Source organism: Pelobates fuscus, chromosome 4 (genome assembly GCF_036172605.1).
Source record: "Pelobates fuscus isolate aPelFus1 chromosome 4, aPelFus1.pri, whole genome shotgun sequence".
Classification (NCBI taxonomy): Eukaryota; Metazoa; Chordata; class Amphibia; order Anura; family Pelobatidae; genus Pelobates; species Pelobates fuscus.
Genome location: NC_086320.1, coordinates 13,691,117 through 13,759,852, shown reverse-complemented (window position 1 = coordinate 13,759,852; position 68,736 = coordinate 13,691,117). Strand labels below are relative to the sequence as shown.

General features: G+C 44.3%; 1 protein-coding gene across 1 annotated transcript; it reads right to left on the bottom strand.

Moving 5' to 3' along the window:
- Positions 1-8,664: 8,664 nt before the first annotated feature.
- Positions 8,665-38,724, bottom strand: LOC134609296 (ly6/PLAUR domain-containing protein 2-like). Its single transcript, XM_063452974.1, has 3 exons — positions 38,653-38,724; positions 23,085-23,213; positions 8,665-8,918 (listed from the first exon to the last, which is right to left on the bottom strand). The coding sequence occupies exons 1-3, from the start codon at positions 38,702-38,704 to the stop codon at positions 8,665-8,667; spliced, it is 435 nt and encodes a 144-aa protein (XP_063309044.1). The 5' UTR covers positions 38,705-38,724.
- Positions 38,725-68,736: the final 30,012 nt, after the last annotated feature.

The following is a 68,736-nucleotide window of genomic DNA, read 5'->3' as shown; positions in this document are numbered from 1 at the left end:
CTTCCAAGTTTTGCATCTTGAATAACAAACCAGGTGTTAAAAACTACAAGTCACCTTAAAGGAAATAAGTCACAAATGTGTATTCCTGACACTTATCAAATCAACAGCACATGGAGAGACAAAACAACAGCCAGGTGCAAACCATATAAGCACTCCCTCAAGTGCTTTAAATATTCAAATGTATATAGGATATAGAATGCACACCATAACAATCTCAAAAAAATATTTAAATTTTATTATGTACAAAAAAGTACCAGAATGTAAACATATAAGAAAAAATGAATATAAACAAAGTAACAGAAGTAAAGGCAGATACAATAAAATAATAGTAATAAATTACCACAAAAATCCTTACAAGCCTCAGACAGAAACACGAGTCACCAAACCCTCCCCCCCCCCTCCCCCCCCAACGTTTCGGCACCAACTGGCTGCCTTTATCAAGGGTACCTGCTCACGTTGGGGGGGGGGGGTTTGGTGACTCGTGTTTCTGTCTGAGGCTTGTAAGGATTTTTGTGGTAATTTATTACTATTATTTTATTGTATCTGCCTTTACTTCTGTTACTTTGTTTATATTCCTGACACTTAGACATGTGCAATTAGTTTCAGTCCGAATTTGAATTCGGACTAACATCTGGCAATTCGGACATTCGGGTACTTCCGAATGTCCGAATAGATGAATAGCCGAATTGTCGAAGTTCCGAAGTTCCGATATTACCCAGTGGAAGAATGAAGAATTTTACACTGTATACAATTTTAAATAAAAAGTATGCAAACATAGCCAGGATTCAGCTGTAAGCATTTGCAACACTTACAACAATCAAGTAACATACATTCATATAAAATGTAAGTTACTTAGCCTGTCAATGTAATGACAGGAATGAATAAGTAGATAACTCCCTAATTCCCCACGGGATTAGGGAGCTATCTACTAAAAGGCTGAAAGACCTAAATTGGTCTTTCAGCCAAATTACTAATACTAAGTAAAGATTATACCGCAAGTAGGGGCATGTCTATTAAACAGTTAGCAGCCTGTGGTTGCTCACTGTTAAAAAAAAACTATTGCCTTCCCCCTCCCGGCCCCCACCCCCTCCCGGCGGGTGGGGGCCCTACAGTAAAATTAGGGGGGTGGACATAATGTCCTCCCCCCTGGCCCCCACCCCTGAGCGGTGGATGAGGGCCCTAAATACTAATAAGGGGGAGGGGACCTAATGTCCTCCCTCCTGGCCCCCACCCCTGAACGATGGGTGGGGGCCCTAAATTAGAATAAGGGAGGGAACTAATGTCCTCCCCCCTGGCCTGCACCCCTGAGCAGTGGGTGGAGGCCCTAAATACTAATAAGGGGGGGACCTAATGTCCTCCCCCCTGGCCCCCACCCCTGAGCGGTGGGTGGGGTCCCTAAATACTAATAAGGGGGGGACCTATTGTCCTCCCCCTGGCCCCCAACCCTGAGCGGCAGTTGGGGGCCCTAAATAAAAATGTTACCCCCCCAGGTGGCTAGGGGTCCCCAAACTCCTAGTCACCCCCCTCCCAGAAAAAAACTAACCTCTACCTACCCCCCTCACCCTAAAAATAATGAGGGGGGGGGGGGCATTAACTAATTACCTGTAAAAAAAATACAACTTACCATTTGATGTTTTATTTCTTATAAAATCTTCTTTTTTCAGCCCCAAAAAAGGACATAAAAATCCATAACAACCGATGCACTTAAAAAAAATAAGTGTAAATAAATTTATTTAAAAAAAAATAAAAAAAAAATCCATCTTCTCCCATGGAGGGCTCCGCGCAGACTGAGCTCTGCAGGGCGGGGCAAGGCTTATAAAGCCTTGACCCGCCTTGCAATTAGGTTCAGAGCACTCTGATTGGTGGTTTTAAGCCATCCAATCAGAGTGCTCTGACAGGTAAATGAAGAGACTGTAGGTAAGTCTCTACATTTACCTGTCACAGCGCTCTGATTGGTTGGATTGAAATCCACCAATCCGAGTTCTGTGTAATTTGACTCATAACTCTCTGATTGGTGGATTAAGTAACCAATAAGAGAGTTATGAGTCAAATTACACAGCGTGTGAAAATTCCAAGAACTTTCCCACGCTGTGTAAAATGACACAGAGCACTCTGAATGGTGGATTTCAATAGGTCCCCCACCCTTATTCTGATTTAGTGCCCCCACCTGCCGCTCAGGGGTGGGGGCTGGGGGGGAGGCCAATAGGTCCCCCACATTATTTTACTTTAGGGTCCCCACCAGCCGCTCAGGGGTGGGGGCCAGGCGGGAGGACATTAGGTCCCCCCCTTATTCTAATTTAGGGCCCCCCACCACTCAGGGGTTGGAGCCAGGGGGGCAATAGGTTCTTTTTTTTTTTTTTTTAAACAGTGAGCAGCCACAGGACCACTTGTGCGACTAGTCAGAACTTTAACACGGTGGCTTTTCCCCTACACTGCATAGATCTGAGCACTTATTGGAGAACTTGGGCACACAGATCATGGTATTATTTGTGGCGTTATTATATATTTTTATGATTTTTTGGGGGGGTATTTTTTTTATTGAGACATTATGTTATTCAGTACAGAAAGGGAAAATGGAGTAAATGCAAAGTGTACATGTTACGATTATGTAGATGACATCAACTCTCGAACAAACTGTCTCATTTTTTTCTTTTAAGTGAAGGTAAACAAGATTTTTCCAAGGAGTAACAGGCTGTGCTATATAGTGATGCTTAGTAGTTAACAGGAAAAGCAGCACATGTGAATTTCAGACAGGCTCAAACCTCTTATTGAAAGAGTCCAGCCACTCCTGCACCCCCTTGCTTATGCGTGGTTGCTGTATCTCCCGCCTGGCGGCCATTTTGGATTTGCCTCGTGGGCCTCGTTTCTGCATGGTGTGGACCAGGATATCTGTAGAAACTTCGATTATACCTGCCCACTATAAACCTGGAAATTATAGATGTGGTTCAACACGCTGTCTTACGTGCCGATTGATGTGCCATGGAAGTATGGAGTTTAGTTCTTCTTCAAATGACCAGAAGTTTGTAATTAACTCTAGGATTACATGCAATTCTTTATTCGTGGTATACCTTCTGACCTGCTCCTTCAGCCTTCTTTATGTGGGCCAAACAACCAGAACTCACAAGGCAAGATTCAGAGAACATCGAAGGGCAATTTTAAACAAAAATAAAAAATCTCCAATAGCAAGACACTTTGAAAAAGCTCACAGCAGTGACCCAAGAGATATCACCGTAATGGGAATTCAACTAATCTCAGATAGGAATAACCTAACAAATAGGAAAAAAGCACTTATCCAGGCAGAAACCAACTGGATCTTCAAACGGAATACCCTTAATCCTTATGGGCTCAATGAGGATATCGAACAGATAATTTAATAATTCATCCCTTGATAGCTGGAAACCTTGACTAGACCTGAACTAACATATTTTTAGTGTCTAAATCTTTTTCACTTATTTAACTTGCCACTTTGAGGGATTTTTAAGTACTCAGTCTTATCCCCGTTCAGAGAAGGAATTCGATGAATCTATATTCTGTGAGTTAATTGGTCGTTCTTGAATAAACTTAACTGCATCCACATTTTGATATATTATCTTTCTCACTGATTCCTTTAAGGAGCATAGTGAATATAAATACCATGTGATGATTTGTCCCATTGGATAACCTAATTATCTGTGTACCGGTATATTGGTTTATTATTTATTCTGCTTTATAATGTTTTTGATTTAATTTCTAGTGTAATCACTGTCTTATTATTTCTATTTGCAAACATGGCTTGGGTGTGGTAAGCAAATTATCTCCAGCAGACAGAAAACATACACAAAAATACATAATTCCTATCATACTGAACAGAACCCCCACATTCAACCTATCCCCAGATAGCTTGGATCTGAGCGCCCAATATAGGTGCACAGTGCTCAGTTCCCACGAACACAGTCCAATCGCCATGGGGTTAAAGTTTAGCAAGGGCTGATGAGAAGTTGAGGAAGGACAAAGCAGCTAGTTTAAACTGGTCTGGCAGTGTACCTGGGACAATGCCCTGCTGGAGAAGAATGGACAGGAAACGGGGGAGGGGAAGAAACACACCTTCCCATGGATTCAAAGGGCAGAAAAAGTGTCCCAAAATCCAAGAAGCCCAAATAATGTTTGTAAATGCGTACAACCCAGGGCCATAGTCATGAGGCAGGAGGCTGGCAATCAGGCTCCTCCAACAGTCAGGGCAAAAAGGCAGTTTGGCACATAACAATCCCCTTTGGGGAGAGACTAACCAGGTACCTGACCTTCTGTCGGTCAGTACCTGAGTTAGTCGGACAACCCACCCACAAAACATAAGTATCAGAGTAGTCCACCCACAACACACGGTTACTGCCCCTGGTGATTGTCTGGTGGAACTAGGCAGCACGCTGTGGGGATATGAGGGGCAGAGGCCAGCTGCGCTCTGCCCCGATGCCAGCGCTTCTGCTGGGGTAGCCTGGATGCAACTTGGCTGGGGGGGGGAGACATCTCTTACCTCCTCCTGGTATTCCTGTGAGGGTAGTTGGGGATCTGGACGGTCCCATCTGCACCGTCCAGGAGATTAGGGTCTCCCCGTTGTAGGGTAAGCTGCCGCTGGGGCGAGAGGCTGCTGTGCCCCTCTCCCTGAAACATAGGCTGCCACTGGAGAGGGAGACCGACTGTCTCCACTCCCATAACATTGTCTTGCTGCTGGGGAGAGAGACCGATTGTCTCTGCTCCCTGTAGGACACACTGCTGCTGAGGGGAAAGGATGACACATTCTACCCCCTGGGGTGCATACTGCTGCTGGGGAGACCGATTGTCTCCACTCCCTGTAGGGAACACTGCAGCTGGGGAGAGAGGCCGGCTGCCTCCTCACCCTGCAGGATACACTGCTGCTGGGGAGAGACACCAGTTGTTTTCCCTCCCTGGGACTCACCCTGCAGCTGGGGAGTGAGGCAGATTGCCTCCACTCCCTGTAGGGAACACTGCCACTTGGGAGAGAGGCCGGCTGCCTCCTCTTCTTGCAGGATACACTGCTGCTGGAGAGAAAGACCAGTTGTCTCCTCTCCCTGGGATGTTGCTTGGTGCTGGATAGTGGTGGTGACCCTCTCCACTCCCAGTGATGATGGTGGCTGCAGGGACGAGGGACCGACACTCTCTCCCTGAAGTGTTGGCTGCCGCCGGGGAGAGAGACCGATTGTCTCTTCTCCCTTTACAATACACTGCCGCTGGGGAGTCAAACCGACTGTCTCGACTCCTAGTGATGATGGTTGCTGCAGGGACAAGGGACCGACAATCTCCTCTCCCTGGGATGCTGGCTGCCGCTGGGGAGAGAGACCGGTTGTCTCTTCTCCCGTGTCAACACACTGCCGCTGGGGAGACAGACCGACTGTCTCGACTCCCAGTGATGATGGTTGCTGCAGGGACGAGGGTCCGACAATCTCCTCTCCCTGTAACTCCGTCTGTCGCTGGGGATCTTCTCGAGACTCATCGATGAGGTCCTGGTATTCTCACTCCAGGTTCCATTCCTTGGCGACCAGATACCGTAGGTCTGCCTCGAGGTCAATAGCGCTAAGGGGACCCAGCATGTGTACCCGTTCGTAATACAAGTCCCAAAAACGAGAGTCAGTAGCTTTTCCGAAGGCGTCATCGTCAATATTATCCCAAAATAGGCCAGGGCCCTCGTAACCCCTCCCCCTCCCTCAGGGAACTCATACTCAGCCATCTCGGGAACACACTGGGCTGCATATCACTGTATCGCCTGGTATGTGTCATCGAGCCCCAGTTCTGCATATACTAGAATCTCTAGTCTAGTCACCAATGCTCTTAGGGGTTGTTTCCGCAAAATAGGCATCTGCTCTGCCATTCGGGCCTGTATTCGCTGCCTTCTGCTGAGTGGACGATAACCTCACCAATACTGTACTTCCTCCAATGTTTCTTCCCACAGCTCGGCTCTGGCAGTACGTCTGTACCTCAACATGTCCTCCTCTGATACCGCTCCATACAGGGATATGAAACTATGCAATTTATCCTGAAGCTTCTCCACCATTAGGTTTGCTGCTTAGGGGCTCACTTGCACCATGCCGCTGTGAACAGGGGCGTCGTACGAATACTAGCGTTGCCCTCAATTTGTAATTCCAAATGTTACCAGTGCCTCCGAGCTGCTTCTCCTTGCATTAGGACGCCATCCCACCACTGCCACCACTGTAACGGAACCGCTTGCACCCCGACCGGGTACCTTTCATTGATGATGCTCCTAGTGCTTCCCGAGGACTCCAAGCACTACGCCAGACACCATAAGCACTGTAGACTCCCACAAACCGCCGCAGGTTGGTTGGGGTCTTGCCGTCTCCACCCACTCTGGACCCAAGACCAGGGTCCAGCTTCGAGTAGGTCGACCTCTCCGAATTCCAGAGAGCAGGAACAGGAACAAGCTCTTAGCAGAGCTTAGTGATTATACCCTGGGGAGTAAGGTGATCATAGCAATCCCCAGAGTGTAGTTCTCCAATCCCCCAAACATGAGCTGAAACTTCATGAAGGTACAAGATGATCTGTTTAATGGAAGCAAGCACTCACAAGTTATACATATTCAGAATCAGCATCCTCCAAATACAAATATATGTCAAAATCATACAGATTGGTCCAGTGGTTCAAAAAATAGATGGACGTCCTATTTGACCGACTGCAAGCATGGCTTGGGTGTGGTAAGCCAATTATCTCCAGCATACAGAAAACATCTCTATTCACAACAACAGCAAAAATATACAAAAATACATCATTCCTATCATACTGAACAGAACCCCCACATTCAACCTATCCCCAGGTAGCTTGGAACACAGTCCAATCGCCAAGGGGTTAAAGTTTAGCAAGGGCTGATGAGAAGTTGAGGAGGGACAAAACAGTTAGTTTAAACTGGTCTGGCAGTGTCCCTGGGACAACATCCTGCTGGAGAACAATGGACAGTCAGAGGCAAAAGGCAGTTTGGCACATAACAATCCAGTGACAAAAGGCAGTTTGTCACATATATTTTTGTGTTTGGCAATCTGTTCCTGGGAGATAATTAGCTTACCGTCCGTTAATGCAATTATCTTCCAGGCCCAGAGATTCCAGGGAGGGGCTTGTGCTGACTACAATGGAGACCCCATGCTGGGGTCTGTGCATAAAAGGCTATGTTTGGTTCATTAAAATCAGTTGTACTCCCAGAACTGTGTGTCGTCCAGTTGCTGGGGAGGAGGTGGCATATCTACTTGGTGTTATGTTGTTCCTGATTTTACTCTTGGGTGATCCATCAGAAAGAAAGCCCCTGCTAGGACTAGGGCTCGGCTACAGGGGGTAGGGGCTCTAATGGGTGCAGGGGATAAGGGAGTGCAGAGGTTATAGGGGCTCTAGAGGGTTCGGGTGGGTAGGGAATGTAGTTAGTGCAGGGGGTATAGGGGCTCCAGAGGGTGTCTGAGGGTAGGGGCTGTAGTGGGGTAGGGGCTGTATTGTGTGCAGGGAGTAGGGGCTTTTGTGGGTGCAAAGGGGTTGGGGCTGTAGTGGGTGCAGTCGGTAGAGGCTGTTGTGGGTGCAGGAGGGAAGGGGCTGTAGTGGGTGCAGGGGGAAGGGGCTGTAGTTGGTACAGGGATGTAATGGTATTAATATAATGATTTATGTCATAAAATAAAGCATAATGAGTTTAATGCTTTAGAGGCACAACTAGGGGCAGTGTGTAGGATTCAGTAAGCCATGTGCTTCTGGGAGGACATCACAGGCCAGCCTACTTAGGAATACACTGAATAAAAATGAGATGTAGGAAGGATTAAGTCTCTTTGCTTTTTCTGACTGAACCTAAGATGTAGTACCAGCTCTGATTTAACCCCAGCCAAAAGCCTGGGGCCTTGTAAGTAATATGGATCCATTGTAACAACTAGCAGGGCCGCCACTAGAAATTTTGGGGTCCCTAACTCAGCTCAGGGTCTGGGCCACCGGGGGCACGCCTCCAAGCCCGCCCACAGGGTCCGCCCAGTGGTTTATCCTGGTTTTGTGCTGCCCTAGGCATGATTTTAAGTATGAAGTATGAGGATTTTAAGTATAAACGCGAAGCTGTTTATCGTGTGTGTGCTGTCCCTTAATCTGGATTTTGTAAGCTGGGTACTGAGCACACTTACCGTGTAGTCACTGGCATCAGACAAATTTATACCCACAAAACATGGAATCAGAATAATGCATAATCTACACATATATCAGCCATCTGACTGTGATTCATCTAAATAAAGTTACATCTGAGAAAGATTTCTGTATTGTTAACAGTACTTTTCAGGCAGTGATGAAATCAAGCACTAACCGATTTACGTCTCTGGCACACCAAGATGTATTGAAACCCCCAAAATATTAAATTAAAACGTAAGCTTAGGTTGAAGTGAAAGGACAGAGTTTGAGAGATTTTTATTTATAGATATAAATTTGCCTAACTGTGTAAAGTGTCTGTCACTGGTACAAGCTGACACAACGCTGATTGGGGTGAACAAATAGTTTCACACGTGTCTTCAACTTTCCGGCTTCCTTTAAAGGTATTTACAGGTGGTTTATTGGTTAAATTATCAGCACGCTGAGATTGCCCATTCTCTGAGACCTTAGGGTTACCATGAAATCATGGCAAACCCAGACAAATTCAGCTTTTTATGAGTCACGTCATACTAGTCCTACTAAGAACAAGGCAGCAGTGGCTAAAAGAGGCAGTAACATGGCCACAAAGTTTAGCTTTGCTATGGCCGCCCCTTCAGCTGAAGGTCCATCAGTGCCATCAGGTATTAGCCCTATATTGTTACAGAAATCCGAACGGCAGCAGTATGTGGGGTTAGTAACTCCGAGCAAGTTCTGATTGGTGGCCTTGCAGGTCTGAACGCACTGACGCACAATGATCTGATTTCCTTGGAACGGATAACCTGCAGAAATGAAAAGTGATAGAGAATTCAGCTGGTGGTGAAATGTTTTGTATCACATACTAAACACATATCAACAAATCAGTTTTTATTGCACGTTTATTTTTTGAAAACCATATCAGTTTGACTAATATATTTCTGTTTTTCATTTCTATTCATTTCAAAGAGGGGGAAAGCTTTAATTTGTGATAAATATTAAAATAGTCATTTAAACTAATAATTTAGGCACCATAAACACTAAAGTTTATTGTATTACTATTATAGTATCAATAGTGATGTACCGAACTGTAAGCAGGCGAATAGTTCCTGGCGAACATAGCGTGTTCGCGTTCGCCACACATGCGCGGTTCGATCCGCCCCCTTTTCGTCATCATTGACTAAACTTTGACCCTGTGCCTCACAGTCAGCAGACACATTCCAGCCAATCAGCAGCAGACCCTCCCTTCCAGACCCTCCCACCTCCTGTACAGCATCCATTTTAGATTAATTCTGAAGCTGCATTCTTAGATAGAGGAGGGAAAGTGTAGCTGCTGCTCATTTGATAGGGAAATGGATAGCTAGGGTAGTGTATTCAGTGTCCACTACAGTCCAGAAGGACTCATCTGATCTCTGCTGTAAGGACAGCACCCCAAAAAGCCCTTTTTAGGGCTAGAACATCAGTCTGCTTTTTTTTTTTTTGTGTAATCTAATTGCAGTTGCCTGCCTGCCAGCTTCTGTGTCAGGCTCACAGTGGAAACTGTGCCCACTTGCCCAGTGCCACCACTCATATCTGGTGTCACAATAGCTTGCATTTAAAAACAAAAAAATTTTTTTCACTGTAATAGATTGAATAGCAGTTAGTTGTCTGCAGGCGTCTGTGTGTCAGGCCTACAGCGTGTACTCTGCCAACCTCTGCCAGTGCACAGTGCCACTCATATCTGGTTTCACAATAGCGTGCATTTAAAAACAAAAAAAATGTTTTCACTGTTATAGATTGAATAGCAGTTAGTTGTCTGCAAGCGTCTGTGTGTCAGGCCAACAGCGTGTACTCTGCCAGTGCACAGTGCCACTCATATCTGGTGGCACAATAGAGTGCATTTAAAAACCCCAAAACTTTTTTTTCACTGTAATAGATTGAATAGCAGTTAGTTGTCTGCAAGCGTCTGTGTGTCAGGACAACAGCGTGTACTCTGCCAACCTCTGCCAGTGTACATTGCCACTCATATCTGGTGTCACAATAGCGTGCATTTAAAAACAAAAAACTTTTTCACTGTTATAGATTGAATAGCAGTTAGTTGTCTTCAAGCGGGTGTGTCAGGCCTACAGCCTGTACTCTGCCAACCTCTGCAAGTGCATATTACCACTAATATCTGGTGTCACAATAGCGTGCATTTAAAACCAAAAAACGTTTTTCACTGTTATAGATTGAATAGCAGTTAGTTGTCTTCAAGCGGGTGTGTCAGGCCTACAGCCTGTACTCTGCCAACCTCTGCAAGTGCATATTGCCACTAATATCTGGTGTCACAATAGCGTGCATTTAAAAACAAAAAAACTTGTTTCACTGTTATAGATTGAATAGCAGTTACTTGTCTTCAAGCGGGTGTGTCAGGCCTACAGCGTGTACTCTGCCAACCTCTGCAAGTGCACATTGCCACTCATATCTGGTGTAGTGATGTCGCGAACCGCCATTGACTGCAATGGGCAGGCGAATTTTAAAACCCAGAGGGACTCTTTCTGGCCACAAAAGTGATGGAAAAGTTGTTTCAAGGGGACTAACACCTGGACTGTGGCATGCCGGAGGGGGATCCATGGCAAAACTCCCATGGAAAATTACACAGTTGATGCAGAGTCTGGTTTTGATCCATAAAGGGCAGAAATCACCTAACATTCCTAAATCACAATGGATATGGATTGACACCTGACATATTGACACCTCGGCATATGTATTGACACCTGTCCTCAGAGACCCTGATACACACTGACACAGAGCAGAACAGGGACTGTTCCCCCTACATAGGGTCACTTGGCAGATATGGATTGACACCTGTCCTCAGAGAAAATGATACACACTGACACAGAGCAGAATAGAGACTGTTCCCCCTACATAGGGTCACTTGGCAGATATGGATTGACACCTATCCTAAGGATCCCTGATACACACTGACACAGAGCAGAATAGAGACTGTTCCCCCTACTGTTCACTTGGCAGATATGGATTGACACCTGTCCTCAGAGACCATGATACACATTGACACAGAGCAGAATAGGGACTGTTCCTCCTACATAGGGTCACTTGGCAGATATGGATTGACACATATCCTAAGGATCCCTGATTCACACTGACACAGAGCTAAATAGAGACTGTCCCCCTTACATGGGGTCGCTAGGCAGATATGGATTGACACCTGTCCTCAAAGCCCCTGATACACACTGACACAGAGCAGAATAGAGACTGTTCCCCCTACACAGGGTCACTTGGCAGATATGGATTGACACCTATCCTAAGGATCCCTGATACACACTGACACAGAGCAGAATAGAGACTGTTCCCCCTACATAGGGTCACTTGGCAGGTATGGCGCGGTCGTGGGAGGAGGAGGATGACTTTCACCTCTTCCCCTGTTAGATTCCCCTTGTGCTGTGACATCACCCTTATACGCTGTGTAAAGCATACTTTTTAATTTATTTCGCAAATGCTGCATCCTTTCCGACTTGTTGTAATTCGGTAACATTTCCGCCACTTTCTGCTTATACCGGGGGTCTAGTAGCGTGGACACCCAGTACAGGTCGTTCTCCTTCAGCCTTTTTATACGAGGGTCCCTCAACAGGCACAACAACATGAAAGACCCCATTTGCACAAGGTTGGATGCCGAGCTACTCATTTCCCGTTCCTCCTCCTCACACAGAGCAGAATAGGGACTGTTCCCCCTACATAGAGTCACTTGGCAGATATGGATCGACACCTGTCCTCAGGGACCCTGATACACACTGACACAGAGCAGAATAGGGACTGTTCCTCCTACATAGGGTCACTTGGCAGATATGGATTGACACCTGTCCTCAGAGACCCTGATACACACTGACTCAGAGCAGAATAGGGACTGTTCCCCCTACATAGGGTCACTTGGCAGATATGGATTGACACCTGTCCTCAGAGACCCTGATACACACTGACACAGAGCAGAATAGGGACTGTTCCTCCTACATAGGGTCACTTGGCATATATGGATTGACACCTGTCCTCAGAGACCCTGATACACACTGACACAGAGCAGAATAGGGAATATTCACTTAATGCCAAACATTGTTATACAGGGGAATATACAGTAAATAAGGATAAGGATAGTGGACCTACTGTCCTCCCCCCGGCCCCCACCCCTGCGCGGTGGTTGGGGGCCATAAATCACAATGGGGGGGTGTGGCGGAAACCGCCTCGCCACAGGACATTGGAGGGGCCTGGCTGCCTGCCTCCTACCTGCTGACTATGGCCCCTGTAAAATTGGTACGTTTGAACTATATTTGGGCATATTTTAGTTTATATTGCTGCTGCTGGCCCTTTTAGAATCATCCGTGGACATATTGGGACGTTTGGGAATAATGTCCCTTTAAGACTTTGTAACATATCACAGTAATACTGTCTTAAATATTATGTAGGTATTTATGTGTTCGGTTAAACTGGGGATATGTAGAAATGTGTGTTTTATGTGTTAAATGTATCAGTATGTAATTTTATGTCTTTTACTGTCTTTTTGTCTGCCATGTGGGTAATGGAGTTTTGCCTCTGTCCTTGGAGATAATTAGATTCCTTCCCCAATTATCTCCAGGCCAGAGGGGAGGGATTGTGAGGCATTGTGGGAGGTAACCGGTCTGAGCTGGAAAGTCATGCTGACAGGGGTTTTAAAAGATACTTTACTGATTCATGCCATATTTTAATATGTTGTTCCCCTGAATGGATTGATTGTGGATATGTATTTTTATGTGAATGTGATGTATGGTTTTAGAGTTATGAAAGTTTGGTAGAAAGTATGTTTTAACTGTATGTATAATTGTGTTAAGTGTTAATCTAAGGGGAGGAGATGTGTGGGAGGTAACATCTATGCTATTGGATATTTTACACCTCCCCTGTGGGCAGGGCCGGACTGGCCCACCGGGATACCGGGAAATTTCCCGGTGGGCCGTCGGCACCTGGGGCCGGGCAGACATGTGGGTATGCTGGCGGCCGCTGGAGGAACTTTTCTGGTGGCCGCAGGGGAAGCTGTGCTGTGTCTGCTCTCCAGCGCGCTACTGAATGAGACCGGGGCCGGAATATGATGTCATATTCCGGCCCCGGTCTCAATCAGTAGCGAGTGAGGGCGGGGGAGCAGACACAGCACAGCACAGCTTCCCCTGCGGCCGCCAGAAAAGTTCCTCCAGCGGCCGCCATCCCTGCACTGGCGGATCCAGGGGGGGCAACGGGGCAATTGCCCCCCCGAGAATCCGAGGTTCTCCCTCTCCCCTGCCGGCTAATGCAGGGCTGGCCTGTCCAAGCGCCAGCCCTGCAATGTGCCTTCATGGACCGGAGGGGAGATCAGAGATCTCCCTCTCCGGTCCGCAGGCACTGTTTGCTGGCCGTCGGCAGGGGAGGGAGAGAGAGAGGACCTGGGAGAGCTCTGTCTGCAGCTCCTCCAGGTCCTTCTCTCGCGAGCACGGAGCGTTGCCATGGCAACGCTCCGGATCTCGCGAGAGTGAACTCTAGCCCTGGAGACCGGGGCTAGAGCTCACTCTCACCACATGGACCACCAGGGATTCCCCACCGGACCACCAGGGATCGAGAAATGTCCCCCCTCCTCCCTAAACAAAGGTAAGAAGGGAAGGGGGACATTAAGTATATTTAAAAAAAAAAAAAAAAATTTTATCAAATAAAAAAAAACATTAAAAAAGCCCCACATCCTTATCACACACATACCCTACAAACACACACATACACTGCCCACACACACACATTGTCCCCCAACTACATAGACTGCCCCCATACACACACATTGCCCCACATACATACACTGCCCCCATACACACATTGCCCACCATACACATACACTACCGATCCCACACATATACACTTCCCCCATACACACACATTGCCCACATACACTGCCCCCAATACACACACACACACACACCCTACACACACATTGGCCCCCCACACACATACACTGCCTCATACACACAAACTTCCCCCATACACACAAACTTCCCCCCATACACACATTGCCCCCCACTCACACTGCCACGCACACACACACTGCCCCCCTAACACACACTGCCATCCTCACGTACACACTGCAACTTTCACACACACACACACACACACACACTGCTCACACAGTCCTTCTTACAAAACACACACACACACTGCACCCCTGCTCCTATGCCCTACTACAGCCACATTTCCAAGCAGACCTCAGGTAAGTTGTCAAACTGTTCTTAAACGGTTTGACTACTTACTCTGGGAGGGGGTACTGGCACCATAACCACTACACTGAGCTGTAGTGGGTATTGTGTCTGGATTATTTCTCTAAATAATCTGCAAGTGCCCCTCCCGAGGTCAGGCTCTGGATCCGCCACTGCATCCCTGCTCCTCCAGCGGCCGCCATCACACCCAGCTCTCTGCCCTGCATGACCCCCCTGGCCGGTCACCCACAGGTAATATGTGTTATGCTGTCAGTGTGTGTGTGTGTCATGGGATGTGTCTGTCTGTGTCATGGTGTGTGTGTGTGTGTGTCTGTCTGTGTCATGGTGGGTGAGTATGCTTACTGTATAATGTCTGTCTGTGTGTCATGGTCTGTCTGTGTCATGGTGTGTCTGTCTGTGTCATGGTGGGTGTGTGTGTGTCTGTCTGTCTGTGTGTCATGGTCTGTCTGTGTCATGGTGTGGGTGTCTGTGCTATGGTGTGGGTGTCTGTGTGTCATGGCGTGTGTCTGTGTGTCATGGCGTGTGTCTGTGTGTCATGGCGTGTGTCTTTGTGTCATGGTGTGTGTCTGTCATGATGTCACTAGAGGTGTCACTTGGAAGCAATGTAAACACTGCCTTTTCTCTGAAAAGTCAGTGTTTACATTGAAAAGCCTGCAGGAACAGGCTATAGACACCAGAACCACTACATTAAGCTGTGTGTGTGTGTGTGTGTGTGTGTGTGTGCGCGCCTGTTAGTGAACTTGCTTGCTTGCATGTGTGTGTGTGTCTGCTACTGAGTGAGCTTGTGTTTTTATGTCAATGAGCTTATGTATATCAGTGAGATTGTTTGTCTATGAGGCTGTGTATCAATGAACTTGTGTGTGTCAGTGACATTGTCTGTGTCTGCATGTGAGTATGCTTACTGTATAATTAAACGTTTTACTATGAAAGGACCAATATTTTATATTAGAAAAAGCAATATATATATATATATATATATTCTTTTTTTTTAATATATATATATTTACTCAATCATCTGGGGTGGAAAGACATAGCCTTACATATTACATGTGACAATATATGACGCATTGACTTATGGGGCTGGCATATATTTTTTTTCCAGGGCTGCTTTGTATCCCCAGTCCGGCCCTGCCTGTGGGCAGGCTTAAATGTGTAAGATGGAAATAAAAGCCAGGCTGGATGTGCCAGTCCAGAGTTCCTGTTTTACCCTCAAAGTGAAGTGTCGTCTCATTATTGGGGGAAGGATTTATTGCATGCTGTTCCAGTTGACTGCTAGGAGTGTAAGCCTATTCGTATGGTTCCTATTCAACGGTCTACAGCATTCATATGCTTGAGAAGATTCATATGCTGCATCGTTTCGGTGATTGTGGTGTCTGCCAGAGTGCTTGGAGTCCTCAGGAAGCGCTAGGAGCATCCTTTAACGGAGGTACCCAGTCGGGGTGCCAGGTGATCTGTTACAGGGTGGACCTACTGTCCTCCCACCCACCCCCACCCGTGAGCAGTGGGTGGGGGCCATAAAAATAATGATGGGGGGGACCTACTGTATGATGTTGTATTGATCAGGTAGTGTAAGGGTTACGCCCGCTTCACAGTGACAGACCAAACTCCTCGTTTAACGCACCGCAAACAACCGCAACCAGTCCATTTGCACAACCGCAAACTCCCCATTTGCACAAGGTTGGATACCAAGCTAGCCATGTCCCGTTCCTTGTCCTCACTGTTGTCATTGAAGGTCTCTTCCTCCACCCAGCCATGTACAACACCAAGGGTCCCAGAAAGGTGACAACAAGCCCCCTGGGATGCCTGCTGTGTTTGGTCTTCCACCTCCTCAAAGCCACCTTCCTCCTCTGACTCCTCTTCTTCAGACTCCTCTCTCTGCGTTGCCTCTCTCTGCGTTATTATAAGGTGTGTTAAGTAGTACTATTCTTATCAGTTTAATCCCTGTTACGAGTAGAGGACTCTTTCCTTGTTTCGCCAAACCCCTTCAAAGATGGAAAAAGCGGTATGAGTGGAAGAAACGAGGAAATGTGGTCAGGTGGTGGTGCCAGCCCCACCGAGGGCTTGTACCCAGGTATGCTAATAAACTGAAAAAATAAAAAATCTCCCAAAAAGGAGATCTAAAACTGGCATAGGAAAAGGTTAGACAACTATAATAAAGTGATACCTACAAATCCTAGTGAGCATAGGTGTATAATAGAGGGAGAAAGGGAAAGCAGAGTAATGCTTCCTAATACCGTGGTTAGTACCCTTTGTTAAAGTAAATTGAGTAATGGACAAAAGTCTTTATTGTATCATTTATAAATAACAAAGGGATACTATACTCATTCCCCTATAGTGGCTAATTGTGTGATAATGGTAATACTATTACCTATTATATAATATTGCAAGGGGCAAGGAAATTCCCTCTAAATAGATGGGTATAGGCAGAGAGTATGGAGACCAGAGTGATGCTGTCATAAAAAGTGTCAATAAGGTGATATAAAGTTAAATGTATCACAGACACACAGCCAAACAGCTAGTTTCCAGAAATGCTGGATAGGTAGAAGGGCTATAAAGACTCAGAGAGGTCTAAGAAGAATCATCTAAACTAGCCATAATCTCCTTAAACACCTTCAAGGGTCTTCTAAGCTAAAGCTCAATCTAAACGTATAGATGACTGCCTGATTTCCCATCACAGATGCTGGCTAGGAATAACAGTGTGCAAGACAAAGAGTGGGTCTAAGTGCCCATAGTGCAGTAAAGTGTCCCTAGTGAAGTGAAAAAGAGAATAACGAACTGGCGACCCAAGAGAATAACGAGCTGGCGTCCTATCAGGGGACGTGTATATGGCATCGATTTTAGTTGGTCCTCCTACTTCACATTTGGGGCACTGCGCGTGCAATCTAATGTGCCACCAGATAGGAGTGGTGTGTTAAGTAGTACTATTCCTATAAGTTTAATCCCTGTTATGTGCCTTTTTTTTGGTTTGTTTTTTGAAGCCACAGTGCAGCACCAGAGGCTGGAAAAATTAGGCATGTACACATGCCTGAAAAATTAGGTATTGTTGCAGCCGCTGCTGTAGCAGCGGCCAGAAAAAATTATGTTTGTTTCCCAGGCAGAAAGTGCCCTAAAATATTGCGGCTTTAACCCTAGTTGGTGGCGGATAAGTCAGGTAAGTCAACCGGCATTCAGAGCTAAAATACAGCAGCGTGTGGACCATTTTTAGCCCAAGGCAGCTCATCTCATCAGGCCTTTTTTAGTCGAATGTATCGCCCACTGTCAGTCCCTTTGGGATCCATCCCTCATTCATCTTAATAAAGGTGAGGTAATCTAGACTTTTTTGACCTAGGCGACTTCTCTTCTCAGTGACAATACCTCCTGCTGCACTAAAGGTCCTTTCTGACAGGACACTTGAAGCGGGGCATGCCAGTAGTTCTATCGCAAATTGGGATAGCTCAGGCCACAGGTCAAGCCTGCACACCCAGTAGTCAAGGGGTTCATTGCTCCTCACAGTGTCGATATCTGCAGTTAAGGCGAGGTAGTCTGCTAGCTGTCGGTCGATTCTTTCACTGATGGTGGATCCTGAAGGGCTGTGGCGATGCGTAGGACTTAAAAAGCTCCGCATGTCCTCCATCAACAACATGTCTGTAAAGCGTCCTGTCCTTGCCTGCGTGGTCGTGGGAGGAGGAGGATTACTTTCACCTCTTCCCCTGTTAGATTCCCGTTGTGCTGTGACATCACCCTTATACGCTGTGTAAAGCATACTTTTTAATTTATTTTGCAAATGCTGCATCCTTTCCGACTTGTTGTAATTTGGTAACATTTCAGCCACTTTCTCCTTATACCGGGGGTCTAGTAGCGTGGACACCCAGTACAGGTCGTTCTCCTTCAGCCTTTTTATACGAGGGTCCCTCAACAGGCACGACAGCATGAAAGACCCCATTTGTACAAGGTTGGATGCCGAGCTACTCATTTCCCGTTCCTCCTCCTCAGTGATCTCAATGAAGGTATGTTCTTCCCCCCAGCCACATACAACACCATGGGTACCAGATAGGTGAAAACGAGCACCCGGGGATGCCTGTTGTGGTTGGTCTTCCTCCTTCTCCTCAAAGTCACATTCCTCCTCTGACTCCTCTTCCTCACAATCCTCTTCCAGCGTTGCTGCAAGTCCAGCAAGCGATGCTGATGAGGCTGTTTCTGGTGGTGATGGTGACCACAACTCTTCCTTTTCCTTTTCACGCTCATCTATGACCTGATCCAGCACTCTTCGCAGGGCACGCTCCAGGAAGAAAACAAATGGTACGATGTCGCTGATGGTGCCTTCGGTGCGACTGAGTAGTTTTGTCACCTCCTCAAAAGGACGCATGAGCCTACAGGCATTGCGCATGAGCGTCCAGTAACGTGGCAAAAAAATTCCCAGCTCCCCAGAGGCTGTCCTAGCACCCCGGTCATACAAATATTCATTAACAGCTTTTTCTTGTTGGAGCAGGCGGTCGAACATTAGGAGTGTCGAATTCCACACTGTTGGGCTGTCGCAAATCAAGCGCCTCACTGGCATGTTGTTTAGCCGCTGGATATCTGCAAAGTGTGCCATGGCCGTGTAGGAACGCCTGAAATGGCCACACACCTTCCTGGCCTGCTTCAGGACGTTCTGTAAGCCTGTGTACTTATGCACAAAGCATTTGTACGATCAGATTACACACATGTGCCATGCACGGCACGTGTCAACTTGCCCGACTTCAATGCCGCCAACAAATTTGTTCCGTTGTCACAAACCACTTTGCCGATCTCCAGTTGCTGCGGAGTCAGCCACTTTCCACCTGTACATTCAGGGCAGACAGGAGTGCTTGTCCGGTGTGACTCTCTGATTTCAAGCAAGTCAAACCCAAGACGGCGTAACACTGCCGTATCCGGGATGTGGAATAGTACCTGGGAGCTGGAGGGGGGCCGTTGATGTGGAGCAAGATGCAGCAGCAGAAGAGGACTCAGCCGAGGAGGTTATGGAAGAGGATGGAGTAGGAGGAGTAGAGGAGGTGGCAGCAGGCCTGCCTGCAAGTTGTGGCGGTGTCACAACTCCTCTGCAGAGCCACGCATTCCATGCTTGGCAGTCGTCAGCAGGTTTACCCAATGCGCAGTGTAGGTGATATACCTGCCCTGACCATGCTTTGCAGACCAGGTATCAGTGGTCAGATGGACCCTTGCCCCAACACTGTGTGCCAGACATGCCATTACTTCCTTTTGCACAGTCGAGTACAGGTTGGGGATTGCCTTTTGTGCAAAGAAATTTTGGCCGGGTACCTTCCACTGCGGTGTCCCAATAGCTACAAATTTTTTGAACGCCTCAGACTCCACCAGCTTGTATGGTAAAAGCTGGTGGGCTAATAGTTCAGACAAGCCAGGTGTCAGGCGCCGGGCAAGGGGTTGAGTTTCTGACGCTTGCAGACAACTAACTGCTATTCAATCTATAACAGTGAAAAAAGGTTTTTGTTTTTAAATGCACGCTATTGTGACACCAGATATGAGTGGCAATGTGCACTGGCAGAGGTCTGCAGCGTACACGCTGTAGGCCTGATACCCGCTTGAAGACAACTAACTGCTATTCAATCTATAACAGTGAAATACGTTTTTGGGTTTTAAATGCACGCTATTGTGACACCAGATATGAGTGGCAATGTGCACTGGCAGAGGTCTGCAGAGTACACGCTGTAGGCCTGACACCCGCTTGAAGACAACTAACTGCTATTCAGTCTATAACAGTGAAAAAGGTTTTGGGGTTTTAAATGCACGCTATTGTGACACCAGATATGAGTGGCTTTAGTCCTGACACCCGCTTGAAGACAACTAACTGCTATTCAATCTATAACAGTGAAAAAAGTTTTTTGGTTTTAAATGCACGCTATTGTGACACCAGATATGAGTGGCAATGTGCAATGGCCGAGGTCTGCAGAGTACACGCTGTAGGCCTGACACACCCGCTTGAAGACAACTAACTGCTATTCAATCTATAACAGTGAAAAAAGTTTTTGGGTTTTAAATGCACGCTATTGTGACACCAGATATGAGTGGCAATGTGCAATGGCAGAAGTCTGCAGAGTACAGCTGTAGGCCTGACACACCCACTTGAAGACAACTAACTGCTATTCAATCTATAACAGTGAAATAAGTTTTGGGGTTTTAAATGCACGCTATTGTGACACCAGATATGAGTGGCAATGTGCACTGGCAGAGGTCTGCAGAGTACACGCTGTAGGCCTGACACCCGCTTGAAGACAACTAACTGCTATTCAGTCTATAACAGTGAAAAAGGTTTTGGGGTTTTAAATGCACGCTATTGTGACACCAGATATGAGTGGCTTTAGTCCTGACACCCGCTTGAAGACAACTAACTGCTATTCAATCTATAACAGTGAAAAAAGTTTTTTGGTTTTAAATGCACGCTATTGTGACACCAGATATGAGTGGCAATGTGCAATGGCAGAGGACTGCAGAGTACACGCTGTAGGCCTGACACACCCGCTTGAAGACAACTAACTGCTATTCAATCTATAACAGTGAAAAAAGTTTTTTCTTTGTAAAGGCACGCTATAGAGACACCAGATATGAGTGGCAAAGTACACTTGCTGAGGTTGGCAGAGCACACGCTGAAGGCCTGACACCCACTTTAAGGACACTGACTGCTATTAGCTTACACTGAAAAACTTTTTTTCTTTGTAAAAGCACACTATACAGACACCAGATATGAGTGGCAAAGTACACTTGCTGAGGTTGGCAGAGCACACGCTGAAGGCCTGACACCCGCTTTAAGGACACTGACTGCTATTAGCTTACACTGAAAAACTTTTTTTCTTTGTAAAGGCACGCTATAGAGACACCAGATATGAGTGGCAAAGTACACTGGCAGAGGTTGGCAGAGTACACGCTGAAGGCCTGACACCCAGACGCTTGCAGACAACTAACTGCTATTCAATCTATTACAGTGACATTTTTTTTTCTTTTTAAATGTCAAGCTTAAGCTATTGTGATACCAGATATGAGTCGTGGCACTGGGCAAGTGGGCACAGTATCCACTGTGAGCCTGACACAGAAGCTGGCAGACAACTAACTGCTATTCAATCTCTTACAGTGAAAAAAAAAATATTTTTAAATGTCAAGCTTAAGCTATTGTGACACCAGATATGAGTGGTGGCACTGGGCAAATGGTATCCACTGTGAGCCTGACACAGAAGCTGGCAGGCAGGCAACTGCAATTACATTAAATTACATTACACAGAAAAAAAAAAGAAAAAAAAAGCAGACTGATGTTCTAGCCCTAAAAGGGGCTTTTTGGGGTGCTGTCCTTACAGCAGAGATCAGATGAGTCCTTCAGGACTGTAGTGGACACTGAATACCCTAGCCTAGCTATCAATTTCACCTATCTAATGAACAGCAGCTACACTTTCCCTCCTCTCACTAAGCATGCAGCTTCAGAATGAATCTGAAATGGATGCTGGGAGGGTGTGGAAGGGAGGGTCTGCTGCTAATTTGCTGGAATGTGTCTGCTGACCGTGAGGCACAGGGTCAAAGTTTGCTCAATGATGACGAATAGGGGGCGGATCAAACCGCGCATGTGTTCGCCCGCGGTGGCGAATGCGAACACGCTATGTTCGCCAGGAACTATTCGCCAGCGAACAGTTGGGTACATCACTAGTAGAGACTTACCAATCAGAGTGCTCTGAGCCTAATTGCAGGGTGGAGCCCTCCATGGAAAACATTGAATGGTAAGTTTTTTTTTTTTTACAGGTACTTAGTTAAAGGTCCCCCCCTCATTATTTTTAGGGTGAAGGGGGTAGGTAGGGGGTTAATCTTTTTGGGTGGGGGAGGGGTGACTAGGGGTTTGGCTCAGGGGTGGGGGCCTGGGGGTAGGACATTAGGTACTCCCCTTATTAAAATTTAGGGCCCCCACCCACCGCTCAGGGGTGGGGGGCAGGGGGGAGGACATTAGGTCCCCCCTATTCTGATTTAGGGCCCCCACCCGCCTCTCAGGGGTGGGGGTCCGGGGGGAGGACAATAGGTCCCCCCCCATTATTTTACATTAGGGCCCCCACCCGCCGCTCAGGGGTGGGGGCCGGGGGGGGCAATTGGTCCCCCCTTTAGTTTAAAAGCGCGGGTGGGGGTTTGGGAAGTGGGACTTATTTTTTTTTAACTGTTTAATAGACATGCCCCTACTCACGGTATAGCGAGTAGGGGCATAATTTACTAATACTAAGTAATCTTTACTAAGTATTAGTAAATTTGGCTGAAAGACCAATTTAGGTCTTTCAGCCTTTTAGTAAATAGCTCCCTAATACCGTGGGAATTAGGGAGTTATCTACTTATTCATTCCTGTCATTACACTGACTGGCCAAGTAACTTACATTTTATATGAATGTGTGTTACTTGATTATTGTAAGTGTTGCAAATGCTTACAGCTGAATCCTGGCTATGTTTGTATACTTTTTATTTAAAATTGTAACATTCTTCTTCTTTCACTGGGTAAGTATATTAGTACTTAGGCAATACTGTGCTTTGGCACTTCGGCAATTTCGGTAATTTCGGTAATTTCGGAACTTCGGGACCTCGGCAATTCAGCAATTCTGACATTCGGAAGTACCCGAATGTCCTAATTGCCCGAAATTCGTCCGAATTCATATTCGGACCGAAACGAATTGCACATGTCTACTGGTTTTTCTGAATGAACCCCTAACCACAATCCCATAATAACCCCCTCTTTAGGGTACTCACCCTGGTCAGTTGCATAGACAGTCGTTTTACAGGTTTTGAGAAGTGGGGATAAAGCTGTGCAGTTGGTTTCAGTACGACAGTCAGGTCTGGATGTTGGCATGTTACATGTGTAGCACATGAGTCCCAGGACTGGAAAAAACAAATAGGAAATTACTCTCTGGTCAAAAACTATCCCTGAATTAAAATAAAAACGACAAATCAGAGGAGAGGACAACTAATCAAAGTAAAGGACAGATAATCATAGAAACGGCAGCATATTATAGGAAAGGAAAACTAATCATAGTAAATGACAGCTAATCAGAGGAGAGGACAACTAATCCTAGTAAAGGACAACTAATCTGAGGAGAGGACAGCTAATCACAGGAAAGGACAACTAATCACAGGAAAGGACAACTAGTCAGAGTAACGTACAGCTAATCAGAGGAGAGGACAACTAGTCCGAGGAGAGGACAGCTAATCAGAGTAAATGAGGGCTAATCATAAGTGAGGATGGCTAATCAAAAGACAGGGCAGATAATCACTGGAATGAATAACAAAAATGGTAAAAAGGTATATATTTATGAAGACTATGGGCTTTGTCATTTTCAGGTGTCTACTAGTCTTCCCTGCTCACAGACCATGCAGGGCAATGACTGATGATGTCAGCTCACAGACTGCGCAGGACAATAAGTGGTGATCAGAAAACCAAAAAATGTAAAAGTGCTTGAGAGAAGAACGTGATGAGTGACCACAGTTTAGCTGCACTCCCCTAAAGTGACACACAATAAAGCAAACTATGTCCTTTAAATCACGTGAAAAGCTTATTCAGCAATATGAAATTGAGGTCTATGCCCTCGATTTATTAAGCATTAAACGTTTTTATACCAGCATCGATTCATTTGGAATGCTTATTAAATTGAGGTCTGTATGTGTATACCATCTGTCCAGAAGTACAGATGTACCTAATGTACATTAGTGTTATTCAGTGGCGTCTCCAGGATTCATTTTTAGGGGGGGCACATGGTAGGCCAGGGACAAAAGTAGGGGAGCCCGTTATAAAACGTCTATGGATGTGTGGTGTGTGTGTGTGTGTGTGTGTGTGTATGTATATATATATATATATATATATATATATAAAAAAAAAAAAAAAATAAAAAAAAAATATATATATATATATATAAATCAAAGTGATGGTCCGCACTCACGGTCTTCTTAAAACGTAACTTTTATAAAAGTACAGGTGTGATGCCAAATAGCATCAACGTTTCAGTCCCGGTTCGAGACTTTCCTCAGGACATGCTGTGTTCTGAGCACCAAAACAGTTTTAGCTTAGTGAATATTTTAGCATATAGATCAAGGGTAGGCAACCTTTGGCATTCTAGCTGTCATAAGAGGACATAATCTTAAATTCGAAGGGCAAAGATTTAAAAATATCAGGAAGTATAACTTTACTAAGAGGGTAGTGGATGCATGGATTAGCCTTCCAGCTGAAGTGGTAGAGGTTAACACAGTAAATGAGTTTAAGCATGCGTGGGATAGGATTAAGGCCAGGCAGAGGCGTAACTAGAAACCACGGGACCCTGGTGCAAAAATACGTCTACCCCCACCCCATACATCTACCCCCCAGTCAATAGGTCCCTGCCACCCACATGTCCCCGCCCCCCACACACATGCAGACACACACAGACACTCATACATGTAGACACACATACACACAGACCCACATACAAACATACATATAGACACACAAACACACACACATACAAACACACACACAGACAAACACACAGACACATACATACAGACAGACACACACACACAGACATACAGACATACAGACATACACACAGACATACTAATACAGACATTCTCTATCACACACACAAACAAACTGTTAAAACAGTTTGCTGATGGGAGTCAGAGCTCCCACTCTGATTCCCTCCTCTCCTCCTGCTCGGCGCTCTGTTGGCTGGGAGGAAGTGGCTGACCATGCCCCAGGAAATCCATTGCCATCGGGTGGCCCCACGAGAATGAACCAGCCGATGGACTCCTTCAATATGGCCGTGGCGTTTTTTCCGCGTGGTAGGGGCCGCACCAAAATGCTGGCAGGCACCCCAGGTGCAGGGGGCGACAGGGCGACTGGGCCCCCTGGAATGATGATCCCGGTCGCAGCTGGGACCCCTGCAACCGCGGTAGTTCCGTCTGTGAGGCCAGGAACTAGTGAAAGTATTTAGAAAATTGGGCAGACTAGATGGGCCGAATGGTTCTCATCTGCCGTCACAGTCTATATTTCTATTAGGTCTCTCTTTACAGGAAGTGGGTAGAGAGGCTGTGTAGGTCAAATAAAGAGGAGGTGCAACTAGGGCTGTATATTGTATCTACAACATTTTCCTATTTTCTTCTGACATATGTCATTGTTTTAGTGCAGTTACGTTGCAAGACAAAAATTTGCAACTGTCTTGAATTTCTTGATTTGGGCCTCACTGGTATATGATTAAATATCTTCTCTCGATCAGTTATTTCAGATTACAGTAAATAATTGTGACTGATTTGGAGAACTTTGATTGGAATCTGTACACAGTCACAATGTGTCATACTGCGCAGACAGTTCCATCCATGTGATGTACACACAATCATCGTCACACAGCGATCATCGTCACACAGAGAGTTCATGAACATCTATTAAATTTCAGTGCAAGATTTCTTCAGGTGCGCACCCAAAAACACACCCATGGGAATCTAACCTACAATTATCCACAAGTTTCCAACCCTTGGATCTGGACCGTGGCCAGTTTTATTGCAGTACAAAACTTTCCATTGCAAAATACTGTAACTATAACTGTGTTGCCTAATTATTCCAAATATGATTATTTCTCCTCTCCCCCCCCCACCGCCCCCTCCTCACACATTTTAATATTCCATTTCTATTTCACTACAGTTGTTGTTTAGAGACCTCCTCTCTATGGGCAAAGAGGAACATTTTCCAGGAAATCGTGGGCCAGTGTACGAGCAATGCGAAATTATGGAGACACTGTTACAAGCATTGAAGCAGATGTGTTTAAATAGGGAATACATTTATATAATTTATAAATATAACAATCTGTAAGCTGTAGCAACACAACTTAGTATAAGAAAATGTAACAAATGATTTGTGTGGGTCATGTTAGAATATCTAGATTGTTTTGTTAAAATATCATGCGTTATTTTATACCATGAATTTTTCTCTGCAGTTTCCCCCAGTTTCATGCGACATTTACAAACTAAACATGATTTAGTGCCTCAAAGTGTCCTATAAAAAGCTATAAAACACTGCACCATACTTTATGTAACTAAACAGATGACTTACAGGTAGGCAGACAATGTAATAGAGCAGCAGGAAATGCTAGCAGAATGCTTGGTTGTATAGGGAGAGGTATTAGCAGTAGAAAGAGGGAAGTGCTCATGCCATTGTACAGAACACTGGTGAGACCTCACTTGGAGTATTGTACGCAGTACTGGAGACCCTATCTTCAGAAGGATATTGATACCTTAGAGAGAGTTCAAAGAAGGGCTACTAAACTGGTTCATGGATTGCAGGATAAAACTTACCAGGAAAGGTTAAAGGATCTTAACATGTATAGCATGGAGGAAAGACGAGACAGGGGGGATATGATAGAAACATTTAAATACATAAATACACTCTCTGTGAACTTCTTTTAGCCATCACTTCCAAACTTCCTGTGGTACCTCTTGTCTTAAATCCCCACGGTATCCTATAGATTGTAAGCTCACGGGCCATCTAGCTAAGCACTTTGTATAAAAGAGCTTCAATGGCTAGATATCAGCTTTTGTATTTGTCTGTGTATATTGTACGTCCTCCACTAATTGTACAGCACTGCGGAATCTGTTGGTGCTTTATAAATACCAGTAATAATAAAAAAATAAAAAAGTAAATGAAAGTAATCAACACAGTAAAGGAGGAGACAATATTAAAAAGAAGAAAAACTACCACAACAGGAGGACATAGTCTTAAATTAGAGGGACAAAGGTTTAAAAATAATATCAGGAAGTATTACTTTACTGAGAGGGTAGTGGATGCATGGAATAGCCTTCCAGCTGAAGTGGTAGAGGTTAACACAGTGAAGGAGTTTAACCATGCGTGGGATAGGCATAAGGCTATCCTAACTATAAGATAAGACTAGGGACTAATGAAAGTATTTAGAAAACTGGGCAGACTAGATGGGCCGAATGGTTCTTATCTGCCGTCACATTCTATGTTTTTATATAACTTTGTTATTCCTTTATATGCAGTTAATATTTTGAAACCGTTTCTCTGATGACTTCTCATTCTCTCACAGAAAGTGGTATTTGGATGCTTGCTGGGGTAAGACGTGAATAAAGTTAAATATAAAATTTACCTCTACAATTTTTCCAGAGTGACTAGGTATGCTTCAAGCATCTACAGAGGAATGCTGTACAATAAGCTATGCACTTAGGCCTTCTCTTCAAAGTGCTTACATAGCATCCTGGGTGAGGGAATGAGGGGTTAATCAATTTAAATGTGCCAAGGCATAAATAAAAAGAAAAAATAAAACTATTCAGAATGTTTTAGCTAAACTTCACAACCTCTACCAAACTTTTAGTTACCTACATACATAGTTGTGCTAAAATTTCACTAGTGACAGTTCTAGTTTAAACTGTAGATTGTAAGCTCAGTGGTCAAATTGTAAAGCCCTTTGTATAACCGAGCTGTAAATGCTAAGTTGTAGCTCCCCAGCAGAATATTTTTTCTTTTTGCATTAATATGGCCTGTACCGTAGGTACACCCCCTAATTGTATAGCGCTGTGGAACCTGTTGGCATCTACACATTCTCAATAATTCCCAGCCACGGTTTAATATCATTTTATCATGATTTACTAGTGATATAAACCTTGTAAATTGTACACAGACCACCGATTAGTCAATAAACTCCTTTTGTTTTTGTTTAAAATACTAAAATATCGGGGGCGGAGCCTGAACAGCAAACGAGTAAGGCGTGCTAGGCCTGAGCTCCCGCCGAATGGTTCTTTAAAAGCTTAAAATCGGGGGGTGCAACCCTGGAAAACCCGCAAACAGAGGCTAAACAGCTTGGGGAACCCAGCACACACCCGCAGATACCCGGAATGTCCATGAACCGAGATGGTGGACTGAGGCCTACTCACCACTCCAGGCCTCCCCCAATGGACCGGTGGGGGACATCCCGGTCCCCACCACACAGAGCCGGCCCGGCCTCCTACCTGCAATCGAAGCCGACAGCCAAAGCAGACAGTCCGGAGGTGAAGGCCTCTAAAATGGCGAACACAAGCGTACATGATACTCGTGATACGCAGCAGCAACCTGCAATATCCAGCCACATTCATAAAGCGAGAGAATCCCTGGAAGAAATCTTTGACAGGTTCTGGGCTCAGTTACTGGCCCGCACACGTCCAGCCACAGCTATACATCTCTCTGCCCCACCTACAGCGCAAGTCTGCAGCTCCAAGAGGCTTGGGAAACTTCTGAAATTACATAAATCCGGCCTCACTTTCTTTTCTACCCACCTGCTATTGACATATAGACTTATATTTATTAGATGCACCGCACCAGGAGGTAGCGATTAACCCCTCAAGCTAAGTACAGAAATCTGAAAAAGTTGCCCTTTACTAAAGATATTGATGTATATTGGACAATCATGCTAACTGAGGATAGAATGTTGGGTGACATTTGGCAAAATGGAATCTTGACAGAATCAAATGCTTCCTCTCGGGGAATATTGGACCCTCGACTTCTGGAATGTACATCTCATCAGGTCATCAGACACCACGTTATACCGATTTATCTGTTATTAGGGAGAATGCTGAACTCTCATCATCTCTATAAACCAGAGGTTGGGACTACTTCGTAACCACAGTTCTTGTTTCAGGAATATCCTGTGGGTGAGCTCTTACAGGCTCTCCTCCCTGACATGGTGCAAACTGTACTCTAGGACCCAAATCCAGTCAAAACATAAAAAATTAGATTGTATCTGTGTATATTATTTAATATGTTTCCTTTTGAGCCCAGTGTATAGCTGAGTTCTCCCTCGTCTTTCCCAGGATGATATGCTTGCGGTAATTCATGCAGCTTTGGGTAATGCCTTACTTTCTGTGCAGCAAAACCCAGTTACCCCTCCATTGCTACCTACCCAGTCACACCACCTATTAGAGGGCTTGGCAAATTTGTTTGGAATCTAGGAACCTGCTAAAAAAAGTTGTTGTTTTTTTAAACTCGCAAAGTTTCATTTATAATGAGAAATATGCAATTCTTAAAGGGACACTATAGTCACCAGAGTCACTACAGATTAATGTAGTTGTGATGGTGTCTATAGCCTGGTGTCTTTTTTTAGAGAAAAGGTAGAGTTTACATTGCTCCCTCGTAGCACAAGCATGTCAAACTTGCGGCCCACAATGGACATATGTGCAGCCCGGCGAGCAGCGAGTACATGCTTGGTGTTATAGCAGAGTTGGCACCTGCTTTCCCCACATTGCAGGTGCCTACTCTGCTAAAACTTACCCGGCCAGGAAGGAGGTCCAGCGAGGGAGCTCAGTGTTGCCTGCCTACCTTTAAGTAATCTGAAATAATTACCCTTAAATCCCTTGACATGCGCATAGTCGTCCCCTAGGCATATTCCTAATAAACCCATTATAAGACCATCCCCCAATAAATACGGCACCAATATTACTTGTGAAAATATCACAGCTTGTATTAGTATAATATGTCCACACATAATTGTAAAAAGAAGGGGGGTCAGAGTCAAGCACACTTTCCAATGTAAAACATCTAGACAATGACCCCCCCATAAATGACAGCAATCTTAACACAACATTTATCATATAACACACAAGTTACCACAGCCACCAAGGGCATCTTATTCACAGCCACCAAGGGCATCGACAACCACTTGTAGAGGTATACCGAGATACCACTACAAACTAAGGCTCGGAGCTACAGACGAGCTCGAACCTACAAAAAAAAAAGAAACATAACTATTATTATTATTATTTTATTTTATTATTTATATAGCGCCAGCAAATTTCCATAGTATACTATTGCTCCTGAACTTCCCCACCTTACTAAGCCAACGTACCCCATTATCCTATCCAATTTCCACCACAGCGCTGAGCTTGACCCCTCAAGCTACCTGAGCGCTTCCCTGCCTACAAAGAGCCTGTCTTAGTTCTTCCTGAAAACCCAAGTTCAGGAAGTCCGTGCCAACCTCAGAAAGATGCACTCCATCATATCAGTAATAGCCAGGAAGCGGCAGGGAATTTCTAGCAAAACGCCAATGGAAACGTGGTACCATTTCCGAACACACAATAATTACACCTGGGACCATACTTCTCAACCTATCCACATCACTCTGCATCGTCCGGATCAATTCTCTTTGGGGTACAAGACCCATGTTGTTAACCCCAGCATGGATTAAAATAAAATCTTGGACAATGCCCTTCCCCATTCTCCTAAACAATTCGTCGCAGATGTCACCCTAACCAAAACCGCAGCAACTGAAACAATGTAATTCAAGTACATCCCGCGAAAACCCCAGCTGTCTGCCTTTTGGTCGAACTGCGGCTCTCTGTCCCACCCAGTAGACAAACGAAACCGATAGCACCAACACATAAGCACTTGTCGTCCTCCCCCTTTCTTTTTTTCTTTACTGCCTTACACTAACCAATCAGGTCGAACATAGGACCTAAACCACACCGATTCCCATCGCCCAATCTTTTTAACTAGCACATCAGTGAAACCCAGCCGTGCCGCTTCTGTTGCTCCTCCAATATGAAAAGAATGTGTCCCAAACTGTAACGCATTCAGGCCCAGATGTCCAAAGCTTAAAGGATCACTATAGGGTCAGGAACACAAACATGTTTTCCTGACCATATAGTGTTAACACCACCATCTAGCCCCCCCTGGGCCCCTCATGCCTCCAAAAATATAGTAAAAATCTTACTGTATTCAAACCTATAGCTGTAAATCTGCATCCTGTTAGACTCAGAAAAACAAGCAGTCTGCTGACATGTGGTAGCCTGATCCAATTACAATGCTTCCCCATAGGATTGGCTGAGACTGACAATGAGGCAGATCAGGGGCAGAGCCAGCATGATTCAAACACAGCCCTGGCCAATCAGCATCTCCTCATAAAGATGAATTGAATCAATGAATCTCTATGAGGAAAGTTCAGTACTGAATCACATGATGCTCATGCACAGCAGATCTGAGTGGATGGAGGCATATTATGCCTCCATCCACTCAGAAGTCCCTCTGGTTCACTCTGAGTGACTGCAACTGGAGGTGTTCCTAGCTTTTAATGTAAACACTGTATTTTCTCAGAAAATCCAGTGTTTACATGAGAAAGGCGGAAGAGAGCTATAGTTCTCACCTGAACAACCTCATTAAGCTGAAGTTGTTCAGGTGACTATAGTGTCCCTTTAAGTGAAAGACGCGAGAAAACTGATATTTGGACAGAGATGACCCATCCTTGTGGATGGAAAATGAGCCATCGACCTGCGAGCGAGCCGCCTTATTAAAACAAATCAATAAGATTAATGTGGCATGATCTCCCTGAAGTAAACCCATGTTGTCTCTGATCTTGAAATCCATGTGATTTTAGATGTTTAACAATCCTATCCTTTAACATGGTTTCCATTACTTTCACAACTACTGAAGTAAGGCTTACTGGCCTACAGTTGCCCGACTCCTCCCTACTACCTTTCTTGTGAATGGGTACAACATTCGCAAACTTCCAATCTTCTGGGACTACTCCTGTTAACAATGATTGGTTAAATAAATCTGTTAATGGTTTTGCTAGTACACCACTAATCTCTTTTAGCGCCAGCCCTGCAATGTGCCTTCTCCCTCCCTGGTCCGCAGGCACCGTGCTTTCAGCCGGCAGGGGAGGGAGGGAGAGAGGACCCGGGAACTCATTCTGGAGCAATTACCACGGCAATGTTCAAGATCTCGCGAGAGTGAACTCTAATCCTGGAACTACGGGCTAGAGTTCATTCTCACCACTCCCTCCTCCCTCAGTAAAGCTTAGAAGGGAGGGGGGAAATAAATGTATTTATTTTTATTAAAAAAATTATTAAAAACCCCCCTACCCTCCTCACCACACATTCACACACACACTGCCCTCATACACACACTGCCCCTACACACATATATACTGCTCCACACACACACATACACTGCCCCCCATACACAAGCTGCCTCCACACCCACCATACACATTCACACACTGCCCCCCAATACACACATTGCTCCACATACCCATACACACAATTTCCCATACACACATTGCCCCACACACATACACAGCCCCCCCCCCCACATTGCACCACTCACACACAACTGCTCCTATGCCCTACTACAGCCCCATATCCCAGCAGTCCCCAGGTAAGCTGTCAAACTGTTCTTAAACGATTTGACTACTTACTCTGGAAGAGGGTCCCGGGACTCCTGGCACCATAACCACTACACAGAGCTGTAGTGGTTATTGTGCATGGATTATTTATTTAAATAATCTACAAGTGCCCCTCCCAAGATCAGGCTCTGGATCCGCCACTGTCTTTACTTTTGACAGTTGATATAGAACCTCTTCCTCTGTAAACTCACATGTAACAATTAGTGATGTCCCGAACTGTTCGCTGGCGAATAGTTCCTGGCGAACATCGCTTGTTCACGTTCGCCACGGATGGCGAACATATGCGCTGTTCGGTCTGCCCCTATTCGTCATCATTGAGTAAACTTTGACCCTGTACCTCACAGTCAGCAGACACATTCCAGTCAATCAACAGCAGACCCTCCCTCCCAGACCCTCCCACCTCCTGGACAGCATCCATTTTACATTCATTGTGAAGCTGCATTCTTAGTGAGAGGAGGGACAGTGTAGCTGCTGCTGATTTGATAGGGAAATTGATAGCGAGGCTAGTGTATTCAGTGTCCACTACAGTCCTGAAGGACTCATCTGATCTCTGCTGTAAGGACAGCACCCCAAAAAGCAATTTTTAGGTCTAGAACATCAGTCTGCTTTTTTTTTTCTGTGTATTGTAATTGCAGTTGCCTGCCTGCCAGCCTGTGTGTCAGGCTCACAGCATATACTGTGCCCACTTGCCCAGTGCCACCACTAACTCACTGGTGTCACAATAGCTTGCATTTAAAAAAAAACAAAAACTTTTTTGACTGTAATATAATAGCAGTCAGTTTCCTTCACTAGTGTGCATTTCAGGGCCTGCCAGGGCACAGTGTCACACCAGTGCAACTCATATCTGGTGTAACAGTAGTATAGATTTAAAAAAAAATAAAAAAATTTTTTTGACTGTAATAGATTGAATAGCAGTTAGTTGTCTGCCAGCGTGTGTGTCAGGCTCACAGCGTATACTGTGCCCACTTGCCCAGTGCCACCTCTCATATCTGGTGTCACAATAGCTTGCATTTAAAAAAATAATAATTTTTGGACTGTAATATAATAGCAGTCAGTTTCCTTCACGAGTGTGAACGAGTGTGATATCCTTCTTTAGAACAGGAGCCCAAAATTGCAAAGCATATTCAAGTTGTGGTCTTACCAGCGATTTATAAAGAGGCAAAATTATATTTACTTCCTGATATTATTTTTAAACCTTTGTCCCTCTAATTTAAGACTATGTCCTCTTTTTGTGGTAGTTTTTCTTCTTTTAAATATAGTCTCCTCCTTTACTGTGTTGATTCCCTTGTATTTAAATGTTTCTATCATATCCCCCCTGTCTCGTCTTTCCTCCAAGCTATACATGTTAAGTTCCTTTAACCTTTCCTGGTAAGTTTTATCCTGCAATCCATGAACCAGTTTAGTAGCCCTTTTCTGAACTCTCTCTAAGATAGAAATTTAGGACCCCACCCACCGCTCAGGGGTGGGGGCTAGGGGGGAGGACAGTAGGCCCCCCCTTGTTGTTTTTTTAGGGCCCCCACCCACCGCTCAGTGGGGGCTGGGGGGAGGATGGTAGCCCCCCCCACCATTCTTATCTAGGGCCCCCACCCACTGCTCAGGGGTGGGGGCCGGGAGGAGGACAGTAGGTTCACCCCCCTATCTTTATTTAGGGCCCCCACCCACTGCTCAGGGGTGAGGACCAGGGGGAGAGGACAGTAGGTCCCCCCCCTTATTGTTTATTTAGGGCCCCCACCCACCGCTCAGGGGTGGGGGCCGGTGGGAGGATGGTAGGTTCCCCCCCCACCATTCTTATCTAGGACCCCCACCCACCGCTCATGGGTGGGGGCCAGGGGGGAGGACAGTAGGTCCCCCCCATCTTTATTTAGGCCCCCCACCCACCACTCAGGGGTGGGGGCCAGGGGGGAGGACAGTAGGTCCCCCCCCTTATTGTTTTTTAGGGGGCCCCCACCAGCCGCGCAAGGGGGGGTGGGGCGGTTATTAGGTTTTTTGTTTTTGTTTTTTACAGTGAGCAGCCACAGGCTGCTCACTGCTTACTAGACATGCCCCTACTCGCGGTATAGCGAGTAGGGGCATATTATTTACTAATACTAAGTAATCTTTACTTAGTATTAGTAAATGTGGCTGAAAGACCAATTTAGGTCTTTCAGCCTTTTAGTAGATAGCTCCCTAATACTGTGGGAATTAGGGAGTTATCTACTAAGCGGCTGCAAGATGCAGCCGCGGCACAAATAGGATAGGAGTTTCATTCATTGGAATGAAATTCCAATCCGAGCAAAGTCCCGAATTGTGTCCTAACACAAATTCAGTTAGAACGCAATTCGGCAGTTTCGTCTAAAATGGCAGGAAGCATCGCGGGGAAAGGTAAGGATTATGGGAAAATTGATCTGACCAGCGGAAATGAAGCACACTTTGCTCCTCTGCTGGTCAGAGCTGGTCAAGCGGAGGAATCCTCCATAAGGCAAAGAGTCCCTACTTTGTCTTATGATTTTAAAGAAAATTAAAGAAGACAGGAAGAAACAAAGAACAGATCCTGAGAGAGGGGGAGAAGAGGAAGAGATTGAGGAAAGGTAAGTTCGGCATGAGAGTGCCGCTTTAACTCATGGTTGACATACAAACATACCCCACCACCCTTCTTGTTTTTCCTATCCTTTCTAAATAACATGTACCCATTTAAGTTAACTGCCTAAACATAAACATACCTTCCTTCGTTTGTTTTTCATCTAACTAATCCTTGTGTTACTTTCCTTTTCTCATTTATGTATCTAAAAAAATGTTGTCCCCTTTTTTACTGACTGTGCTATTTTCTCTTCTGTGTGTGATTTGGGAGCTCTTATAACTTGCTTAGCCTATTTCTGCCTAATCTTATAGACCATTCTGTCTTCCTCACGCTGGGATTTTTTATAATTACTAAATGCTAACTTTGAGTTTTTACCATTTTGGCCACATCTGCGGAGTACCACAGTGGTTTCTTAAATTGTTTGCTTCTACTGACAAGCCTAAGGCAATTTTCTGTTTCCTTCAGCAGAGCAACTTTTAAACAATTCCATTTCTCTAACTCTAGGTTTATCGTTTTTCAACACACTTGCTACAGGCACCTTCTGTCCTTGTTTTGGGGGGCAATTGGATTGATGTTTTATCACCCTTTTGCCCCCCTCTTAGTTTAAATACATCCTAGCAAAACCTCTGAACTGTTAACTGAGAACATTTGTTCCCTTTTGAGAAAGATGCAAACTATCTTTTTTGTACAGTTTATTTCCATTCCTGCCGCAGGAGGACCCACCAGGAACCACAAAGTTTTCATGACGAAAATAGTTCTAGGGCATTCGCGGCTAAGTCCCCCTGAAGTCTATTCGCAGTTTTTTTTTTTTGTTTTTTTTTAAAGAAACTTTAAAATCCAATTCGGATTCACCTTATATTGTATGTATCATTTGATTTTAAAGTATATGTAATAAATAGTTATTTTATTGGAATACATATTTGGTGCATTTTCCAACCTACCAAAGAGGGAAGGAGTCATCCCTAAAAGGACTATGCTGATTTACTCTGAGCCAGGTCACAGGCTCTCTCTCAGGTGAGAAGCAATCTTCACCTATGTGCTTAAATTTGCTGTCATATTGTATTGAGGATTTCAACACCAGGGCGATTTTTCCCTGTTTCTCTCTCTCTCTTTTGAGGAATAAATTCTACTTGGAGTGAAAGGTGTGTGTCACCTAAAGGACACAAGGCGGAAGTGATTAGAGCCAATCCTCAATAGGCTCTAAACCACGTGAGTGTCTTTTATCGTGTGGTGTATAATCACAACGTTTTGCACAGAGTGCACTATATTTTTCTCTATTTTTTAAATAGATTATGAACCCTTCATACTCTGAAGGATTTCCTGTGGAGTAAGTTTACAAAATTGAGCGCTACACACTTTCACTATTTTCATACTGTGTATGCAAATTAGTGTATTACTTCGCTTTGCAACATTAGCCTACGCAGAGGCTTATAACGTATGATCCCTGTGATTTTTTAGGCCGGCATTTTGGTTCATTTTGTATTATACCTTTCTTAAGTACATTGGGGGTGTGTGGTCTCTATGGTGATATTGTTTTACGATATATTGCATAGTGGTCGCTGTTGCGTGCATTCCATAGGGAATTGGTTAGCCGATGTTAGAGTGCTATATAATGTATCTAGGTCACTATTCGCAGTTTTGGTCCATACGAACAAGATGGCCATGAGAAATAAAGCCAAATCCTTGCTCCCAACACCATTCACCAAGCCACAAGTTAAAGTCCCTAATACGCATCCGCCTGTCGTTCTGAGTGTTATGCACAGGCAGAACTTCAGAGAATCCACTGATAGCCTTGATCCGGGTGATCAACATATCCAAAAATCCCCCAGCTCAGTTCAGGGGTTCAGGAATTTCTGGAAAGTCATTTATTTGACAGACCACAGGCATGGTCTCATAGCCGAAAATAGTTCCATAGTATCGTGGCTAAGTGCCGCTGGAGGACCGACCAGGAACCGCAAAGTTTTCATGACGAAAATAGTTCCAGGGCATTTGTGGCTAAGTCCCCCTGAAGTCTATTCGCGGTTTTGGTCCATGCAAACAAGATGGCCATCACCTCGTGGTTGTCCATAGGAATTGCGGACACCCAGACAAAACTTAGACCACTGCAGTGGCAATTGCAACAATGTATCAATTAAGCTTAACAAGCTCCAGAGTGGTCTCTGGTTTGTGCGGCTGTTCGGTAAACGAACCATATAGTCCCCAATTGCACGAACAGAGCCTGTCTAAAGTATTTAGCCAGGTCTATTGCTGGGGCCATGGTCACAGGATAGGAGGCTGGCAAACAGGCCCCTCAAAAAAACAGTTGCGAGGTTACTTTCGCCACAATTGTGTTTGTGTAAATTGTAGTAATACAATTGTAGTCATGTAAAAAACATAAAAATAATCATATAATAATAACTGAGGCCTTATTTACTAAACACTGAATAACAATAAATTATAAAAACGAACTGCAAAATTAAGACTAAAACTGCCATGCAGCGATTATAGCAATTATTTGAAAATCAGCCATTTCAGTCTCAATTTTTCTAGTAATTTTTTTATTGAATGTTGGCTTATAGATAAAGGAACATTCCAAACACCTTAAACACAATATTTCATAGTAGTTATGGTGTCAAGAATGTGTTGGTACCCCTCCATTGTAAAGAGTTAAACCATGTTAAAAAGGTTTAACATCTTACCTGGGGTCTCTCTGGTGGTGCTCCCCACCCACCCTACAGCCAACAGTCAGATGGAAGTTCCTGCTGTACTAAGCCCGGCGTTGCAGAGCTAGCTGATTGGCCGAGTGGAGATACTGATTGCTCTCGGCCAATGAGCTAAGCCCTGCACCACCAGGTACTTCTGGCTCTCCTTCAGCTCTAGAGGAGGTGGGAAGCAGTTCTTGTTGCCATTTTAAGAGTGCACGGTGCTCCCTGGCATCATAACTGCTATCGCATGCTGTAGTGGTTATAGAGTTTGGTTTATTCCTTTAACAGCCATCGAATGAATTGCTCCACCAAATGGCTCTCATTGTATTTTTTTTTCCAAGCATGTTTCACAATATTTCTGTCGTTTTGCACAATTCCTGCCAGACTCCGCATTGTGGGATGTTGCATGGGGAATTTAGGAGTGGGTGGGTGTGCAGATGTTCAACCCTCTGCAGCAGCCCTATTGGTAGAGGAATAGGTAAATCTTTGAATCCGTGCACTTACTGGCACATATACACATAAAGCTGTGATACATTGTCTTTGTTGTTTAAACTTTTGATCTTTTGTTAAAAAAATAAAATAAAAATACTCTGCTCTCATGGGGATATATATATATATATATATTAAATAAACTTTTTATGTTTTTGCAATTGTTTGATATCCACGAGAGCAAAGTACTTTTTTGTGTATTTTTTTGAATAAAAGGTCAAACAACAAAGACAATTTGTCAAAGGTGGCTTTTTAAAAAGTAAATTTACACAAACTACAAGAAAATAACACAATTAAGCTGATATCTAAAATATCCCGAAAACAAGCTTTCAAGCTCAATACGTAAAGAGATTTAACAAACTAAACACCATTGTTTTGCAAACTCCAAGTTGAATTCTTACCAGCTCTTGTCCGGATTACTGCTACCAGAAGCACACTCAGCCAGAACCTCATCCTTAGTATATCCTGCAAGTTATACCTTCAGCTCTGGGAATCACACAGCGTTTATATATCTATAGGATATTTATTATTACACAATGAAGCTTTTCGCAATTAACTTAACCAGTTATTAGACAGAGACAAACTGGAATATCCAGGAGGGTGTTTTATCAGAGATGCTACTGTTTTATATAATATAAATCGTGTTTGAGAGCACCAACGGCATACGGCCAAGAGAAATGCAGCGCAAAAACAGTGGGTTATAGCAATTCCAGTTAAAGGGTTACTCCAGCCTAAAAAGCCTTGTTTTAGTAAAACAGTGTTTTGGGGGTGAGCAACCTTTAGTGGCATGATTCCATCCATCAAAAGTAAAAAAAATAGGGTAAAACTTACCAGCGATCCTACACTGAGGCCAAGGTCTCCTTGCATCATTGGGAGGGGGAAGGGGGGGTGAGTATGACAGTGCGAGAGAAGGTGAGTGTAATGGGGTGAATATGGCAGAGCGATGGGAGGTGAGATTGGTGGAGGTATTGTGAGTGTGGCAGGGTGAAGGGGGGTGACAGTGTGTGTGGTGGGGTGACAGTTACACAGACACACCCATGCATACACTGACACACATGCAGATATACAAACAAACGCACACTGACAGACATGCACATGCACACCATATAAAACATACAGATACATACGTGGACACATATGCTGGTACACATACACACACTGATATACATGTAAATGCAGACACACAAACTAACACAAAGATACATATATACGCATACAAACATGCAGATACACAAATACTTAAGGACAAACATTCAAATACACAGAATGACACTCGTACAGATACAAACAGTGACACACAGAAAGATACACAGGGCACACACTGACATACAGATACGCAGACATACAGATACACATGCAGACAAATAGATACACATACAGACACACAAATACATACATACACACACAGAGACATACACACACAAATAAATTCAGAGACACCCATACATACAGAGCAGAGATACACACACACACATTCAGACACACACACACATACACACACATTCAGACACACACACACACACATTCAGACACACACATACATACGTCACCCTCCTGTTTCCTACCTTTTAGATGCAGGAGGGTGACTTCCCTGGGGTCCAGTGGTGGTTTCCACTCTGACTCCCTCCTCTCCTGCGCGGCACTGTGTGTAAGCTGGCAGGAGTGACCAGGGCAGTCACTTCCTCCCAGCACTCTGACCTCATCATAAGGGGCCCGGTCGCGCTGTTCAAGCGCAACAGCACTACCGTGCCCCCTGAAAATAAATAGCATCGGGTGGCCCTAACAGCATGGGCCAGGGGCGCAACACATGGCAGCAGGCACCCGGTCGCAATGGTCCGCCACTGATCACTAAAGATGTCGCTAAAGATGTCGCAGCATGATCTGCTATCATGGCCTGTTGCAGAGCCCTGGGGATGGTACAATTTGAAGGCAGTATATAACCTCCCATTTGCAGTATTAACAGAGAGAAAACAACTGGCTGAGGGGCCGTTCTATCAAGTACTGCTGGGGGATGAAGGGTTCTCTCATAGTCTCACAAGGGATGCACTACTCACTTTAACCTCTTAGGACATTCCTCCAGAGGCTCAGTTTAACGGCTGCACTGCCTATGAATCCCAAGGCACCACCAGAACAAGGTCGCCAGACAACTCTGGAGGGAACTTCAAAGTCCGAGGGTGCACAGTCTATGACTACAGTTTAAGTTGTAACTTTCACTGCCAGTGTTAGATAAAGAATGCTTTTATCAGCCTTTATTTGTCTAGCAGTACCATAGTCCTAAGAAAAACAAAAGGATCAGAGCTATTCAACCAAACCAAATAATAAGGAAAAGGCAGCACACCTAGAGGATGGGGCTTCCTCACAAACCCCAAAAAGGATAGGACAATACAGCAATAAAATTGTAATAAAAGATATTCCCAATGAGAGATAGATACAGAAGAATACAAACCAATAGAAAAAAAAGGCAAAAAAAAAATCTATAAAATATCCAAATCAATGTGCAAATTTGTATGAAAAATATCCAAATCTTGTAGGAATGTCTATTCTATACGAAGTTGCCAGATCAGGAAATGCTTGGAATCCATATAAATATACAAAAAAACTGGAAAATGCAATAGTGTAGTATACACCAACAAGATATGGTACTAATTATTCATAGATCGTATGTAGTCCTACTCACATGTTCTAGACTCTAGAGAAAGAACCAGCTCTAGTATGAATGGTGTACAGTGGTATAATCCAGATTTATAAAATACGTGCAATGATGTAGTCAGCAGATAACACAGCGGTATGGGCACCATAAAACCAAGAAAAAAATAAAAAAACAACAACAAAACTTCTCCGAGTAAACTGAACGAGTAGTAATATATAAGAAATGTTTACTCACATGTAATTAATAGTGATGTCACGAACATAAAATTTTCGGTTCGCGAACGGCGAACGCGAACTTCCGCAAATGTTCGCGAACGGGCGAACCGGGCGAACCACCATAGACTTCAATGGGCAGGCGATTTTTAAAACCCACAGGGACTCTTTCTGGCCACAATAGTGATGGAAAAGTTGTTTCAAGGGGACTAACACCTGGACTGTGGCATGCCGGAAGGGGATCCATGGCAAAACTCCCATGGAAAATTACATAGTTGATGCAGAGTCTGGTTTTAATCCATAAAAAATAGTGAGGGGGGAATAAAATTACTACCCTGTAAAGTAAAATTCAACTTACTATTCAACGTCTTCTTTTTTCTAAAATCTTCATTTTTCAGCCCCAAAAAAGGCCAAATAAAAAGCCATCATACCCGTCGAACTTAAAAATAAAATAAAAAACCCGAGCGCAAAAAAAAAAATTAATCCATCTTCACCCATGGAGGGCTCTGCACAGACTAGGGTATTAACATATACCTTATTGTTACAATTGTTACTTGAAAAGCATGAGGAATGCCGTTGGGGTACCACATGCTCATTTGTTATACCTCCATGCACTACAAAAATAAAGAATTTAAAAATAAATAAATAAATAAATAAATTAAAAATTAAAAAATTAAAAAAAATTAAAAAAAAAATGTATGCAGCTTCCAAATGAATCTAAAATGGATGCTGTCCAGGAGGTGGAGGGTCTGCTAGGGAGGGTGTGCTGCTGATTGGCTGGAATGTGTCTGCTGACTGTGAGGTACAGGGTCAAAGTTTGCTCAATGATGACGAATAGGGGGCGGATCGAACCGCGCATGTGTTCACCCGCCGTGGCGAACACGCTATGTTCTCCAGGAACTATTCACCAGCGAACCGTTCGGTACATCACTAATAATTAAGCAGGCAAACAGCTCAGTGGTATAATTCCCACCTGGGATCCTTTAGTGAGGTCCTCACTGGGACAGTGAACAGTTAGTGCCAAACAGCTAATCCTGCATGCTGCCTGATTAAAAGTGAGCCCAAGGATCTGAATGTCATTCTGCAGTCAGTCATGGAATTGAAATTATCTGACAGCATCTATTCCAGCACAATTACATACATTGTCATCTTCGTCACCCAACCTTGAAGCAGAGCTGTAATGTAAAGATAGATTGTCACTGATTTCATGACAATGAGTAAAGAATACCTGAGGTCTCAAATGCATTAGCTCCGATCTCGCTAATACCCTGAAGTTTCCTATCTCTGCATCTGCCCAAGTGCCTTCAAACAGCCTCCCATCTTGAATATCAAATGGCATGGATTCTAATCACCAGATATAGATAAGTCTAAAACATTTATTGTTTTTTTTTAAATACCAGTAAAAACAGAGAAATGTAATCTATAATAAATTAAAGGTGGACAGTAAACATAATGACAAATATGGCACATTTATTTGATCACATTTATATATTGCAAATGGTATGTGCTATGTGTTTATATTTTGCACTCTATGTATACGGTCTACATAGACCATATATATAGCTGAAAAGAGACTTGCGTCCATCAAGTTTAGCCTTCCTCACATTTCTTTATGCTTTTGATCCAAAAGAAGGCAAAAAACCCAGTCTGAAGCGCTTCCAATTTCGCAACAAACTAGGAAAAAAATCCTTCTTGACCCCAAAATAGCAGTCAGATGTCTCCTTGGATCAACCAGCTGTTACCCCACTAATTAGAAATTATATCCCTGTATGTTATGTTTTTGCAAGTATTTAACCAATTGCTTTTTAAACATCTGTATAGACTCTGACCAAACCACCTCTTCAGGCAGAGAATTCCATATCCTTATTGCACTTACTGTAAAAAAACCTTTTCTTTATGAAACCTCCTTTCTTCCAGCCTAAATGTGTGACCTCGTGTCCTATGTATAGACCTGTTTATGAATAGGTTTCCAGACAATGGTTTGTACTGACCCTGAATATATTTGTATAATGTTATCATATCCCCTCTTAGGCGCCGTTTTTAAAACTAAAGAGATTTAAATTTTTTTACCTTTCTTCATAACTAAAATGCTCCATTTCTTTTATCAGTTTTGTAGCTCGTCTCTGCACTTTTTCTAGTGCCATGATATCTTTCTTTAGAACAGGTGCCCAAAATTGCACAGCATATTCGAGGTGTGGTCTTACCAGCGATTTATAAAGAGGAAAAATGATATTTTCATCCCGAGAATTTCTACCCCTATTTATACATGACAAAACCTTACTGGCTTTAGCAACTGCAGATTGACATTGCATATTGCTGCCTAATTTGTTGTCTATAACAATTCCCAAATCCTTCTCGTGTGTGGTTATCCCTAGTTCACTACCATTTAGGGTGTAAATTGCTTGTGCATTCTTAACCCCAAAGTGCATAACTTTGCATTTCTCTAAGTTAAATTTCATCTGCCCAGTCCCCCAATCTATCCAAATCCCTCTGCAGCAAGGCAATATCCTGCTCACATTTTATTACTTTACAAAGTTGTGTGTCATCTGCAAACACTGATACATGGCTTTCAATGCCCATTTTAAGATCATTTATAAATATGTTAAATAGAAGTGGTCCCAAAACAGAACCCTGAGGGACACCCCTTACCACTCTTGTCCAGCCTGAAAATGTACCATTAATGACAACTCGTTGTACTCTATCCTTAAGCCAATGTTCTACCCAAGAACAAGAATATTTATCTAGATCAATTTATTTTAGTTTGAAGACTAACCTATTGTGAGGAACCATATCAAATGCCTTGGCAAAATCCAAGTAGATCACATCCATTGCAACACCCTGATCTATACTTCTATTTACTTATTTGTAGAATGCAATTAGGTTAGTTTGACATGACCTATGTTTCATAAAACCATGCTGATTATTGCTAATAACAGTTCTTCCCAATGAATTCCTGAATATTATCCCTTAATAGCCCTTCAAATAATTTCCCAGTCACAGAAGTTAAGCTCACAGGTCTATAATTTCCAGGCAAGGATTGTGAACCCTTTTTAAATATAGGAACGACATCTGCCTTCCTCCAATCCTCTGGTACAATACCTGAAACAAAAGAATCTTGAAAAATCAAATACAGAGGTTCACTTACTTCCTGTCACGTCCTGCTCTGTTCTGTGGAGATGTCTGGCCTTGGTTTCTAGTATCCAGTACTCTTTTTGCTATTCTTGCTTAGTTTTCCTTGGTTTTTTGGTTTTCTAGTCTGTGTCTGGTTTTCTTTATGCTGGGATTTCTGGGTTCATTCCTATAGTTCGTCCCTGGATTTCCCAGTCTCCAGGTTTCATTTAAATATTTGTTTTATGTTGCCACACCTGTTTGTTTTCCATCATTCACTCTGTTTCAGTGTTCCTGCAGGCAGCTCCTCAAGGCTTCTGCCCTTTCTTGCAGGTAAGTGCTATATATGTCTTTTGGTTGTTTTAGTATACATTAGGCAGTGTAGGACCTGCCAGATATGGGGTACATTAGCGTTGTTGGCAGGCTTATGCAATGTATGATCATATAGTGTGACTAAATCCCCATGATTTCCATATGTAGTACTTAGTTATCTCTCCTCTTGTTTTACCTATGTTATCTTGCCTTGTTTTAGTTTGAATACCCAGCCCATGTACAGTCCTGTCCAGTCATGCCCATGTTATGTTCATGTTTTCCTCATGTCTTGTGTATATGTTCTGGGTTTAGCTTACTATCCTTCTCTGGTTCTGGGTTCTATTAGTTCTGTCTTGTTTTCATGTTTAGTGCCTATCTCTAGTCTTGCCTGGTTTCTAGTACTGGATACAATCTTGCTGCAGAGCCTCCCTATTCAGCTCCTGGGAGGTCTGCTAATTTCCGTGCTCCTAGTTCCTGGTATCCGCTGAAGCTGATTCAGGGTCTTGGTATGTGGCTGCACAAACGCTGGTGCTCAACACCAGGGGGCGTGCGGTTACCCTGCACCAGACCCTGCTAATCCCCCTCCACACTGTGACTCCTACTCTGAACATCAGGCATACTGGGTCCCGGTCCTGCTCCGCCGCCTGGACACTGTGTCTGGGTTCTGGACACCGGACCGCCACCCTGACACTTCCCCACTTAGCTCCTTAAGTACTCGTGGGTGGATACCTTCAGGCCCCAGAGCTTTATTTACATTAATTTTCTTTAATAGCTGTAGCACCTTGTCTCAAGTAAGCCAATCACAAGTTATCTGCAAGTTTGTTTATGTGTTTGTCTATGTATATGGTCTATGTGGTTTTTATGAGATATACATTTTTATTTAGATTGGCATTATGGGTTGTGTGCTGGATCTTTATATGGTGGCAGGATTGTATAATGTAGATGTATTTTTAGGCTGCAAATTGGTAATAATTAGAAGGATTGTATTCCGAGATATTAGGGAATTGTAGTATTAAATATAGACTGGAAGTCCATTTTTAAATAGTATTTTTTTTATATAAATTACTGCTGCATATCTGTTCAGAGGCCAACTGTGTTTCATTGCTCTTGTATGCAGAATGACAATCAACTTGAATCTGATCTGAAATGTTGTATGTAAAGAATTTAAAGTATGCCATAGTAAACATGTAAAGTTAATAAGTCACATTTTGTAGAAGTACTGCTTACTTTTTTCTCACCACTAGATGGTAGTAGTGGGTTCCATGATGACATTTGATTTATAAAATTACATATTTTCCAACAAAAAAATTGCCTAATTTTCCTGCATATTTTATTGCAAACCAGTTAATTTTTAAATTAAAATATATAGGTGGGGGCGTGGCCAACTGCCGAGAGTAATGGACGCATAGATCCGAGCTCCGGCAAGCAGGGTCGTTAATCCACAAGCATCCGACGATATAGGGCACGAAATCATCGCAAAATATTGCTATGGCACAGCAGAAGACCAAGAAGAATGCCGGCAAAGCCGAAAAAATGAATTTTTTTGGTAGTAAAAACTATACAGAGCCGGACACCCGTCGAGCGTCGATGCAAGATGGCGACGCCAGCAAAGACGGCCTCGCAGCACAGGGACACACAGAGAACGCCCTGGACCAGGATAAAATAACCAAAACTTTCTTGCAAGCAGCGCTGGAAGAACAATCACAGAAATTAATTACGAACTGGCAACACTCAGTGGACTCCTTGAGAAAAGATGTCCAAGAACTGGGGAAACGCACTTCACATGTGGAATCCAAAATGGAGACCTTTGCCACAGCTCACAATGATCTGGCCTCCCATGTAGAGAAACTGGAAAAAAAACTGGAGGCAACAGAGGTCAAACTCACAGACCTTGAAGACAGGGCACGTAGGAACAATTTGCGCCTACGAGGAGTCCCCGAGAATATAACACCAGAAAATCTACAAGCATACGCAAGAGGCCTGTTCAAGGCCTACGCGCCGGATATACCGGCCGACATGATGTTAATAGACAGAATTCATCGTCTACCCAGACCGAAGTTCCTGCCAGACACAGCACCGAGAGATGTGCTATTACGTGCACATTACTTTCATATTAAGGAATTAATTTTGAAAGCCAGCCGCAACAATGGAACGCCGCCGGAGGACTATCCGGACATCAAGATATTTGCGGACATATCAGCCTCCACTCTACGCAGACGGAAAGACTTCTCCCAGGTCGCGGACATACTGAGGGCGCAAGGATTACGCTTTCGTTGGGGATACCCGACGAAGATGCTGGTCACCAAAGGAGGAACCTTACACAGCTTCGCTTCACCAGAAGAGGGCCTCCGCAAACTACGAGCATGGGGACTGACAGAGCACGTACCGGGGCCCACGGTAAACCCGACAGACCGACTGCCGCTGGAGTGGAAGCCTGCTTCACCGCGGCGAGGAGAGATCTAACCCGCAAGTATTCTGCATCATACTAATTTCTACAGCCAGACAGCACTATGTTTCAAATCTTCCGGGACTTTAATACCCACTGTTTAGTTGTAAACTTTGATGCTCTAACTGTTTTATAATTTTACTCCATAAGTTCCCTCTTTGCACTGATATATGTTAATGTAAAAAGATAGATAACATGTGCTTCATAATAGGTTAACATTAGCACCACAGTGACTACAGGCAGATAGGCTATCATTCTACCTGCACCCCAAAGTCACAGGCTATGATAGAAGAGCAAACTGACAAAATATCTCCAGTTATCCCCACGGTGGGGACGAGAATTCTAATGAACAAAATGTGTAGATAGCTAAAAAAAGGCGGGAAACTTAGCTGTCAAATACGGCGCTGGAATGTAAGGGGACTTAAGTATCACACAGAATTAGAGACACCAGGGCATAGATAGGAGTGTATATATATACACAAGGTACAGAATATGATTCTCCAGCAAATATGATATGTATGCTTATGATGTGAACAGACTGATATAACCCTCAGACGGAATAAGGTTGTGAAGACCACTAGAGCCCAATATAGATCCCCAGCATTACCTATCACTGGCACCAGGCCCTACAAGTTGAAGGGACAATGATGTCATATAGAGGCTCTTCCTCAACGCCCTAACAAACGCATAGATAGACCCAAAGCCACTAACTGGAACCACCAGTTCCTTACCCCATGGTACTACATACTAGTACCCAGCCTCCCCTAGGGGAGTTTTGTATATACCCCACCCTTACCCTTTCCTCAGTTATAACCCTTCCTACAGTTCTAAAATGGCCCAGTTGGCCGAACTCGATACATTGCAACTGGGAAAAGCCTTGTTTCCCATCAACTACCCTAACAAACCACCAAAAGAAACAGACACTGTTTAACCAAAGAAAAACACAAAACCTCATGCCCTGTTGTAGGCCACGAGCTCCGCACCACAGGGGGCCACGCATATATGCAATAAAACAAAACCCCAAAACCAGTGAACATACCCGAGTCCAGATGTTATACGGCACAAGCGCCCTCATAATATACTCCACTTAGTATGAAAATTCAGACACTTAATGCAAGGGGACTTAACACGCCGCACAAAAGGAGGTTGCTTCTTAAATCCATGAAACAAGATCTCGTAGATGTAATGTGTGTGCAAGAAACCCATTTCAAGCATAACAGGGTCCCGGAATTTGGTCAGAAGGACTACCCGTCCCAATACCACGCAACACACTCCTCTAAATCACGGGGGGTATCCCTTTTTTTTCATAAGTCACTCACCTTTGAACTGTTACAAATTAAGAAAGATACGCACGGCAGGTATATTATAATACATTGCATCATCAATACGACCACATATACACTGGTAGGAGTATACAGCCCCAATTCAAACCAAAGAAACTTCTTACTTAAGGTCCTTAATAAAATCCCATCCCCACAAAGGGCATCAACAATACTGTGTGGAGGCATCAACCATGTCATGCATCCGCTTGCTAATACATCGCTAAACCCTAATGCACCCAGGGCCAAGTATCTACTAAAACAATGTAAAGCAATCTCTAAGTTAACGTCAGACCACAACCTTTATGATGTGTGGAGAATACAACACCCCACCGAAAAAGGATACACATACTTTTCCCAGGTACACAAGTCATTTTCCAGAATTGACATGATCCTAGTTACCAATGCCATACTGCAAAAGGTCAAGCACAGCGGGATAGGGGACATAATATGGTCCGACCACGCCCCAACCTCCATAACACTTCAGTCCACTATAGACCACAGAGGTAGGGCCCCTTGGAGACTGAACGATGCACTAATACAAAATGAAAAGTTCGGTCTACAACTCAATAAAGAACTTCAGGAGTACTTCCATAACAATTCGCTCCCAGAGCTCACACCCATAACTACATGGCAGGCGCACAAAGCAGTAATTAGGGGTTCGCTCATCAGTAGAGCGACCTATCTCAAAAAAGCTAGAGAATCCAAATACCGAGACTTATTAAAAACATTACAGGAGAAACAGTCCACCCAAATTGTAACGCCCTCACCAGACAATCTGCTGGAAATTGATAAAACTACCAAATTAATCAACGAAATACTAGTGGAGGACACAGCTTATGCCCTCCAAAAACTAAAACTAGGCCACTATACGCAGGGAAACAAAGCTGGGAAAGCATTAGCATCCTTGCTCAGACAAAAGCAATCCCACTCTAAAATAGCATACATGCACACTAAAGCAGGGAGTAGGACGTACCACCCGCAAGAAATTCTAGCGGAAATGGCAGAGTTCTACACCTCCCTATATAATTTGAAACAGGACCCCCTAACACATCAACCAAATGATATAGAGATACAAAACTTCTTATCGTGGATAAAGTTACCCACACTATCCCTAGAACAACAACACACGCTAAATGAAACGATAACCATAACTGAAATTCAACAAGTTATTAAATCACTACCACACGGCAAATCGCCGGGGCCGGACGGCTTCACCAACTCCTATTATAAAAAATTTAGCGCTACCCTAGGCCCACATTTGGTGGAATCGTTCAACCAGATACTTGCCACAGGAATCATGCCACAGGACATGCTGATGGCAAACATAGTGACTCTGCCCAAACCAGGAAAGCCACCAAACAAGCCACAGAACCTCCGCCCCATATCATTACTCAACACAGACACAAAAATCTTGGCTAAACTCTTTGCCAATCGAATGGCATCGGTGATCCCTAAGATCATCAGAAATGACCAAGTGGGCTTTGTTAGCGGAAGGCAAGGGGCAGATGGTACACGAAAACTGTATGACCTACTATACTCCAAACAAAAAAAGAGGGGTCCTTGTGTGCACCTGTCACTAGACGCAGAAAAAGCGTTTGACAGGTTGCACTGGGACTTCCTCAAGGCAGTACTGAACAAATTCCAATTCCCGAATAAATTGCTCAATCTAATATCAGCACTATACTCCGTTCCCTCAGCTAGAGTAACAAACGGCGGATTTGCGTCACAGCCATTCCAGATAACAAACGGCACGCGACAAGGCTGTCCGCTATCCCCAATTCTATATATCCTGGCGTTGGAACCGTTATTACAAGCAATAAGGGAAGATAAACAAATAACAGGTATCTCAAAAGGAGATGAGGAATATAAAATCACTGCATTCGCAGATGACATAATGCTATCACTAACCAACCCAATGGTGTCACTGCCAGCCTTCCACAAATTATTAGGAACTTACAGCGCATGTTCGTACTATAAATTGAACGTTACAAAGACCCAAGCCATGTGCTTCCACACTTCAGCTGACTTAGAAAAAAACCTTCAACATTCATTTCACTTTGAGTGGAGGCAAGACCACTTAACATTCCTTGGAATAAAGTTTCCGAAACTCACACAGAAAATATTTAAGGCCAACCATCTCCCTCTGTTCCATACGATTAAACACCAAATACTGAACTGGAAAAATAAATATGTATCATGGACAGGTAGAATAGCCGCAGTAAAAATGCTGATACTACCCAAACTGCAATACCTGTTTAGAACCATCCCCATGCCTCTTCCAGCCACTTATCTAAAAGAAATCCAAAGTGTCCTTGGCAAATTCATCTGGGCCAATAAACGACCCAGAGTGGCAGCATCCACGTTATATCAACCCCAACAGAAAGGAGGTATGGGTATCCCGAACATAGAGCATTATTACAGGGCAGCACTCATCACCCCCCTAGTGACAGCCTTTCGGCCCCATTCCTCCCCTCCACAATGGGTACAGATAGAAGCGGCTCATACCGAGGGATTTGAAATCGCCACTATAGCAGGGATAAACAAACGATTCAGGCGAAAATTCCCACATATGTGTTCTACGACATCTCTAACACTGAAAGAATGGGACAAATACATGAAAATTGCTAACCCAAATGATGGGATACTCCCATTCATGTTGCTCAGATCCTTTGAATTATTAATTCCACATATCAACATCAAAGGGTGGCATGATAAGGGGCTGAAATTCACCCATCAAATAATAAAAGAAGGGGACCCCACTCCCTATCCAAAACTAAGACAGGACTTCAATCTCCCAAACAACGCAGAATTTGCATATAGACAAATAATTTCATGGATTTCAAAACATACAACGACCAAACATGCTTCACTACCAATTGACAAAATACGGGAGATAGAACTATTATGCCAAACCACGAAGACATCCGTGGGTATAATGTCCAGAATCTACCATAGTTATCAACCACATATAGAGTTGCGCAAATTGACCTTTATAAGGAAATGGGAGCAAGATATAGGTAGGCAGATACCGGACGTAGAATGGAAGAGGATCTTTACGGCCAATAGACAATTCTCCCTATGTACCGCTCACACAGAAATTTCAAGAAAAATGCTATATAGATGGCACATAGTTCCAGCCAAAATGAAGGTCATAGACCCTAAACATTCGGGGGCTTGCTGGAGATGTGGGCATGCCGTGGGAGACGTTTGGCACATGTGGTGGAGCTGCCCAGACATAGCAAAACTCTGGGATTCCGCTAAAGCACTCATACAAAATGTTGGGGGCATAAAGATCCCACTTTCACCAGAAATTTTCCTATTACAGCACTTCCCACTGGAAATATCCAAAACACATAGGTATCTTATCTTCCATGTAACAGTAGCCATTATTTCAGCTATCGCCAAGACATGGCTTAAGAAGGAGGCACCTCTCATAGAAACATGTATGGAACACCTAGACCTGACACGCATTTACGAGTGCAAAACTAGGGCTTTTCAAACCCCCAAAAGATTCTGGGTGGAAGCGTGGGAATTATGGGATGACTACAGGACCCTCCAGGCCGGAGGCCAAAGCATGGGCAGTGAGAGACAAACCACGACACCCTAAATCTCACCCAACAACAACAACAACAGAGACAAGGCTAATCCAATGGGAACAACAGACCCCCCCCTTCCAAGTTTCCCCCCCTCCTCCCCTCCTCACCAACCCTTCCCCGCCTAACCGTTTCTCCTAAGTTACACCTATAGCACGACTATACAATATAAAATTGGTACAAAGTGACAGCGGGAAAACAACAAACCCGACAGAGTTGAAAATCCCAATACTGACCATAAGAATGACATGAGGTACTATGGACCTGAAATACACCACAGGAATATGGGATATAAATATCACGAAAGCTACTATTAACTGTATATGTTCAGTCACAACTCTGCACAATGCTGAAAATGTAAATTGTATATACTGTCTTTGTACCATATAAACTGTAAATAAAAAAAAAAATAAAAATAAAAAAATATATAGGTAATAGCAATTTACAGAATGCCTTTTGAGCTCTGATCTCTGCAACTGAGATCCTCACTTCCAGTCGGTCCCAGGGCAGCAAACACTCACACACACACAGACACCAGATACGCAAATATCTATCAAACATCTGAAACATGCTACATTGTGTCAATCATTCGATATAACAAATTAAACATAATATACATTGTGTCAATCATTCAATATAACAAATCAAACATAATATACATTGTGTCAATCATTTCATATAACGAATCAAACATATTACAGATTGTGTCATTCTATATTACGAATCAAACATACTATACATTGTGTCAATCATTCTATATAATGAATCAGACATTCGATACATTGTGTCAATCATTCTATATAACGAATCAGACATTCGATACATTGTGTCAATCATTCTATATAACGAATCAGACATTCGATACATTGTGTCAATCATTCTACACATGGAATCACACATGCTGTAAATAGTAGCAAACATGCTATACCGTGTGTCAGTCAGTCATTCTATATATTGAATTGCTCTATATAATACACAGCACACATAATCAGAATATTCCACCCATATTAAAGATGGGTTTCCATTTTTGTTTCCCTGCGTCAGAGACTCCAATGGAAAAGTCCATGACATAAACACAGAGCAGGTGTAACCACGTACTGTTTGCTGGAGAATAGTTCCAGTGCCTGAATTACGTTCTAAATACTAATTACTACCTGCCATGTCTTAATATGTAATTATTATAATTAAGAATTATACTATTATAATGAATAACTGCCTTATTGCAAACACAACAATTAGTTTGTTCGCTATCTATATATAAAGTTAATGCAGATAATAGAAATAGTGTCATTTTTTCAGCAATAGGAGTAGTACCTGTAATATCCCTGCTCAGTGCTTGCCAGCTCGGTGGGTGAGGCTGAAGATAGTTATACGTACCCCGAAGCTGTCCCCGTGGGCACCGCTAGCTCCTGCTGTTCTCCCATGAGATGCTGTTTGTCACTGCTGCACTCCTGTTATGTTGTAGAACTATGTTACTGTTAGTCAGTTGTTAATTTGTGTAGAACTGCAAGTGGGTTCTTTACCATTTGATTTACACAACACACACAACCCTCAGAGGTGTACAGTATTATTGCAACACAAACGTTCATAAAACAAAAAAAACAGATATTTGTTAGTTGTGTAAGTCTTCACTACTGTCGCTTTGAAACCCCTACATTGTGGTGCAAGCAAAGACCTGCCGACGTCCCGTCACTTGTGTGCAACTGTGTTCCATGATTTAAAGCACCACTGTCATGGCTGCATCTTTTTGTAACCCTCTCCTCCCAGCTACACTACATTTAATTGTCCCCCCAGTCACCTCCAAATGCCTGTAGGTCCTCCATTTAAAAAAAATAATAATTTATTTCTTCTCCGGATTTATCTACTAGGCACCTCCATCTTTGTGCTCCCAGATGATGTGTCTCACTGGTTCTTCCTCTGCCCACACTAGCTTGTGCTGTGAAATTCCCGCCCATGCCTAGTGGCAGACTTGGGCATTTACTTTTGTACGAATTTGGTCAGGAGTTTCGGCTATTTGTCCATTCGTCAGAGAGACAAATGAACAAATAGACATTACAAAGAACAAATGGAGATCGAATTGCAATCCTCCGTCCTTGTAATATGTACAAGTAGAAGTTGTGGGGAGCCAGTCGCTGCTCACTGTTGTAAAAAAGACCATCCCCCCAAATACAATAAACGGAGACCTGGCACAGGTCCCCCATGCCCCCACAGTGGGGCACCTACGAAAATAATTAATGGGGGCATAGTGTCCCCCTCAAGCCCCCACCCATGCACAACAAGACTATTAACCCCTTAAGGACCACATTTTTGGAATAAAAGGGAATCATGACATGTCACACATGTCATGTGTTCTTAAGGGGTTAAACTAAATGGGAGACCTCATACCACCCCCTTAGCCATATCCAATAGTAGCAGGTAGGGTCCATTAGGCTTAAGGACCTTTGCCCTCTCAGCCCCCGCCCATTGGTTGATGAGTGGGGGCTAATAATAAAAATAGCAACCCCCCAAGTGACTAGGAGCCAGAATGACCCTAGTTACCCACATTGGTTACTAGTGGTTCCAAATCCCCTAATTACCCCCCACCCCCTCCCCCTCCCCCCTTCCAACCTCAATAATAGTGTGGGGGCAGCAATAAATGATATATCTGAAAAATATAATCAAATAATACTTACCATTAGATTACTTATTTTTTCAGCCCCCAAAAATACCAAATAAAAGTTCATATGTTCCGTCAAACTAATAAAGCAAAAAAGAACTGATCCCAAAAAAAACACACAAAGAAAAATCCTGACAATAAAAAATAATCCATCTTCACCCGGGTTCTGCGCAGCCTGAGCTTTGCATGGCTGGACAGGGCCGCCATCAGGGGGTGACAACCGTGACAGTTGTCACGGGCCCGGCGGCCCTGGGGGGCCCGGACTGCTCTGGCAGTCCTGGGCCCCACTTTCCCTCTCTGCACACATAGATAGCGAATATCGCTATCTATGTGTGCAGCCCCGGGCCCCCAGCTTCCTGTTACCGCAGGGGGGGGCCCAGGCAGCACACAGCTTCTCTTCTTCTCGTTTCTGCTAATAACTCTCGTGAGACCCGGTTGCCATGGCAACGCTCCGCGGGTCTCGCGAGAGTTATTGGAGGAGAGAAGAGAAGAAGCTGTGTGCTGCCTGGGCCCCCTCTGCGGAATCAGGAAGCCGGGGGGCCCCACCATGCCACCGGACCACCGGGGATGGAATCTCCCCCCTCCCTAGACACAGGTAAGCAGGGAGGGGGGAGAAACAATTTAATTTTTTTTTTTTTTTATGTTAAAATGCTCCCCCACACCCCAGCACATTTACACACACACACTGCATACACTGACACAACACACACACACACACTGCATACACTGACACAACACACACACACACACTGCATACACTGACACAACACACACACACACACTGCATACACTGACACAACACACACACACACACACTGCATACACTGACACAACACACACACACACACTGCATACACTGACACAACACACACACACACACTGCATACACTGACAACACACACACACTACATACACTGACACAGCACACACACTGCATACACTGACACAGCACACACACACTACATACACTGACACAGCACACACACACTACATACACTGACACAACACACACACATTGCATACACTGACACAACACACACACACACACATTGCATACACTGACACAACACACACACACTGCATACACTGACACAACACACACACACACTACATACACTGACACAGCACACACACTGCATACACTGACACAACACACACACACACACACACTATATACAATAACACAACACACACACACACACTACATACACTAACACAACACACACACTCTGCATACACTGACGCAACACATTCTGCATACACTAACACAACACTCACTGCATACACTAACACAACACACACTCTGCATACACTGACACAAAACACTATGCATACACTGACACAAAACACTATGCATACACCAACACAACACACTATGCATACACCAACACACTCTGCATACACTGACACAACACACTCTGCATACACTGACACAACACACACTGCATACACTAATACAACACACACTGCATACACTAACACACACACTGCATACACTAACATAACATACATACTGCATACACTAACACAACATACATACTGCATACACTAACACAACAAACACACTGCATACACTAATACAATACACACACTGCATTCACTAATACAACATGCACTCTGCATACACTACACACTAACACACTCACTGCATCCACTATACTGACACACACTCTGCATTCGCTACACATTAGCACACTCTGCATTCACTACACTAACACACACTCTGCATCCGCTACACACTAACACACTCTCTGCATTCACTACACATTAACACTCTGCATTCACTACACTAACACACACTCTGCATCCGCTACACACTAACACACTCTCTGCATTCACTACACTAACACACACTCTGCATCCGCTACACACTAACACTCTCTGCATTCACTACACATTAACACACTCTCTGCATTCACTACACTAACACACTTTCTGCATTCACTACACTAACACACTCTCTGCATTCGCTACACATTAACACACTCTGCATTCACTACACTAACACACACTCTGCATCCGCTACACACTAACACACTCTCTGCATTCACTAGACATTAACACTCTGCATCCGCTACACACTAACACACTCTCTGTATTCACTACACATTAACACACTCTCTGCATTCACTACACTAACACACTTTCTGCATTCACTACACTAACACACTCTCTGCATTCACTACACATTAACACACTCTCTGCATTCACTACACATTAACACACTCTCTGCATTCACTACACATTAACACACACTCTGCATTCACTACAAATTTACACACACACTACATTCATTACAATGACACACTCTGCATTCACTACACCCTAATACACACTCTGCATTTATTACACACTAACACACACTCTGCATTCACTACACTAACATACACTCTGCATTCACTACACTAACATACACTCTGCACCAACTGTGCACACAGCATCCACTACACAAACATCCTGTATTCACAGTACACACACTACATCCACCACAAATTGAAACACTCTGCATTCACTATACACAGACACTGTGTCTAATACACACACTACATCCACTACAGACACTGCATCCACTAAACACATTTCATCTAGTACATACAAACACTACATTCACTACACAAACACACACTACATCACTGTACACACACTACATCCACTACTCAAACACTCTCTGCATTCACTACACATTAACACTCTGCATTCACTACACTAACACACACTCTGCATCCGCTACACACTAACACACCCTCTGCATTCACTACACATTAACACAGTGCATTTACTACACTAACACACACTCTGCATCCGCTACACACTAACACATTCTCTGCATTCACTACACATTAACACACACTCTGCATTCCCTACACATTAACACACACTCTGCATTCCCTACACATTAACACACACTCTGCATTCCCTACACATTAACACACACTCTGCATTCCCTACACATTAACACACACTCTGCATTCACTACACATTTACACACACTCTGCATTCACTGCACTAACACACACACTACATTCATTACACTGACACACTGCATTCACTACACACTAACACACACTCTGCATTCATTACACACTAACACACACTCTGCATTCACTAAACTATGCACACACTCTGGATTCACTATACTGACACACACTCTGCATTAACTGTACACACAGCATCCACTACACAAACATCCTGTATTCACAGTACACACACTACATCCACCACAAATTGAAACACTCTGCATTCACTATACACAGACACTGCGTCTAATACACACACTACATCCACTACAGACACTGCATCCACTAAACACATTTCATCTAGTACATACAAACACTACATCCACTACACAAACACACACTACATCACTGTACACACACTACATCCACTACTCAAACACACTCTGCGTTCACTATACACACTGCATCCGCTACACAAACACACACTCTGCATTCACTGCACAAACAGTATCTAATACACACAAACACTACATCCATTACACACATTCTAATTCACTTCCACTATACACACCACATTCAGTCCCGCATCATTGTCAGCGGACTAGGTAGGGCGTGGGCGGGCCCGGGAGGGAGGGGGCGGGGGAGGGGGGGCCCAGAACTTGTGCTTTGTCAGGGGCCCCAAAATTTCTGATGGCAGCCCTGTGGCTGGAAAAGGCTTGTCAAAAAAAGGCTAAGTCAAATACTGTGCAATTTGACTCAGAGAGCTTTGATCTGACTTCCCGTAAGATATAGGGCTCAGTTTAAGATCTTGTACTTCCTTACAAATCTCTACACAATGCTACTTATCCTCAATAATACACGAATATATCCCGTGTAGGATTATACATACATAAAACAAGTGGAGCTTTTAGATTTCAGCAAGCGTTCTGTAAAAGTAAAATACATACAGAAAATAGTGCAATATGTCTATAACACAGTATATAGAAAAGGGTTAAAATATTTGTCAAACTCACAAGCCTGGAGTCATACCCTCATATGACTCTGGTGGTATAAGCTTCTGGACCATTTGGGGGTTGTCCAGACCCTTCTTTGGCAGCGTGCTGGATGTTGAGTAATTACTTTGGTGCCTTTCTGACTGGTTTCCAAAATAGGAGTAAGTACCCAGTGTGTCAGGATTTAAAAAACGATTTATTCCAAAGAAATATAAAAACAAGATATATATAATAAAAAATACTTATCCCAGGTAATACTGGGTAGACTCAATAGTCTCAAGCTCAAGTAGATAGTCCAAAACGCGTTTCGCCTTCTCATAAGGCTTCCTCAGTTGGCTGTTCTGTGTTCCGTCTGTTCCAGTGGCTTTTTAAATGCCTTGTTTGCCGGTTTCACTAATTCCGTCTTTTACTTCCGGTTTCGTCACTTCCGGTTTCGGCACTTCCGGTTTGCGTCCTTTTGGAACGCAACGTGCGTTCCAACATCAGTTTCGTCGTTGGACTTCCGTGTGTGGGCAATTCAACAAGCTTTATTGACATAAGGAAGTGTCCATGTGCGAGAAATACTTCATATAGGAATAATTTAAGTAGAGAAGTTCGTATATTCATAAAATTGGTACAGTATGGACTCATACATATAATATAATATTCATACTAATAAAAAATTAATTTAAAAGGTGGTTCTTTGCATTTTCGATAAGTGGACAAGCTGGGTCTACTAAAAAAAAGATACACATATAAAGGAGGTAAAAGCATAATAAATACTAAAATGCATATTAATTCATAAAGTGACATAGTTCAAAATCTTTGTTTAGCCCATATGGTATCATAGTATTAAAATTGAAGATAAATTTCATTTCCTCCTTCCCTATCTTTCTAATATAGTCTCCTCCTCTCCAATCTTTTGATACTTGCTTTATTGCACTAAAGAACATTCCTTCAGGGTTTTTTTGGTGTATGATTCTGAAGTGATTGGAGATATCCCGTGTAGGCCCCTACGCTCTGCCGGAGACCTACGTCTAACCTCTGTTCATACTCCTACCTCTGATGCTTACCTTAAAGACTTATCTTGGGCTGCACTGATCCTATGGAACGCCCTACCCTGTCTGTGAGACTTTCACCCAATCTCCACTTCTTCAAAAAATAATTGAAAACTTACTTCTTCAGGAAAGCATATCATTTAAACTGTGAAAAAGGCATCAATCCATCTGTTACTGTCACTATACCCCACTACCTCTAGCATGTAAACTAACTGAGCAGGGCCCTCAATCCCTCTGTTACTGTGTCACTACACCCCACTACCTCTAGCATGTAAACTCACTGAGCAGGCCCTCAATCCTTCTGTTACTGTGTCACTATACCCCACTCCCTCTAACATGTAAACTCACTGAGCAGGGCCCTCAATCCCTCTTTTACTGTGTCACTATACCCCACTCCCTCTAACATGTAAGCTCACTGAGCGGGGCCCTCAATCCATCTGTTACTGTGTCACAATACCCCAATACCTCCAGCATGTAAACTCACTGAGCAGGGCCTCAATCCCTCTGTTACTGTGTCACTATACGACACTCCCTCTAACATGTAAACTCACTGAGCAGGGCCCTCAATCCCTCTGTTACTGTGTCACTATACCCCACTCCCTCTAACATGTAAACTCACTGAGCAGGGCCCTCAATCCCTCTGTTACTGTCACTATACCCCACTCCCTCTAACATGTAAGCTCACTGAGCGGGGCCCTCAATCCATCTGTTACTGTGTCACTATACCCCACTACCTCTAGCATGTAAACTCACTGAGCAGGGCCCTCAATCCCTCTGTTACTGTGTCACTATACCCCACTCCCTCTAACATGTAAGAAACAGAGCAGGCCCTCAATCCCTCTGTTACTGTCACTATACCCCACTCCCTCTAGCATATAAACTCACTGAGCAGGGCCTCAATCCCCCGGTTACTGTGTCACTATACCCCACTCCCTCTAACATGTAAGCTCACTGAGCAGGGCACTCAATCCATCTGTTACTGTGTCACTATACCCCACTACCTCTAGCATGTAAACTCACTGAGCAGGGCCCTCAATCCCTCTGTTACTGTGTCACTATACCCCACTCCTTCTGACATGTAAGAAACAGAGCAGGCCCTCAATCCCTCTGTTACTGTGTCACTAAACCCCACTACCTCTAGCATGTAAACTCACTGAGCAGGGCCCTCAAGCCCTCTGTTACTGTCACTATACCCCACTCCCTCTAGCATATAAACTCACTGAGCAGGGCCTCAATCCCTCTGTTACTGTGTCACTATACCCCAGTCCCTCTAACATGTAAGCTCACTGAGCAGGGCCATCAATCCCTCTGTTACTGTGTCACTATACCCCACTCCCTCTAACATGTAAACTCACTGAGCAGGGCCCTCAATCCCTGTGTTACTGTGTCACTATACCCCACTCCCTCTAACATGTAAACTCACTGAGCAGGACCCTCAATCCCTCTGTTACTGTGTCACTATACCCCACTCCCTCTAACATGTAAGCTCACTGAGCGGGGCCCTCAATCCATCTGTTACTGTGTCACTATACCCCACTACCTCTAGCATGTAAACTCACTGAGCAGGGCCTCAATCCCTCTGTTACTGTGTCACTATACCCCACTCCCTCTAACATGTAAACTCACTGAGCAGGGCCCTCAAACCCTCTGTAACTGTGTCACTATACCCCACTCCCTCTAACATGTAAACTCACTGAGCAGGGCCCTCAATCCCTCTGTTACTGTGTCACTATACCCCACTCCCTCTAACATGTAAACTCACTGAGCAGGACCCTCAATCCCTCTGTTACTGTGTCACTATACCCCACTCCCTCTAACATGTAAGCTCACTGAGTGGGGCCCTCAATCTATCTGTTACTGTGTCACTATACCCCACTACCTCTAGCATGTAAACTCACTGAGCAGGGCCTCAATCCCTCTGTTACTGTGTCACTATACCCCACTCCCTCTAACATGTAAACTCACTGAGCAGGGCCCTCAATCCCTCTGTTACTGTGTCACTATACCCCACTCCCTCTAACATGTAAGCTCACTGAGCGGGGCCCTCAATCCATCTGTTACTGTGTCACTATACCCCACTACCTCTAGCATGTAAACTCACTGAGCAGGGCCCTCAATCCCTCTGTTACTGTGTCACTATACCCCACTCCTTCTGACATGTAAGAAACAGAGCAGGCCCTCAATCCCTCTGTTACTGTGTCACTAAACCCCACTACCTCTAGCATATAAACTCACTGAGCAGGGCCTCAAGCCCTCTGTTACTGTGTCACTATACCCCACTCCCTCTAACATGTAAGCTCACTGAGCAGGGCCCTCAATCCCTCTGTTACTGTGTCACTATACCCCACTCACTCTAACATGTAAACTCACTGAGCAGGGCCCTCAATCCCTCTGTTACTGTGTCACTATACCCCACTCCCTCTAACATGTAAACTCACTGAGCAGGACCCTCAATCCCTCTGTTACTGTGTCACTATACATCACTCCCTCTAACATGTAAGCTCACTGAGCGGGGCCCTCAATCCATCTGTTACTGTGTCACTATACCCCACTACCTCTAGCATGTAAACTCACTGAGCAGGGCCTCAATCCCTCTGTTACTGTGTCACTATACCCCACTCCCTCTAACATGTAAACTCACTGAGCAGGGCCCTCAATCCCTCTGTTACTGTGTCACTATACCCCACTACCTCTAGCATGTAAACTCACTGAGCAGGGCCTCAATCCCTCTGTTACTGTGTCACTATACCCCACTCCCTCTAACATGTAAACTCACTGAGCAGGGCCCTCAATCCCTCTGTTACTGTGTCACTATACCCCACTCCCTCTAACATGTAAGAAACAGAGCAGGCCCTCAATCCCTCTGTTACTGTCACTATACCCCACTCCCTCTAACATGTAAGCTCACTGAGCGGGGCCCTCAATCCATCTGTTACTGTGTCACTATACCCCACTACCTCTAGCATGTAAACTCACTGAGCAGGGCCTCAATCCCTCTGTTACTGTGTCACTATACCCCACTCCCTCTAACATGTAAACTCACTGAGCAGGGCCCTCAATCCCTCTGTTACTGTGTCACTATACCCCACTACCTCTAGCATGTAAACTCACTGAGCAGGGCCTCAATCCCTCTATTACTGTGTCACTATACCCCACTCCCTCTAACATGTAAACTCACTGAGCAGGGCCCTCAATCCCTCTGTTACTGTGTCACTATACCCCACTCCCTCTAACATGTAAGCTCACTGAGCGGGGCCATCAATCCATCTGTTACTGTGTCACTATACCCCACTACCTCTAGCATGTAAACTCACTGAGCAGGGCCTCAATCCCTCTGTTACTGTGTCACTATACCCCACTCCCTCTAACATGTAAACTCACTGAGCAGGGCCTTCAATCCCTCTGTTACTGTGTCACTATACCCCACTCCCTCTAACATGTAAGCTCACTGAGCGGGGCCCTCAATCCATCTGTTACTGTGTCACTATACCCCACTACCTCTAGCATGTAAACTCACTGAGCAGGGCCCTCAATCCCTCTGTTACTGTGTCACTATACCCCACTCCCTCTAACATGTAAGAAACAGAGCAGGCCCTCAATCCCTCTGTTACTGTCACTATACCCCACTCCCTCTAGCATATAAACTCACTGAGCAGGGCCTCAATCCCTCTGTTACTGTGTCACTATACCCCACACCCTCTAACATGAAAGCTCACTGAGCAGGGCCCTCAATCCATCTGTTACTGTGTAACTATACCCCACTACCTCTAGCATGTAAACTCACTGAGCAGGGCCCTCAATCCCTCTGTTACTGTGTCACTATACCCCACTCCCTCTAACATGTAAGAAACAGAGCAGGCCCTCAATCCCTCTGTTACTGTGTCACTAAACCCCACTACCTCTAGCATGTAAACTCACTGAGCAGGGCCCTCAACCCCTCTGTTACTGTGTCACTATACCCAACTCCCTCTAACATGTAAACTCACTGAGCAGGCCCTCAATACCTCTGTTACTGTGTCACTATACCCCACTCCCTCCAGCATGTAAACTCACTGAGCAGGGCCTCAATCCCTCTGTTACTGTGTCACTATACCCCACTCCCTCTAACATGTAAACTCACTAAGCAGGGCCCTCAATCTCTGTTACTGTGTCACTGTACCCCACTCCCTCTAGCATGTAAGCTCTTTGAACAGGGCCCTCAATCCCTCTGTTACTATCACTGTACCCCTCTCCCTCTAAAATGTAAACTCACTTAGCAGGGCCCTCAAACCCTCTGTTACTGTGTCACTATAACCCACTCCCTCTAACATGTAAGCTCACTGAGCAGGCCCTCAATCCCTCTGTTACTGTGTCACTATACCCCACTCCCTCTAACATGTAAACTCACTGAGCAGGGCCCTCAATCCCTCTGTTACTGTCACTATACCCCACTCCCTCTAACATGTAAACTCACTGAGCAGGGCCCTCAATCCCTCTGTTACTGTGTCACTATACCCCACTCCCTCTAACATGTAAGCTCACTGAGCAGGGCCCTCAATCCCTCTGTTACTGTGTCACTATACCCCACTCCCTCTAACATGTAAACTCACTGAGCAGGGCCCTCAATCCCTCTGTTACTGTCACTATACCCCACTCCCGCTAACATGTAAACTCACTGAGCAGGGCTCTCAATCCCTCTGTTACTGTGTCACTATACCCCACTCCCTCTAACATGTAAACTCACTGAGCAGGGCCCTCAATCCCTCTGTTACTGTGTCACTATACCCCACTCCCTCTAACATGTAAACTCACTGAGCAGGGCCTCAATCCCTCTGTTACTGTCACTAAACCACACTCCCTCTAACATGTAAATTCACTGAGCAGGGCCTCAATCCCTCTGTTACTGTGTCACTATACCCCACTCCCTCTAACAGGTAAACTCACTGAGCAGGGCCTCAATCCCTCTGTTACTGTCATTATACCCCACTCCCTCTAACATGTAAACTCACTGAGCAGGGCCTCAATCCCTCTGTTACTGTCACTATACCCCACTCCCTCTAGCATATAAACTCACTGAGCAGGGCCCTCAATCCCTCTGTTACTGTGTCACTATACCCCACTCCCTCTAACATGTAAACTCACTGAGCAGGGCCCTCAATCCCTCTGTTACTGTGTCACTATACCCCACTCCCTCTAACATGTAAACTCACTGAGCAGGACCCTCAATTCCTCTGTTACTATGTCACTATACCCCACTCCCTCTAACATGTAAACTCACTGAGCAGGACCCTAAATCCCTCTGTTACTGTGTCACTATACCCCACTCCCTCTAACATGTAAGAAACAGAGCAGGCCCTCAATCCCTCTGTTACTGTGTCACTATACCTCACTCCCTCTAACATGTAAACTCACTGAGCAGGCCCTCAATCCCTCTGTTACTGTGTCACTATACCCCACTCCCTCCAGCATGTAAACTCACTGAGCAGGGCCTCAATCCCTATGTTACTGTGTCACTATACCCCACTCCCTCTAGCATGTAAGCTCATTGAACAGGGCCCTCAATCCCTCTGTTACTATCACTATACCCCTCTCCCTCTAACATTTAAACTCAATGAGCATGGCCCCCAATCCCTTTTTTACTGTGTCACTATAACCCACTCCCTCTAACATGTAAGCTCACTGAGCAGGGCCCTTAATCCCTCTGTTACTGTGTCACTATACCCCACTCCCTCTAACATGTAAACTCACTGAGCAGGGCCCTCAATCCCTCTGTTACTGTGTCACTATACCCCACTCCCTCTAACATGTAAGCTCACTGAGCAGGGCCTCAATCCCTCTGTTAATGTGTCACTATACCCCACTCCCTCTAACATGTAAGCTCACTGAGCAGAGCCTCAATCCCTCTGTTACTGTGTTACTATACCCCACTCCTTCGAACATGTAAACTCACTGAGCAGGGCCCTCAATCCCTCTGTTACTGTCACTATACCCCACTCCCTTTAACATGTAAACTCACTGAGCAGGGCCCTCAATCCCTCTGTTACTGTGTCACTATACCTCACTCCCTCTAGCATGTAAACTCACTGAGGAGGGCCCTCAATCCCTCTGTTACTGTGTCACTATACCCCACTCCCTCTAACATGTAAACACACTTAGCAGGGCCTCAATCCCTCTGTTAATGTGTCACTATACCCCACTCCCTCCAGCATGTAAACTCACTGAGCATGGCCTCAATCCCTCTGTTACTGTGTCACTATACCCCACTCCCTCTAACATGTAAACTCACTGAGCAGGGCCCTCAATTCCTCTGTTACTGTCACTATACCCCACTCCCTCTAACATGTAAACTCACTGAGCAGGGCCCCAAATCCCTCTGTTACTGTGTCACTATACCTCACTCCCTCTAGCATGTAAACTTACTGAGCAGGGCCCTCAATCCCTCTGTTACTGTGTCACTATACCTCACTCCCTCTAACATGTAAACACACTGAGCAGGGCCTCAATCCCTCTGTTACTGTGTCACTATACCCCACTCCCTCTAACATGTCAACTCACTGAGCAGGGCCCTCAATCCCTCTGTTACTGTGTCACTATACCCCACTCCCTCTAACATGTAAGCTCACTGAGCAGGCCCTCAATCCCTCTGTTAATGTGTCACTATACCCCACTCCCTCTAACATGTAAGCTCACTGAGCAGAGCCTTAATCCCTCTGTTACTGTGTTACTCTACCCCACTCCCTCTAACATGTAAGCTCACTGAGCAGGCCCTCAATCCCTCTGTTACTGTGTCACTATACCCCACTCCCTCTAACATGTAAACACACTGAGCAGGGCCTCAATCCCTCTGTTACTGTGTCACTATACCCCACTCCCTCTAACATGTCAACTCACTGAGCAGGGCCCTCAATCCCTCTTTTACTGTGTCACTATACCCCACTCCCTCTATCATGGAAGCTCACTGAGCAGGGCCCTCAATCCCTCTGTTACTGTGTCACTATACCCCACTCCCTCTAACCTGTAAACTCACTAATCAGGGCCCGTAATCCCTCTGTTACTGTGTCACTATACCCCACTCCCTCTAACATGTAAACTCACTGAGCAGGGCCCTCAATCCCTCTGTTACTGTGTCACTATAATTTTTGTATTTCACTGTTTGTGTTTCATTTTCATCTACACACCTCATACCACTAATCCAAATATAACCATACTGTTATTCTTAATAACCCTTTTTCAATCCAATTTTGTTCACATCACTACAGCCATAAGCACACACCTCAAACTGGAAAACAAATTATCATACACGATGGCCTGCTCCAAACAGGAACACAATGTATTATACACCATGGCCTGCTCTGTTGCTTTAACTTATCTGCTGAGTGCTGGTGGTGAGTTATAAAAAAAAAAAATTAGCCCTCCTACCCCCACCTCACAAAATTATAAAGTATCCCATTCACTATATGGCCAAACAAAAATGATGTCCAAATTCCTATTCCCTATGTTACTTGCCCATGCAAATGATGTGGAGTCTAACCCTGGTCCCCCAGCTAATTCTAGTCCTAATCTCCCCACTAAAAAAGGCATCTCTTTTGTGCACTGCAACATCCGTTGTTTACTCCCTTAACTGGATGCACTGCAAGCCTGGTGTTCCCATTACAAACCAACAATCATTGTGCTCTCTGAATCATGGTTAACAACTAAAATACCAGATTCTGCCATTGCAATACAGGGTTATTCATGTTTTAGAAATGTCAGAGCAAAGAGAGGAGGAGGCATTGTTATTTATGTTGACAATTCCATAAAGTTTAGCCCTCCTACCCCCACCTTTGATTTCCTTTCTGGCACAATTGAGATCCCGTGCAGTAAATCAATCATTGTTGCAGGAATCTACCACCCACCTAGCTCCCCTACCTGACATTGACCATCTCCTTAGTGAAACCATAGCTCCAAACCCAAAAAGTGAACTGTTGGTCTTTTAAGGTTTTAATATTGATTAGCTGTTTAAGACTTTGCAGCTAACACAATTAATCTCCTCCCCAACTCGCATAAACATTAAAAGACATAACCATACCCTGCTCGATTGGATTATGTCCACTTCTCCTGATAGAATCCAGGAGGCCGGTGTACTCCCTAACAGTTTCAGTGATCACTGTTTAGTGTACTGCATGCGCAAAATAAGGCTTCTAAATCCTATCCCAAGGTTAAAAATTACCAGGTCTTTCAAAAAATGTAATCTTGAATCCTTTCTAAATGACTTCAAGAACCTCACATGGCACAGATTAAACATTATCTCAGATCTAGACTGTGCTGTTGAATTCTTTCAGTCTGAACTCCTACAAATTTGGAATTTGCATGCCCCGCTGGGTAAGGTGAGAGTAAAAGGGGCACATATGAACTGGGTCACAGCTGACCTGATCCAAATGTACCAGTTTTGGGATTCATTGTGGTCGATGAACAATAACCTATCAAACATAGAAACTTTTGGAAAGTCATAAATAATTTACGAACTCCCCCAATCCACTCCCAACCCTCCACTGTCAAAGTGGATAACCAAACCAACCCTGCAACTTCCCTTAGATGTAGCAAATGTCTTTAACAATTATTTTGTCGGATGCTCCACTGCCCTGATTGCCAAGCTAATAATTGACACACATCCTGAAACTACAAATGTGGATCAGGTCCCACTAAATTTGTAAAGGCCCAATATAGACACGTTCTTTTTTAGACCTGTACCTGTTAGTGTCATTAAGAAACACCTTAATAATCTAAAAATGAAAAACCAGTCTGGACCTGATCAAAGCCCAGCAATGCTGTTGAAGCTCAGTGCGCCAGCAATTGCTAAACCTGTCACAACCCTAATTAACGAATCCTTGGTGTCTGGATTCATACCCAAACTCTGGAAGACTGCGAGAGTAGTGCCTATCCATAAAAGTGGTGACACTACTTTGGTTTCTAACTATCGCCCAATATCATTGCTCCCAGTATTGTCAAAAATTTTAGACAAATGTGTCCATATGCAACTATGTGAGTATTACCAACAATCAAACTATCTGACCCCTGATCGATCGGGTTTTCGCCCGAATCACTCCACTACAACTGCTCTCTTAAACGTTTGCAATGACAAACTGGCATGGAACAAGGAGACCTAACTGGAGCTATTTTCCTTGATTTTGCAAAGGCCTTTGACACAGTATACCACGACATTCTTCTGCACAAACTCAAAA

What these genes read in the sequence shown, in the direction of transcription:
- LOC134609296 (XM_063452974.1), bottom strand. Translation starts at nt 38,704, where the DNA reads ATGAGGTTCTGGCTGAGTGTGCTTCTGGTAGCAGTAATCCGGACAAGA. An exon ending in AGTAATCCGGACAAGAGCTG is followed by an intron (nt 23,214 to 38,652) that starts GTAAGAATTCAA and finishes TGTTTTTTCCAG; the next exon opens with TCCTGGGACTCATGTGCTAC. An exon ending in TGTCTATGCAACTGACCAGG is followed by an intron (nt 8,919 to 23,084) that starts GTGAGTACCCTA and finishes TCATTTCTGCAG; the next exon opens with GTTATCCGTTCCAAGGAAAT.